This window comes from Diadema antillarum, unplaced genomic scaffold (assembly GCF_040938485.1).
Source record: "Diadema antillarum isolate AM-2024a unplaced genomic scaffold, OU_Dant_1.0 seq00001951_RagTag, whole genome shotgun sequence".
Lineage (NCBI taxonomy): Eukaryota > Metazoa > Echinodermata > Echinoidea > Diadematoida > Diadematidae > Diadema > Diadema antillarum.
In genome coordinates this window covers 262,806-334,894 of record NW_027272611.1, presented here as the reverse complement: position 1 = coordinate 334,894, position 72,089 = coordinate 262,806, and the positions used below count along the sequence as shown (strand labels likewise).

At 37.4% G+C, this 72,089-nt stretch overlaps 1 protein-coding gene across 1 annotated transcript; it reads left to right on the top strand.

Annotated features, from left to right (window-relative positions):
- Positions 1-31,313: 31,313 nt before the first annotated feature.
- Positions 31,314-69,848, top strand: LOC139713352 (Na(+)/citrate cotransporter-like). The gene is made up of 12 exons (XM_071625094.1): positions 31,314-31,427; positions 42,699-42,964; positions 44,211-44,402; positions 52,342-52,593; positions 55,432-55,551; positions 59,229-59,324; positions 60,724-60,828; positions 64,338-64,435; positions 64,987-65,108; positions 67,237-67,398; positions 68,345-68,482; positions 69,717-69,848. The coding sequence occupies exons 1-12, from the start codon at positions 31,314-31,316 to the stop codon at positions 69,846-69,848; spliced, it is 1,797 nt and encodes a 598-aa protein (XP_071481195.1).
- Positions 69,849-72,089: the final 2,241 nt, after the last annotated feature.

Genomic DNA, 72,089 nt, shown 5'->3' with positions numbered 1-72,089 from the left:
TCAACCTCGTTCATTGTCCGTTATACCCGACCCACGGGGTACAACGGACCTTCTCTCTATAAATAAAACTCGAAAAAACAAAACAAACAACACCATATTCCATGAAGATAAACAAAGATTCTTACCGGGAAATTAAAAAGGGACATACCCCCTGTAAAAAATCTAAGGGACGGCACCCTAAAGGCCGGGATGTATAGTTATTTTTGTGTTTTCCGTTTGTTGTTGCTTTTTATATAACAGAGGTATTGGGGTTACACCCCTTGGGGGCTACATCGAAATATGTTACGATTGTCTTCAACAAACTGACCAATAGAAAGAAGACAACACGGCTATATAGGCCTATAGGCTGCGGCAGTAGTTTTATTTAGAGTTCATTTTCTTGCCCGAGTTCGAAGGTGGTACAATCTTTGTCCATGGTTTAAACCATGGACAAAGCCCGTATAGTTTTGCATGATGGGGCGCCAAGTGTCGCATGGCATATTTTGTTACGAAATCAGTCATTGCGTCGTATAGTTATAGAAAAATGACTGATTTTCAACGAAATAGGCCATGCGACATTTGGCGCCCTATGTAAACTACGGTCTTTGTCCATGGTTTAAACCATGTTAAGATTGTCACATCTTCGTGAATTCGGGCCTATAAACTGTGTCTATCACTTTCCGGAGTCCTTCAGGTGCCATGCTGCATGCATGGTTTAGGAATGCTGCAACAGATGCAATGGATGCGACTTTCGCCAGATCCATATCGTGTTTATCTATTTCCAGAGAGGGTTCAATTAGGAACTTCAATTGGACCACCGATTTCTATATAGAAATCAATGACTTTGATATACAAGTTTATTGATACGACTAACGAGGGAGGGGCTGGATTGGCAAAATATAGCCACCCCCCTCCCCCCATAAAAAGGAAGAATGCCTTAACCCTTGTAACCGGAGGGCCAAACCCCAAAAAGTCGCTTACTTAACGAGTGAGTTGCACTCTCTCTACAAACTAAGTAGACCATGCTTATTTTCAAGTTTTTATTGTAACAAACAACATTCCACTGGTCTACCTCAAAAAATTTGTTGCGAAAGCCTCCAAATCCAAGATGGCGTCCAAGATGGCCGCCATATTTACTGAATTTGTTATTTAAATGATAGAATTCGATAGAAACATAAGATTTCAACAAATGTGATGTCATATGAAAGAAAATAAAATTTTCTACAAGTTGATACCATTTTTGTGGGTTATTGTGATAATTGGATTGATATTTTAAGGAAAAAACACTCATTTTTTGATATTTTTCTGAAAAAAAGAAAATCGTGAAAATGCTTGATTCAGCATAAATCAAAGAAAGACTGAAGGATTATCTTGAAACGTTTCAAGAATTTTGTTTGACATATAATTAATATTTGGAGAAAATTAGGGGTCAGTACCTTTTTCGGTTCAGGAGTTATAATGTCTCAAACTTGAAAACTCACTATGTAAAAATGGCCACTTTAGTTGTGACAAGACCTTGTTGGTCGTAAAAAAAAGCCTGCGCGCGCCAAGACTACTACACGCACCACTGCCACTGGCGCTTGTAGCAGTGCCAGTGGTGCGTGTAGTAGTCTTGACAAATGCAGACTTTTTCTTTGACAAACAAGGGTTTGTGCCTGCAAACTAACTTTTCATACCAAGTGGTAGCTCAGGTGACGCTGATTGCTATTATTTCAAAGTAGATTGTTCTGAAGCAGATGAGATGAAGCAAAAAATATCTTTCAAATAGAGGTAGAAGCTTGAAACAACCTTGCTATAGAAAGTTTAAAACAAAATTTGGATCAATCACTCAAAAAATTCAAGATTGCAGGCCATCAAAGCTGACATAGTGTATTGCGCCAAAGTAAATGTATCATTTCGATTTTGATACAATTTTGTCTGTTTTGCTGTCTATTCATATGGTTTTTATATATTCTGAACATTTTAATGCCATTTCAAACCATCTTAGGTTTTTATGGAGACATTTTTCAGAATGCACCATGAATATTTCTCTAAAAAGTTTTAAAAAAATAAAATTAAAAACGTTTATGAAAACCATGCGGAAATTAACATCTTTCCCATATAATCAATATTTGGAGAAAATTAGAGGTCAGTATTGTATTTGGTTCAGGAGTTATAATGTCTCAAACTTGAAATCCCATTTTACATAATATGTTATTTACACGCATCTGTTCCCAAAGACGTCACAGAGGGTCAAATCCAAGCTCGTGCTTACTTTTCGAGTTCCACTCTCTCTATAAACAAGACCATACATAATATTAAGCATACTAAGCAATGTTCCGTAAGTACACCTCAGTAGATTTGTTGCAAAGTACAGATGCGGTCCAACAGGGCCGCCATTTTATTGAAATTAACATTTCAAACATAAAATTTGATAGAGACATTGGATTGCAACAAATTTGATGTCATATGAAGGAGAGTAAAACTTTCTAAAAGTTGATACCACTTTAGCTGTGTATTGTGATAAATTGGGGGGGGGGGATTGTTTGCTTCTCTTTTTTTGGGGGGGGGATCCATATTTTTATATTGTTTTAAAAAAAAGGAAGAAATGTAAAAATGCATGATTTAGTACTTATCAAAGAAGAACTGAAGAATTATTTTGAAACCTGCGATTGAGATTGAGATTTACTGAGATTGAGACATAATTCATATTTCTGGAATTACAGGCAATATCATATACTGTTGACAAGTTAACATCTAAAACTTGAAAAAATTATATCTATGCATTATAAATTTTGCTTACAATGTGTTTACATGGTCACATGTAATACTGTAATGGTCTAGTGACTTGAAAGTACCTGCAAACTAACTTTTCATGCCAAGTGGTAGGTGACGCTGGTCGCTATTACTGTAGCATTTCATCATAGTAGATTGTTCTGAGGCAGATAAGATTGAACAGAAAGTATTTTCCAAAAAGAGATAGGAGCTTAAAATTTGGCACAAATTTTGCCAATGTGTAATATTTAGCGATAAAAATAGTATTCACACAAAATTCAAGATGGCGGTAATTAATCGAGGTTGTCGTTCAAGGCATTATTTACCATTAGTGCACGTAAAACAAAAACCCAGCTTTACTTAATTCCTCAAACTAGTTCTAAACTGTGAGTTAGGGATTAATGTACAAACCTAAATCAGTATAATTAATGCTAAATATTGTTAGATATACTAAATAGATCTGATAAGAATGTTTTTTATGTCAATAGTTATCATGGTTATGGTTTGTTGAAAAGAAATGGTGATATCTCCGTATGTTTTAGGCTGTATTATAATTTTTTTTTTACATGGTAGAATGTTTAGTAATACAAGTAACCTGCACATATAAATCGAATGTGATATCTCTCCCAATGGTAAACAATAGTGTGTTGCGTCAAAGTTATCTCAACTTATAACTTATAATTTGATAGTATGTTTTTTTTAATCTTCTTATATTGCTGTCTATTACATGTTTCTATACATCCGAACGATATTGTACTAGTGTAAACCATATTGATGGTCTTTTTTTTTGGGGGGGGGGGGGTGGAGCTCATTCCAGTGTTTGGGTAAGGCCTAATCTTTGATAAAAAAGAAATGCTTCTATATCAAAGATATGCTTTTTTACTTGTATGTTACTCTGCTGTTGTAGAAACGTGAATGATGATGGTATATGTGTAATAATGTCTGATCCGAAGATGTGCTTCAAAGCCCTTCTGATCCGAACCGCCCCCCCCAAAAAAAAAAAATCCAACATGGCGGCAATTTCTCAACTTTGCTATCGTGCGAAATTACTTTTCAGTATATTGTTCGAAGAAAATTGTCCAAATTGATTATTCATGCTGTATATTCACATTTACAAATAAGCATGCTGAAACTGTATTTTCCGTTATCAGATTTTTCTTACATTGTTTTTTAGGCTGATTTCATGTGGGTTATAGTGTCACAATTGATCTGAACTTATGCCATTGGTATAGATGCTTTCCTATATTAGATATCAGGATCACTCGAGAGTGAAAATGTTCATTTTCATTCATTTTAGAGTGACCTCGGGGATCACTCGAAGAGTGACTAGTGATCCCTAAGGCAGGGCTCGACCTTAACGGTGGTCCGGTGGCCCGGGGCCACAAAAAACGCACGTCGGGCCACCAAAATGTCAGAAATGAAGAATTTGGTGGCCTGATCGGGCCACCAAAAAAGGTCGGATATTTGCCTTTGGGCCACCAAAAATAAAAGTTAGTGTGGAGCTCTGCCTAAGGTCACTCGAAAATGAGTGAAAATGAACATTTTTACTCAAAAGTCACTCCAATTTCACTCTGAATTCACCGTTTTCTGTTATTCACTCCTCACATCAAAAGTAAAAACTTCCACTCGATTTGTTTTTTTCTTTTTCAGAGAGTAGAATATCACTGGTTTAAAAAATGTGTCCATAAAAACTTAAGACGGTTTAAGATAGCACAACAGACACATTTGTATCAAAAACGAAATAATACATTTAATTTGGCGCAATACACTATGTCAACTTTGATGGCTGTCATCTTGATTTTTTTTTTTGAGCGGTTGATCTAAATTCTGTCTTAAACTATCTATAACAAGATTGGTGCCAAGTTTCAAGCTACTACCTCTATTTGAATTTTTTTTTTTTGCTTCATCTCATCTGCTTCAGAACAATCTACTTTGAAACAATAACGATCAGTATCACCTGAGCTACCATTTGGTATGAAAAGTTAGTTTGCAGGCACAAACCTTTGTTTGTCAAAGAAAAAGTCTGCATTTGTCAAGACTACTACACGCACCACTGGCACATGCTACAAGCGCCAGTGCCAGTGGTGCGTGTAGTAGTCTTGGCGCGCGCAGACTTTTTTACGACCAACAAGGTCTTGATCACAACTAAAGTGGCCATTTTTACGTAGTGAGTTTTCAAGTTTGAGACATTATAACTCCTGAACCGAAAACGATACTGACCCCTAATTTTCTCCAAATATTAATTATATGTCAAACAAAATTCTTGAAACGTTTCAAGATAATCATTCAGTCTTTCTCTGATTTATGCTGAATCAAGCATTTTCATGATTTTCCTTTTTTCAGAAAAATATCAAAAAATGAGTGTTTTTTCCTTAAACTCTCAATCCAATTATCACAATAACCCACAAAAATGGTATCAACTTGTAGAAAATTTTATTTTCTTTCATATGACATCACATTTGTTGAAATCTGATGTTTCTATCGAATTCTATCATTTAAATAACCAATTCAGTAAATATGGCGGCCATCTTGGACGCCATCTTGGATTTGGAGGCTTTCGCAACAAATTTTTTGAGGTAGACCAGTGGAATGTTGTTTGTTACAATAAAAACTTGAAAATAAGCATGGTCTACTTAGTTTGTAGAGAGAGTGCAACTCGACCTCTGTTTTTAGCTTTTGCCCCCCCCCCCCCCCCCCCGGTTATTGTTGCGTATGCGCAGATAAGAGCATAATCAAATAAACCTCAATCAAGATGTATTACCAGTTCATAAAATATAACGTGATTGTGGAATTCAACTGAACTACGAGTAGGCACAGAACTTATGATCGATTACGCCACTAGATGGCAGCAGAGAACCAAGCTACACCAATCTCCACGAGTCGGATTTGGGAGCAATCTATATATAGGGCTCACACGGGTAAATAATTCCCCATAGAGACGTGTGTTAAAATTCAAATTTCAAAAAATTCTGTAAAATAGCTTGGAAAAATAAGGTGTTTCATCTTCACTAACCTGGATAAATGAGCTATACCCTGTCCATCAAATTTCCAAGGTAGGTTCTTCGGCTCAAACTCTGGCCAAGGGTCCGCAATGCCAGACTAAAATATATACGAGTTCTTTTCACTCAAAATATCACCTATCTTCAAACCAAAATGCAGTTTGTACAGGAATCCATACTCAATATCTGCAGCTATTCAGTTTTATGCCAAACTGCATTAATGATTATTAATTAATTTGTTTCTTCATTTATTTTGGTATCGTTGGTACGAATTTATGAAGGGGTCTGGGACATTCCATTTTATTTACAGGTGTGAGCCCTATAATGTTGTCGCAGGAGCAAAGGTCACGGTCTCCTCATCACCGATGTGGATAATTCCGTTATAGGCCCATTGGACGAGTGTCACTCAGAATAAAGAAAACATTATCCCAAACGACAACAAAAGAAAAAACAAAAACAACACGTATATGAAAACTTAAAGGGGAGTTTAAGTTTCCCGATAACGAAATAGCAATAATTGAGTTACCTCTTTCATAAAGCAAGATGAATGATAATCTTTTTTACTCTCAATATTCAGTAAGAAGTCAAGAGAAGGCGTAATTTTCGTAGAAATTGAATCTGTGGAAGTCAGTCTTCACATTTCATTTATATCCATGTCATGCAGTGATGTCACAAACTGTTGTAGTCTCATCATCCAGAGCCATGGCAGCACCAAAACTTCACAAAAAAAAAAACCCATAAATTTTGAATGAATGATTTTTGTTAAATTTCCCTCAAACTTCAGCGAGGTGCTTTGCTGATTACTATTCCTGCATTCAGTCACAGTCAACGTGGTTACGCATTGTCTATGTGGGGGAAAATCCCTGTAAGTGGCGTCAAGTTTGGCATCAAAGTATAATAAAGGGAGCTAAAATTTAATGTATCATGGCAATCTCAATCTCAAAGTCATAATTGTATATTTCATTATGATTTAATACGTCCATAGTTCGTCTAGGTAAAGAACAGATTATCGATTACAAAACATTGCGATGAACACAATTTCTCCACCCCAACGATTCCACTTCGTCGTAACGACAATCTCACGCATCTTCATGCTCACCAACATGCAATATTAGGAGTCGAAAGACTGAGGCCTGCTGTTTACCATCGGTCGGACCAGGGGAGTGAGTCTACTCACCTCCCTGTTCGAACAAAGGAGAAGTGTTTTCATGCCTACCGCCCTCAACGTATACGATCTTACAGGAAAGGTGAATCTGAATCAACTAGAAATGTCGCTATGGCGACTGGTATGCCTCCGCCATAATGCATGATTCTCCTAATAGGTCTAAATAGTACATGTGGACAATGTGAGATTACATTTTCACAAAATTGGCAAAATGTTAAAATGACAGGTTTGTCACAAATGTGTTGAATGCTCACCTTCCATGACCTAGGTTTAATTGGATGAATAGGAGAGCATGTATTTAGGATTTACGGACTTTACTTGACTTTGACCCATTCATATGTTTATGCATTGAGTAATTTTCAAGGTATGGAGAAAAAGTGCACTTTCTGTATTGAATAGTAAATTGTTACCATTTTCATCTGGCCTTTGACCCTAAAATTCATAAGATAATCACTGTCAGGCAGAAGATGCATAAATATGTAATACGTTTCAAGATAACTTGAGCCACTTCAGAGATATGGAGGAAAAACTTAGTTCAGCACTTTCACTTGATCTTTGACCTTTTGACCTTTGAGGCAAAAACAAAAGAAAAAAAAAACTTTCCAGAGAATCTCTATTAGGTTAAACATGCATACACCTAGTGTAAAAAAAAAAAAAAAAAAAAAAAAAAAATCCTGCTGGCATTGCACAAACATGAGGGAAATATTTAGCAAAATTTTTGAAGTGTTGCCCTTGACCTTTGACCCCTGACCTTTGACCCCATGAACCCTAAATTCTCTAGATAATCACTGCCAATCAGTATATGTATATAGACTATGTTCCATGAAGAGACCTTGAACAATTTCCAAGGTACAGAGAAAAAAGGTGAAGTCTTAATATTTTTACTTGACCTTTTGACCTTTGACCTTTGACCTCATGACCCAAACTTTCACCAGAGAATCTTAATTGGGTAATACATGTATACACTAAGTTTCAAGAAAATATCTTCAGGCATTGCATAGTTATGATGGAAATAGTGAGATTTTATGTATTTGACCTTGACCTTTTGACCTTTGACCTTGAGCATGTGCACCCAAAAGTTGATAGGCACAACTTCACCCCCTAATACACATACATGCCAAGTTTCATTAGGATACCTCAAAAGGTTTTGATAGTTACCTTGTCCACAAAATTCATTACGGACGGAAGGACGGACGGAAGGACGGACGGAAGGACGGACGGACGGACGGACGGACGGACGGACGACGGACAGACGGACAACCCGAAAAGATAATGCCTCCGGCACCACTTCGTGGCGGAGGCATAATGAAAATTCAGTGCGTGCATGGGCTACATTTCCGACTTCCTCGATCGTGCCATTCACACGAAGGGCAAAAGGAAGCACATGAAGTAGAACTGTGTGACACAGATTGAGAGACAATAGTCACAAGAAAAAAAAAAGAGGAAAAAAGGAAATTAGTTGGAGCACCTATCTAATCTATATTGTATTATGTAGAATAATATATTATGTTCCATTCTACACAATAATGATTGAACAGCAAGGTACTTCCTTGACAATAGTATTCTATAATCACATTTACTCTACTACTTCTAATGATAATAATAATGATGATAATAATAATAATGAAATAATAAGGATGGTGTTATTATTTTAGAAAATATCCATCCAAATGATGAGAAATGATTGCAAAATAAAAACATATTTTTGCACAAACGGGTGAAAAGGCATATCAAGATAATGCAATGTGAATTTCGAAAATGTACATAAAAATAAAATATCCTGCATATTTTTGATATAAACTTAGACACAGATGAAGAGTTTGACAGCAAAACTGGTTGAGCGACATTTTCTAAATATTTCAAAGTAAGTCTATCATCAGGTTTATACTAAAGAGCAAAATAAAACCTTTCCAGTGATACGTTACTTGTAAAAAAAAAGAATAAATAAAAAGGAATATTCTGGAAGTTATGTTTAGAATACATCTCATTAATTTTGTTAATATTTTCTTTGTTTTTAACAGTTTTAATTTCCAAAATCTAACTTCACAAGGATGAAGTTAACTCGTTTTAGGGTCAAACTTTTCATTATTCATGATATACAAATATTTGGATATTCCTGTAATCAATTAGGCACAATCAAAGTAGTACTAATAAGGAAGTCATGATTATGATTCAATCCAGTTCAATTTAATCTATTCCATTTTCTTCTTCCAAAGAATGCAGTGGACTCCTAATAAAACTAAGTCTTCGGGACCGACAGTTTTCTTTTGTTATATCGAAATGTCGTTGAAACCAAACAAATAAACAATAAAAACAAAATAGAGCAGGTAATGCTGTGGCCTAAACTTTTACTTTGTTGTAGCCGGAATCTCGTTATAAAAGCGTTCATTACACAGGGAGCGCACTGTAACATAATTACACGAAAATAACAAATAATTTTGGGTACACAAGAGTTGACTGTAAGAGGAAAATTGGTCGTAAATGGTGGACAACACATCGTCATGAAACAGCATTCTACTGTACTATACTACTACTACTACTACTACTACTACTGCTACTACTGCTACTACTACTACTACTACTATACTACTACTACTACTACTACTACTACTACTGCTACTACTGCTACTACTACTACTACTACTATACTACTACTACTACTACTACTACTACTGCTACTACTACTACTACTACTACTACTACTACTACTACTACTACTACCCTACTGCTACTACTACTACTGTACTGCTACTACTACTGCTACTACTACTCGTGACTACGACTGCTACTACTACTACTACTACTGCTACTACTACTACTACTACTACTATACTACTATCACTTCTATATAAAATGATGATAATGATAATCAGGAGAAGAAGAAAATGAGATCGTATTTACTAAAAAGCTGAGGCAATATTATTTTGTAATCCGTATAGTATAGGCCTATAGGGGCTGGTGTAAAACTCATCCAAACAACAAAAACAAATAGTGGAGCCCAGTTTTGCGTGCAGAGGACATGGAACACCGGTTCCAGCACTTGCTACCGGAACTATGCCGTATTTTTGGTCAACCTGCGATCACCGACTGAGTTCATGTTTATAGTCATCGCAGGACAATCGTCACACATGCATGTGTTGAGATAGCGCAAACACGAACACCGGCTGGGGGTGGATCCAGGAATTCTGTAAAGGGGGGGGGGGGGGGGCGCAAAGCAGTTTATATTTCTGGTGCCTTTTCATGATCGACTGACAAACCAAAGGAAAAAAAAAAAGGCTTAAGTGCAGATTTTCTTGTTTTCTCGCCAAGGGAGGTGTATTTATAACGCGCTATATAAATGTTGTGAATTACTATTATTATTATTATTATTATTATTATTATTCTTTTTTATTATTATTATATTTTATATTATGTTTGGGTCATCGTTAGATTTCAAATTAAATGGGGGGGGGGGGGGGCGGTGTTTCCCCCTGGATCCTCCACTAACCGGAAGTGACTGCTGGATGCACTCAATCTCTGCAGTTGCGACACTAGAATTGTAAAAGGACGCATCTACGAGCACGATGATCAACTCTGCTCACTGCCAGCACGACTTGGTTAACGCTTTCAGTACCATATGAGCCAAATATAGACTCATTTCACATTCCACGCATACCTCTGGACAGGAAATAAAGATGGCACGGCAAGGGTTAAAAGTTACCCTTTGACACTAACCCATCGTATGCATCACCTGGTTCTAATCTCAAAGAATTCTCTAAATTGTATTTTAGATTTGTTAATATATCCCATTATATTAACAGAGACAATATTTTCATAATGCTGGGTGACTTTGATATTGATCTAAATGGAGAATGTTACTGATACGTCATACGAACTTCTTGAAACAATGTTTAGCAAACTTCTTGCCCCTGATTTCTAAACCCTCATGTGTTGGAAATCGCTCTGTCACTTTCCTTGATAACATTTTTATAACGCCGTGCCCCCTGCAGATCCTTGGTTATCATCTTATTTCATACAACCAACCGTTCGGCAATAATGTCTTAATATTTTAACCTTAGACATATTGTTAATAAGCCATTATTCTTTTTCGTTAAAAGGCAGAACCACAGCAAAAAAAAAAAATTAGCTTGTTTTCTGACTGGTCAAGCGTTTTTGACATGGATCGATATCAATTTCAATTCAATTCAATTGAATTCAATTTCATTTCATACTTCCTCGAATATATCAATATTACATAAAAAAAGATAGCACAAGTTCTTGTACCTTGTCAATAATGTACAAAACAAACAAGAACAATATATACAATGTACATACATGGTATATTCAGTAGTTATAATGATAATTGGTCAAAGTCTCGGTTTGGGTTGTACAAAGAGAAATATGACGGGACCTACATGAAAGCAAAATAGGGGAAAAAAGTTGTTCTGTATAACATCATTTTTTTCAAGGACTTTTGATAACCATGAAAGCAAAAACGGGTCTGTATATAGTTACTAATATCAAAGTGCGGATTTTTTTTTGAGGAGGGGAAAAGTTACATGAAAGATATGTTATTAGATATGTTATTAGATAAAAGATAAAACAATGAAACAACTTAATGACTTCCTTAGATTTCGAAACGCATCCTTTATTCAGTTAATAGAAATAAGAAATAGGTTGCATTATAGATATAAGATGAAAAAGAAATAACTGAAAAATCCAAAAAGTAAATAAGTGCGGTATATATTTCAATTAGGTTATGATTTACTTCTATTTCTGTTTCCTCTCTCTCCCTTTTTTCCCCTTCTTTTCTCATTTCCCGCACACGTGTAGTTAAGTTATTCACCTATCTTTTTTTTTTTCCTGTGAGGTGCCCACATAGTAGATAAGCACAGTCTTTTGAGTGGGTACCTCTACTTTTTTTTCGCAGAATGTATAAATGTTTGTATGAAAAATGCCTCACTTTGTAATGACTACTGACGAATGTTATTCTTTGCTATCTATGTATCATTCCTTCAAACGCATGTAGAATTTATACTTTTTGTACATTCTGATGAAAGAAGTGAAAATAAAACCTTCGAATTTGAATTTGAATTTGATTAGGACAAAAATATCATTATTTAATTAGAACAAAATAAACAATGGTCATGATATCAAACGTAACTATAAAATTTTCAAAAGTAGCAAAATATTACAAAATAATATAACATCTAATTATAAGATAACAGAAAAATTTCACAGATATAGCTAATATCTTCCACTCGTATTTTCAAAACTTGGAGAAATTTTTGTTAAATGTATCCAGCAGTCTAATAATCACTTTTCCGAATTTTCAGGCCAACCAAATACTAATTTTAGGAATTTTTTTCCGCCCACCACCAAATATGAAATAACAGATATTGTTACTGCTATAAAAGCGCATATTTTGATGACAAAAATAATTATGTTTTAAGGCATAATTTCTGCTATTGCTGAACCTCTCTCACACAATATTCAATAGGTCTTTATCAAGTGGTGCATTTCTCGATTAGCTGAAAAACTGCCAAGCTTTTCCCCTCCTCAAAACAACAAAAACAACTTAATTGATATTAGTGACTATACAGACCCTCTTTTTTTCGCTTTCATGGTATCAAAAACCCTTTAAAAATGATGTTATAAAGAACAACTTTTTCTCTCTTATTCCCAACTGGGTTTCGACAGAAACGCAGCTCTAATCACACTCTTTTGAAATTCGTCAGTAAAGTTGTACACGTGCACTACATAAGATATACTCATTATATCTTCCTCGGCTTCTCCAAGGCATTTGACACTATCAATGATGATATGGTTACTTCACTAGCTAGCTCGTTGTGGCCGTATTCCAAATACACCTTCAAACAGAAATCAATACGTTTCTTTAAAAGTCGTCTTTTAAGCACGTCACGAGACCGACACCCACCACGAATCATACAGCCAACGAGGTATACAGCCTACAAGTCATACAACTCACAAGTCGACAACCCACAAGTTATACAGCCCACTATTTATACAGCCTACGAGTTTGACACTAAGTGAACAAAGCCCACGAGTTCGACATCAATTAGTAAACTAGGCCCACGAGTTATGCAGTTCGTGAGTTCGACACTACACAAAAAGGCTCACGAGACCAACATTACGCAAAGAAGGCTCACGAGACCGACACTATACACGCACACAAAGCCCACGAGACCGACACTCCGAGATAAAAAGGCTCATGAGACCGACACTAGGCATAGAAGACCTACGAGATGGACAGGAGGAACATCGCCATCTATAAACCAATGAAGAGTAAGCAGTCTGTTGTATAGGGTGTCCCGATAGTGGCGTAAGGAAAAAAAAATGAGTGACGGGAAAGGGGAGGTGTTAAAGGGTCAGTTGCCCTCCCTCACCCCCCCCCCCCTGGAATTTTCAAGGCCTTTATTCATGTGTACGTATGTGAGTGTTTGAAATGGAGAAAGCCTATCAAAATTAGCTCGATGTCATTATGAAAGACCTAAACTTGAAACCATATATCGTTCTTGTTATCTGCCCCTTTCCCCTTTTAAGACATTAATGCAACACCCTGTACAGATACACTCTTCCAGTTGACATTATTATAGATGGCGCTGTTCATCCTGTCGGTCGCAAGGGCTTCTTTGTCTATATAGGCCTAGTATCAGTCTCGTGACCCTTCTTTTTGCCTAGTGTGGGTCTCGTGAGCCTCTTTTGCGTTGTGTCGGCTTGATGACTTTGTTTGCGTAGTGTCGGTCTCATGAGCCTTTCTTTGCCTAGTGTCGAACTCATGGGCTTTATATGCCCAGTGTCGAACTCATGGGCTGTATGACTCGTGAGTTGTATAATTCGTGGGCCGTGTGACTCATGGACCTGTTTTCAATGTCGGTCTCGTGGGTCGTATGACTCGTGGGTATGGGTGCACGTCACGAGACCGACACTCACGAGTCATACAGCCCACAAGTCATACAGCTCACAAGTCATACAGCCCACGAGTCATACAGCTCACAAGTCATACAGCCCATGAGTTCGACAGTAAGCCAACAAGGCCCACGAGACCGACTCATCACGCGCCGTGTTGTATCTGTTGAACTCGTGGGCTGTTTTTACCTAGTGTCGAACTCATGGGCTTAATTTGCCTATACAGTGTCGAACTCATGGGCTGTATGACTCGTGAACTGTATGACTCATGGACCTGTTTTCAATGTCGAACTCGTGGGTTGTATGACTCGTGGGTGTCGGTCTAGTGGGATGACCCCGTGGGTATCGGCCTTGTAGGATGATCCCGTTACAGTCTATTCATGGTCCCTGTTCTCATCATTGATAAACTTATTTTGAATAGTCGACAGCATGTCGGGAGAGTCTCACGTAGCACTGTGGAATCTGGGCTCTACAAGTGCATACAAGTCTTTAAATCAAATACAGGTCCAAGATATCAAACATAAGTTAAAAAATGGCATGATAATGATTTAAAAAAAACACGAACAAAGGTAGATCAAAAAATTCAAAGGTAACTTACGTTTGCTCTGATCACATGCAATAAGAATTATCTGTACGATTATGTTGGATCGTAAAATATGTATTATTTGTTTGATTTCGATTTACTTTCGGCATGCAAGTCGAGTTTAATGCAAATACTATCAAAGGGCCCTGTTTGGACGGCTTTATCGATGGCAAAGACAGTTTTAATGGTATCAACATTACGATGTCATCAAATATAGGAAGCAAACTATTCCCTTGTTGATATTTTTTTTTCAAATCACGTCAATTATAAAGACTCTTTTAACGTGGTTAGGGTACAATTCCTCACCATGTCGTCTTTAATTGTACAAAGTGCAATCACATGGACAAAATCAAAGAAGTCTAATAAAAATGGGCACGATATAAGTAGTTTTTAGAATGGCAAAGTTTCACATGTTTTCTCCAAATTTATATCTAAATTGGAACGGCATGCAACTAAACAGAGTTGGAGATGCCATCAACTGGAACTGTCTCAGGTTTGTAGACAATTACAATTATAATTGTAATTGAAATTAAAATTAAAAGTACAATTACAATTACAAATACAATTACAATTACAATTACAATTACAATTACAATGACAATTACAATTACAATTACAATTACAATTTCAATTTCAATTTCAATGACAATTACGATTACGATCGAATTTGCGTTAGCATTTTAATAACCAACTGAAACCCTTTCTTCCCTTGTTTTCCATATACAGTGTTAGAAAATTGCAATATTACAAAGCTTTGATAAAACAATAGGCCTAGATATTTCAACTTCTGATACGATAAGTAATTTCTCTTTGATTTTATGTCCCAAATAAGGAAATCTATTGGACGATTCGTGTGCAGGTCCATGGCATGTACACTTTCCAGCTGATAACACTATCACCTGATCTCACCTGCATGTTATTGATAAAATTATAGCATAACCATTTTATTGAAAACATTAGGAAACGATAAAATCCATATATTTCTTTTCACTGTCAATGTTCTCGCATATGCTATTAGTCCTTATGCTGTTACATAGTATACCCATGTTTTTTGTTTGTTGGTTGCTTGCTTTTGCAAACGTTACCCCTGTTTTTGCAATAGTCTTGGACATAACGTTGCGTATCGTTTCGATATACTGCTGTGTTTGGTTGCACAGTACTTAATCATGACATATGCCAACTAATTCACCGGTCACTTTCAATGAAAATTACATGATTATTTTGTTTCCTTTGTCCATTTATTATATACAGCAGTTAACAGCAGTTGTTTTTGGTGAGAAGGACACGGATCTGCAAGCGTCAAACTCACTCTGCATAACCTAAGGACCACAGGATTCAAATTTTCATATGTGTTGGAACAAAATTATACTGAAATCACAAAGCAAATGCAGTAAGGTGTTACTTTTCCGTTTGTATGCTTTATTCCATCTATCTACTGTAAGTCACCTCGATCATGGGGTAGGACGTGTGTCATAAGATTTAATTGGCATCAACCGGAAATGGAATCTTTAGATGAATGTCAATGGTAAAGGGAACAATACACACGCAAACTTTCGCCACTGTCATCGACCACCACCCTTCACAACAGGAAAGTTGACTTCATTGTGGTTGAGAGTTGAAAGTTTGAAAGTTTGAAAGTTGAAAGTTTATTTACTCACAACCCAAACTCTGGGTATCGGAGTCCAATGAAAAACATATAGCACATTATAATATCAATAAATAATAATTGCAAATAACTCTGAAAAGTGTACAAAACAACTATAACAAACAAAATAAGAATGAAATGCGATTGATGAAAAGAAAAAAAAATGTACAGAAATATACAATATATACACGATATATAGTGAAAAAAAGAAAGGGAAATATGACGAGAGAGAGAGAGAGAGAGAGAGAGGAGAGAGAAAGAAGGGATATATGGAGGTGAAGAGGGAGAGTGAGAAGGACACAAGACTGGTGAATTAACAAAGGATATACGAGTGACTTTTGGTTCAGGAAAAAAAGAAAAAAAAAGAAACAGAAAAAAAAGAAAACACACAAAGACATATGGAAATGAATTCATACGCTAAGTGAACAAGAAGGAAGGAAATATGGACGAGAAGAAGAAGAAGTAGAGAGGGGAAGAAAAAAGGAGGAGAGAATGAAAAGACAAATAAGTTACAAATCAATTGTAAAGAAGGCACAGCCTGTAAAAAAGGCATGTAGTATTTGCAAAAAGGATAAAAAATACTAATAATCTAAACATGTGTCATTATATAATTACAAAACTTGGATAAATTGGAAAGGACTGTTTTCTTTTGACAATTAAATAATTGATCCATCTTCATAGTGTTGGGGTATTTCCAGTAATATTTTTTTAAGTATTTCTTTCGTTGTTCATTAAAGAGTCTACACTGAAAAAGGTAGTGAAATTCATCACCAATTTTCTCTTCATTACAATGGGTACAAAATCTTTCGTTTCTTGGAATCTGATTGTATCTTCCAGAAACAATTGGCAGTTTATGATTAGCGCAACGGAATTTACATAAAATTTTTGCCTGTGACTCATTAAGGTGTCGAAAATACTTCTCAAAATGAAGATCCTGCTTAAAAATTCGATAATTTAAACATTGAGAATTTTTGTCTACATTACTATGCCACTCTTGTTTATAAATATCATTTAATCTGGTACTAACTAAACTTTTGAAGCCAGCTAAAGTGAGATGTGCTGCTTGGCTGTTCCAAATTGCAGTTAGACCTAAGTTGTTAAATATTTCTTTTATCCTAATTACCCATGTCATCGAATTTTCTTGCCTCGCCGATAAAACATATTGAAAATTATACAAAATATGCGCTATCTTTGACATATTACTGTTAACAAGTTTAAACCAAAACATTAACATCCGAAGGGTCACTGTTTTTTGTAATCTATCTTTACCTATTTCTCCGTAAACCATACAATTCGGAGTTCGCTTATGTAATCCAAGAAGTTCCTTACAATATCTACAAAAGAAAGTTTCAATTTGGGCGAGGTCTTCAAAACCCCAAATTTCACTGCCGTAAAGCAAAATAGGCATGATCAAACGTTCAAATAGCTCTAGTTTTACGTCGATTGGAAGGAGGAGAGGTAAAATTTTACTTTTCATAGAATACAACGCTCTTTTGGCTTGGGTTACTTGTTTGTTTATAGCTTTCTTAAAATTATTATTATAATTGAACGTCGTTCCTAAGTAAACATAATCATCGCAGACACAAATTTTGTCATCTCCGAAAAGAAAGGTAGGAGCTGTTCTAACTTTTCCACGGGAAAAAATAACTATCTTAGTCTTAGCAGTATTAACGGTTAGATGCCACAATTGGCAATAATCAAATAAAGCATCAAGAGCTAACTGGAGTTCCTCAGCATTTTCAGCCAACACAATCGTATCATCTGCATATAGTAATGTGAATAAATCAACAAACATATTCACTTCTTCGGTAGAACACGTTTCATTGATACCTGACGAAAGAAAATCCAGGCCAGGGTATCTCTGAGACAGAAATGACGAAAAATCGTTTAAATACAACGAAAATAATATTGGTGATAAATTCTCACCTTGTTTTACACCTATGTTACTCTTAAAAAAATCTGATTTAGAATTGTTATAAAAAACGCAGGATTTTGACTTTCTATAGATATCCTTAACGACCCGGAGTAATTTACCATTAATTCCATGGTCAAACAATTTCAACCACAGTGAAGATCTATCAACCAAATCGAATGCTTTTTTGTAATCAACAAAAGCTGTATACACCCTTTTCCTTCTCTGTAAATAAAAATCAAGAATAGCATGTAATGAAAATACATGGTCCATAGTTGAATATCCGCATCTAAAACCAGCTTGTTCCTCTCCTAACAGGCATTGTGATTCTACAAACAAAGTTACTCTGTCATTTAATACTGCCGTGAATAGCTTCCCAACACAGCTCAATAATGTAATACCTCTGTAGTTGTCAACACAATCTCGTGAGCCCTTCCCTTTATACAATGGTTTTATCAAACCGTTTACCCAATCTGTTGGGACAATGCCACTGTCAAATATAAGATTAAACAATTTGGTTATCAACTTGACCAGATTTTTTGAACTATTCTTCAGAAGTTCATTCAAAATCAAATCAAGGCCTGGTGCCTTGTTATTCTTAAGTCGTTTCATTTGATTGACAACTTCCGATATTTCAATCTCTCTGTCTAATTCTTCATTTGACATATCATGAAGCAGTGCTTCAATACCAGCATCATAAGATCGTACGTTACCACTACCCAAACTTTTAAAATGATCATAAAAATCATGCGATGATAGTTCTTGAGATGTTTCACAGTATCTATTCTTCCTATTAATCAGTTTCCAATAATCTTTCGGATTTGAACTTTTTAAATTCCTTAACGCTGAATTTAATTGCCAGGTATGATTTTGCTTCTTTAAACGGATAACATTTTTGTACAGCTTACTTTTACGTTTCATTTCACTCTCACTGTGATCAGTTTTAGTTCGACGGAAGACATTTCTTGCTCGTATAAAATCTTTTCTTGCATCAGAACATTCCTTATCAAACCAAGAATTTGCGTGAAATTTGTTTCGGCGTGCCTTGAAATTCTTTGTTTTAGACTCAATAACCATATTACACGCATCTGCAGCATTTAAATAGATATTACGTAGATTACCAGTGATCTTATCAATTTCACTTTGAGAGATGTTTCCTTTAGCAAGTGTCTCTATGTAATCTATTGATGCAAGTATTTCTGCATCATCAAAATTTTGAACGAATATATTTCTTTTCTTATCCTCCCATTTGATCTTGATTGACTTTTCATCATTACAATTACCTACGTCTGTTCTAAAAACATTATAATTTTCAGTAGATCTTTCTACAGCATGAGCAAATTTATTGACAATTTCGAGTGAAATCGGACAGTGTTTGTCTGATAGAAATTTATCAAAAGTACCGATGGAGAAATTTTCAATTTTTGTGAACACTTCGGGAGATGCCAAAGCATAATCAACAGTACTGGCTAATCAACAGTACAGTACAGTAAATGGAAATATGCGGTCTGTTATTGTTGCGTCAATGCGTTGAGGCGCGTTGTGTCCATGCCAATGGCGCAGTGTGCGTGTGGTTGGCATGGGCACAACGCAACTTTTATTTTTCATGTGAATATAATGACGCAGATTTGATTGATTCTGGATTCTTCACTTTCACTTGAGAGAGAATGGACATACAAATGTATTCTCTACGAGCTCTGCTATGTTGAATAGTTAATAGGCCTGTATCTGTTATTCACTCTGCATGCGACATGTAGCTGAGGATAGTGCGGAGTTTAGACTGTCTGTTTGATTTGCTCAATAAATCATTGCAATTTCAACTCATGGAGACTGGCATCGTCAGCGTCATCATTAAAACGGTTTACAACAAATGGTGTCAGGAGTGGGATGATGACAGCCTGACGGAGTGATCCACTTCATCCAGTTGAAGAACCGTGATCGACGAATAACAGCCTCGAGTATGACGGAATAATGGTCCACGTTTCGCTCCGAGGAGACCTGCTGTTTTGACGACACTTTGGTGGCGGACAGGAGTATGCAGGAGTGATCTTGATTAATGATGGTGTACGTTGATCAGCCCTGGTAGAGCAACGCTATACTCTGTGAGGCAACTTCAAGATGATCAGGCTCGTCGGTAGCAGATTGAAGACTGGAGCAAATGGTGCATCGAGAGTTTGCCGTAGATGTCTATCAGCGCGAGTGTACCACAGGAGCAGCAGGACATCGATCAGGATGTGACAGTTGGAGCTGATGGCATCTCACGCACTGAACAAGACGGTATTTGATAACTTTCGTTTAAACCGATTGGACTTCAGGCAGATTTTGACCTATGATGCCATTTGGGCTTTACGTGTCATGTTTGAAAATGGCATGTCGTAATTGGTCAGTTTAACTGCGTAATTAGTCATGTGTGAACAGTTTGTTTATAAGTATGTGCAAAGTGATGATTGCTCTTCGTCATCATATCGACAGGCAATAGGGTTGTGTGTAAATCTCGCTCTAGGCCATGCTCAGATTGAAAAGTTTAGTGGATATTGTGAAGATGGCACTGAAACACCTTTTTCTAACTGGATGGAAGGATTCAATTTTATTATTGAACCTTTCCATTTCAGTGATGAGGAGAAGGCTTGGGTTTTGGTGAGCAACCTCACGGGGCCAGCAAGAGAGGAGATTCTTTATTGTCTGTCTGACGAGAAGCGGAGGAGTTTCACAGAGACTGTAAAAGCTCTCCGTCTGTGTTTTAGTCGAGAGAATTCTCACTATTTACGATGCTTGCTCTATAATCGTGTTCAACATGATAATGAAGACTTGGCAGACTTCAGTAGGGATCTCATTCGTCTTTATGCCAAATTGGTCGATGCTGCAGACGATGAGAAGGAAGCTGCGGCTCTGAGGCAGCTTAGGGATGAAGCTCTGTCAAATCAGTTTGTCAGTGGAACACGGGATGAGAGAGAACGAATTTTGTTAAGGCGTTTGCACATGAAAAATAGGGGAGGCCGATTTGAAGTGCTTAGGAGAGAAGCACTGTTAGTTCTCCGTGAAGACTGTATGCTAGAGGGGGATGGGTTGAAAACTGGGAGTGCTGATGCTGGAACACAAGGAGTGTTCACTGACCCGGTTGCTCAGCAGCTAGATCTTTCCTCAGACATGTCAGATACAGCTGGACAGGAGAAGGAGGATGCCATATCTACTCTTTTGGATGGGGGATCGCATATTCTGGGTTGCGTTGATGTAGATGAGGGTGGTGCAGAAATTGATGCTGGGGGACATGGACATGAGTCATGTGATGAACAGGTTGATGCAAAGGATTTAGATGCTGGGGTGCTTCTAATTGCAAAACCTGTGGGAGAGGGTACCGAGAGGGGTCCCGAATTATCACATGAAGGTCAGGATGTTCAAAAGCATGCAAAAGTGCAGCCACTGAGCACTCACTTAGCGCCAAAGGAGCGGTCAATTCCAAAAGGGGAGAATATTTCTCATGGTGACATTGTTGTCAATAATGTAACAACAAGGGAGGCATGCATACCCAACTGTAACATGTGGAAGCATGGATGTCATGTTCAGGGAACGGTATGGGGGCCCTGGGAGTCAAATTGGAGACCGGATTTGGGGTTGGTCGCTGCAGGTTAGAAATCCCCTGTCCGTTCATGGAATTTGTTGTGAGTTGATTCGCTTACAGTGTATACGTTCATGACTGCAGCTGAAACTTGTGTACCATCTCAAGTAGCAATGGATTTAGGAACTATGCGCATTTAGAGATGCAATATCAATGCGAGAAATGATTATCAAGATATGGTTGTTTTAATTGATCTGTGATTGATAAGAAGTTTTTAATGAGATATTGGAATAGTGATATGAAAGTATTTTAAATCACTATTACGTGGAAAAACGAAGGAACTATAAATAATAGCCATTGTTTTAATTGTTTTTATGGCAGCTGAACAACATGGCATTCTGACAATATTAGTGGTTGTTTAGTGAGTCAGGGACGTTTGATAATGAGAAATAGTTGGTCGAGAATTCATGCTTTGAATGATCCCTTAATTTGTGTGAAGTTTTGTAAATGAGCAAATCGCTGACTGTGACGATATGACACATAAAGCGGGGAAGTTACCGTATATCATAGCGGAGAAGCTTATTTTTGTTAGTTGTGAATTCTAACATTCTGTGACTTCACTTTGTTTCAACTGTGAATTTCGTGATATGTGTTATATTGATTCATTGAGAAGTACATTACTTTTAGAAAATCGATTATTATCATACGGGTCGTATGATATAATCGCGGGGAAGTTGTTGTATGCATTTGGCATGTGTATTAAGAGACTTGTCTATATATTGCGTCTTGTTTTCCCGGATACTCTGTACATAACTGACAATGTGGGACGGCTGAGTTCTACATCGAAACGGAACTGAAGAAAATTTTAACATATTGATGTGTTATTCTCTTGGCGCGGAACATTTATGCCATGTATTAAATATGAGTTAGTATGATTTACTGTAAATTTGGAAGATTCAAGAGTTTCGGCTCTTGGCAGATTTCATAATAAAGTTCAATCTTTTAGTATTTCGACGTTTGTATATTTGACTGGAAAAGCGGGGAACACACGCTTTCCTGAAGTATATTTTTGTATATGTGCTGCTAATCCGCTCTTATATGGAATTGCTGTAAAGTGTAATGATTTGACATGAAGAGCGGGGAATTTTTTGTTATGTACTATTATGTATAATGTTATGAAAATGATATGATGTAATTGGGATTATATAACCCATGGTTGTGTTATATAATCGCGGGGAAGTTTGTGGTAAATGGAAATATGCGGTCTGTTATTGTTGCGTCAATGCGTTGAGGCGCGTTGTGTCCATGCCAATGGCGCAGTGTGCGTGTGGTTGGCATGGGCACAACGCAACTTTTATTTTTCATGTGAATATAATGACGCAGATTTGTTTGATTCTGGATTCTTCACTTTCACTTGAGAGAGAATGGACATACAAATGTATTCTCTACGAGCTCTGCTATGTTGAATAGTTAATAGGCATGTATCTGTTATTCACTATGCATGCGACATGTAGCTGAGGATAGTGCGGAGTTTAGACTGTCTGTTTGATTTGCTCAATAAATCATTGCAATTTCAACTCATGGAGACTGGCATCGTCAGCGTCATCATTAACCCGGTTTACAACATCATCCTTGTTGAACTGTTACTTATCTACCACTGACATCCATCTAATGATTCTATTTCCTGTTGATGTCCATTAAAACTGACAGACACACATATCCTGTCCCATATTTGAGTTGACTTATAGATAGATGGAATAAAACCACACAAACTGAAAAGAAAAACATTATCGTATTTGATTGTGTATAATGTCATCATATTATTTGTTAAACATAAAATACGAAATTTTGAATTCTGTTGTCTTCTCGTTATTGTCTGATTGAAGTGAATCGTTATAACGGCTTTTTTATTTGACTTAACCCTAGTTTGAGAATAGAATCGAGCTTCCCTCGATCTTGGATGATTTCTCTATACTCTCTAAAAAATCGAGTGAAAATATTCACTCTTGAAGGAGTGAATACAAAAAAGAGTGAAATTGGAGTGAATTTTGAGTGAAAATTGTTATTTTTACTCGTTTTAAATTTGGACAAATTATTTATGAAATATATATGCGGTACGTGGTGCCTATTTTTGATGGCACAACTCGTAAACGTACCGTACCAGTTAAGCGTCATGCGATGAGATCTGGAAAGTGTAGTCCACCACTGACATTGACCCGTGTAATATGTATGTACACTGAGCATTGACACAAAGTGAAAGGCCGAAAATGCATCTTGTTATACTTCCGGTGTTGATAATAAATGACCCGCAAATACAAAACCATATCAAAATATGCTATACAAAAGACTTCTTTGGTGACAGGTCAAGTGCATTTATACTGCAAGTAATTCAGAGAATACTCACTAAAACCACAAGCATGATGATATCAGATCTGTCTGTTTGTGTTGAAAGGGGTGGGGTGGGGTGGCCTTTTATCATAGCGCTATCCACTGTTTAACCACACAGTTGCTTGAGTTTAGGATCATTAATGTCAAATGAAGTTAGCTGACTATGAACTCTTTCAGACAAAAGGAAAGTGTCTTGTAATCATTTTCATGAATCGTGATTGGTGGAATCGTGTCTTGAGTTACGAACCTTTCAGACGTTCGGATGTAAAAAAAAAAAAAAAAAATGAACTCTTTGGATCAAACGATAGAAAAATTTCTCTTGTAATCACGTTTATGAATTGTGATTGTAATGTAGTTTGAGTTTTGCAAGTACACGCCTCGTGACCTGTCAATCAAACTCCCCATGCACACGCTATAGATGGCCTGCGCAGCACAGGCAGATTGCATTACATTTCGTTAATTGGCAGAAGTAAAGGGTATTGAGGTGGGTGCACGTCACGAGACCGACACCCACGATTCATACAGCCCACGAGTCATATACAGCCCATGAGTTATACAGCTCAAGAGTCATACAGCCCATTAGTTCGACACTGTTAGTAACAAGGCCTAAGAAACCGGCACATTAAGCCCAGTGTTGTATCTGTCGAACTCGTGGGCTGTTTTTACCTAGTGTCGAACTTACAAGCTTTAGGCCTATTTGCCTAGTGTCGCACTCATGGGCTGTATGACTCGTGGGTGTCGGTCTATGGGATGACCAGATTAAGGCGAGCTGTTATATATATGCTCTGCCTCCTCAATCACAATTTGTAGATCAAGCCTTTCACACAGGAAGAGCACACCACAAATTGAGCAACTCAAGATTTGAAAATACCCTCCGTTGACCTTGGTTTGCTAATCAATATTCTAGAATCATTATAACATTAAAATATGCTTTTAGACACTAGAAATGTCTCAATGACTATATTATGATTCATGAGATTCGAAATTACCAGTATAATCATGACAACAACGTTTATTCTGAATATTGTGACTTGACGAATATATTTAAAGGACTCTTCCTTCTTCGATCTCTTTCGTCGTAATATTCGTATAGCCTTAAAAAAAATCGATCAATTCTACTCGTGTATTGTGAATGCAATTATTAGTTTTCAGTGCTTGGAATGATAGAAACCAGGTTGAATAATGAAGAGAAGCTTTTACCCATGGACATGATTTAGGTGGCTATAAAGAAAGAGGAACCGTCTTGGTGGTATATTAGAGTGGGTCTTCTCGTATTAGAGATACTCTGAAGTACAAAATACACAATGACCTGCATATATTTTGTAGATGAAGTGGAACTATTTTGTACTGAACTATATTCTCAGATTATGAAAATATCATATGAAGATAACCAAAATCTCTCTCTATCAACCTTAGTTTCAGCCAGGAAAATTGTTGTTAGACCTTTTCTTTGTGATATCGACAATAAAGCTTGAATAGACAGTTTTATAATGTATTCAAATTGAGACACATATAAGATATGGATGTTTCATTCCCAGGAACATAATAGGTCTAGAGACGAGCTATATTCCATTAACTTGCTCTTCTGAAATGACATTCAATTGCTGGAATCTAGTTTGCATATATTACTTGTTGCTATGTCGGACAGAGCAACCTTTGTTCAAAAGGCAGGCTATAGATGCATACAATATGTTACGAAAACCGCCTTTTCGGTTACGTTTACACGTAGACACGCTTTTACTGTCGAAATTATATCATTTCACGTTTCACAAATTATAACTGCATTTTAAAATTGCAGTCCTATTACTGACAAAGACTGAAGTACGCAAAGAAAATAAGGAAAAGTATAAGATGACGAAGAAAAACTTCATGCATCTTGACGATTAAATATGTCTGTATGTATGTTTGAAAAGTCAACAAGGTCTATACGAGTTGAATGATACGAGTGGTAGAGGAATGAGAGCAGAAACGACGAATAAAGGAATATGTGTCGCTTACCCATGGTCCTAACTTGATAAGATACGTAAAGCACCCCTTGATATGATAAAACACAACAACCGACAAAGGAGATAACTGTCGCTTTTATGGTGGTAGCAGACTTTGTTCAGAGATTTTATACCAGCGGGCCCTCTCGCTGATGTTGTGACAAAAGAATGGAGACCTCTATTGACAGTAATGCGAGTAAACTTTGCTCTCGTGTGAGTGTGTGACATGTGTATTTGTCACGATGGGGCCTGACAGTGCATACATGATGGAGCATTTTTGTTTCATTTTACTTATTGTAGTACGATCGCTACTTTGATACTATTGTGTATAGTTCTGGATTTTTTTTTTACATATTTCTCTGTCAAATCCATCCTTTAGCCTTAAAACTTCCTAGCCTTGTTTGCTCTTTTTTTTTCAATCCCTGGAAGATGTGTCAAAGTTCATTCCAAGCTCTTTTCAGGGTCAAACAGAGAGAAAAAAAGAGAATATTTCCTTTTATAGTTTCCCTTGCTTCCTTAAATCCTTTAGGCCCTTCATTTTCAGAGTCTCATACAGGTACCCTTTTATTGATAGAGTGTGTTTGAACAAGTAGGCGCGCATGTTGACTATGAAAACTATGAGACGTTGTATCTAAGGAGATTAAAAGAGATATTAAAAAAAAAACAGTGGAAAGAATGAGAAGCATATGCGCAAGCAGGAAATGGGAGAGAGAGAGAAGAAAAGACAGAGAGGGTGGTTCAAGTTTGCTATCACAGCAACTCGATGGGTATAATGTGCGATATAGTGCTAACCTGAACAATTGTCATTTTGAGATAATCGCTGTTGAATGTTTGGAAAGTCCAAATTACATTGTACATTAATAAAACATGAATGCGTGCATTTTGACCATCTTATTGGTTGAATTCATATATGATATTTTCACGGAGGTTAGAGTGAAGGATAAGGATTATGGAAATGCATGTAACTCAATTTTGACAAAAGTGTGGGTTAGCACAATATTGCACCTACCCCCTCATATCTCTAGACTTGAAAACATGTCGCTCTTGTGGATTCTTATCATGTCTGTCCGAGTTTGACTTCAATCGCATGTAGGTTATATTACAAGATACAAGACCTGTAAGTCGTATTATCCCTTCTACGAACAAAAGAACGTCACGCAATTTTATACGGTTGAAGAACAATGATTACCAAGATTGTGAATGAAATCTTACCGGAATACGATTTTGAATAAATGAATGAACAATAATGAACAACTAACCCCGTGTCACTCAACTACTACGCTCCCTTCTTGCATCAAGAATAACGGGTGGATTTTTTTTTTCGGAGTTCGAATAAAAATAATTCACTAGAAATCTATAGCATTGTTTCCACCTTCCGGAAGTTTCCGTTTTATCATTCCGAGGAAAGGTCTAAATGACCTATGACCCCCACAATATACCAGCTTATGAAAGGAATCTAATCTTCTCAGTTGTGAAAGAGACACAAGGAGTTTTACTGAAGGGAAACGAATCTATACACTTTCAAGACTATTATGATATAACGTATACATAGAATTCAATAATTATGCATTCACCAAATAATGCGGTAATTCATTTATGTCAGTTCAAGCATTTTGTTATGATTTTATGAGAACTTTCTCTTGCTTTTTCTAGGGGCAGCTTCGGTCTATGCATCTCTTCAAAATGACTCGCATAGCCAGTTCTTTAACAATAAAATTACAGTACATTCCCCTCTGAGTGTAGGCACAGGTGCGCTCAAGCAATCTTGCTCATTAAAATCAGAAAATTAACAACAAAAAGAAGTTTAATTCTGTATTACAACGTAGCCTTTAATCAAGCTTACTGAAATTTGATATATCTGAAAAAACCCCCGATAAGGTGCAATGGAGAGCACATGAGGAAGTGCAATGATTCAGCCATTCATCGTCATGGAAACTGGTTTTAGACAACCTTTTGTTTCCCGAATGTCTGTGAATACAATTGCCTAACCATGTGCGATGATATCTTGTTTGGAGCCAGCACGGTTATAAGCGATAACAAGAAGAACGTGGCCTTTAAGTGACCTTAAAGGACGCCTTTAAGTGACCTTAAAGGAAACCAGAACCCGAAGAGAAATGTGGATTGAGTGAAAACAGCAACATTAGTAGAAGACATCTGTGAAAGTTTGAGGAAAATCAGACAATTGATGCAAAAGTTATGAATTTTTAAAGTTTTGGTGTTGGAACCGCTGGATGAGGAGACTACTAGAGGTTATGATGTCATTGTGTGGACATAAGGAAAATATAAAGGGAATTCCACAAAAAAAAAAATCACTTTTCTAGCATAATGAAAGAGCACTTGACTAACCGCTTTCAGAAAGCAGGGGGAATAATTGTACCCTTGATATATGTCAGTATCAAGTTGATGGAACGTGTGATTTTCATGAAAATTCAATTTTTGTGGAATTCCCTTTATATTTTCTTTATATTGTCCGCACATGACGCCATAACCCCTAGCAGTCTCCTCATCCAGCGGTTCCAACACTAAAACTTGAATTCATAACTGTCTTTTGCATCGATTGTCCGATTTTCCTCAAACTTTCACTGATGTGTTCTCCTAATATTGCTGCTTTCACTCAATCCACATTTCTCTTTGGGTTTTGGTTTCCTTTAAGCGCCCCTCTATGTTGTTAGAATATCTGTCGCACTTGATCGTGGTGAAACCGCGTGTGTCTTTCTTTGTCGGAATTGGAACAAGTCTACTCCGGTTTATTAAATATCTGGACTCTGGGACCATCGGTCTGTTTCGGACCCTTGGTCTAGAGGGACTCCCCCACACGACCACCAGGAGCTTCCTGTGGACAGATAACTGACCTTTGAGGTTCACTACAAAAGATTACTGAAGTGCACACAGGGAGGGGAGGGGGAGGGGGAGGGAGGGAGGGATTTGACAGAATAGATCGACATAACCAGCACAGCTGGGATGAATACTTCCCATTGACTTGTGTGCATTGCATATATTCTCTATAGGGCTCACACGGGTAAATAATTCCCCATAGAGACGTGTGTTAAAATTCAAAATTCAAAAATTCTGTAAAATAGCTGGGAGAAATGAGGTGTTTCATCTTCACTAACATGGATAAGTGAGCTATACCCTGTCATTCATCAAATTTCCATGGCGGGTTCTTCAGCTCAAACTCTGTCCAAGGGTCCGCAAAGCCAGACTACGAGTTCTTTTCTCTCAAAAAAAAAAATCACCTATTTTCTGTACATGCACCCATAGTCCCTTCAAATTCCATGAGAAAAGCTTTCATCTTCAAACCAAAATGCAGTTTGTAGAGGAATTCATACTCAACATCTGCAGCTATTCAGTTTTATGCCAAACTGCATTATTGATTTTTAATTATTTTTCTTTATTTATTTTTGTATCTTTGGTATGAATTTGTGAAGGGGTCTGGGACATTCCATTTTATTTACAGGTGTGAGCCCTATAGTATACGCAACCACTGGAATCATCTCCGAGAAAACGCAAACGAGGGCGCCTTCCATTTTTAGAACAGGAGCGCAGTCAGTGGTACAATGTAATGTCAACTGGTATCATGGTCCTGTAGTAACGCGAGAACTAAGAAGACACGACAGATTTTAGTCCTTTGTGCCGAGTAATTCCAATGATCTCTAAGACTTCTAAGGGTCCCTTTACAATGCACTTTGTAAAAAATAAAAAAAAATCCGCTGTTTGTTGGAAAGTATAAAGCCTGTTAATAAAATGACCTATACGTATAACGTGAGGTCAATGTGTCGAACAAAATTGAAATCATTACATGTTTCTGCTCCAATAGCGCCATCTACCTACAATTTTTCTATTAAATCATGTTGATATCTTCCAGCCAAAGTTAACCTTTTGTAATGTTAAACCTGACAGAATATGCAATTTAAGGGCGCCTGGAAGACGGCTTAACCATGTAAAACAATGAATGTTACAAGTATAACATTTAAATTGTATCATTTCACTTCTGAAACATCGTATCTGGTGGAAATTGATAATCGTATATAGCAGGTGAGTTCCGGCGCCTGTGGGATTGGTTCGGACGGAAGTGACAAACAATATTTTGAGAACAAGTTCACCTTCACAACATACATGGAGATTAAAAGAATGTAGTGATAATAGAAGAACACATCAGTGAAAGTTTGAGAAAATCAGACAATCCGTTGAAAAGTTTTGCATTTTTTTTTCCATGCCACTATTGTTGAATGAGAAGACTGCTACAGTTTTTGATGTCACATGTGTATAAAGATATAAATAAAATACATAGAAAATTAGACTCTTTTCACTTTTCTCGTATTAAAAAAAAAAACAAAAAAAGAAGAAGAGAGGGATAGGCAGGTAAAGGTCTTTGTTACCCCCCCCCCCCTCCGTTACATGGAAAGAATCTAAGGGGGATTCTTTGAAAATTGAAATTCGTGGGACTCATGACTTCTTTTTCCGATTTTTTGTTCTTCAATTTTTTATCTTTTCGTTTTCTGACGAGCCGAAATTGATGTGTGTGTTTGTGTGTGTGTGTGCATATATGTGTATGTGTATGGGGGGCTGCTTGATGTGGCAGCTTTCCTCTTCTTGTGTTAGGGTCTATTTCATTTTTCCTCCCGACACGTGTGTACCCTTTCACAGCTCTTTCGGAACTTACCGAGGTTGACCAAAAAATTTTATATTTTACCTTGTTCGATGGACTGTCTCGTAAGTGTGTATATGCATGTATACATATGATTATGGGCGTATCATTACGTGTGTGTGTGTGTGTGTGTGTGTGTGTGTGTGTGTGTGCGTTTGGCTGGTTTGTTTGTTTGTTTGTTTGTTTGTTTGTTTGTTTGTTTGTTTTTAATGGGTTTTTTTTTTCAGAGGGGAGCATGTTGATACGAACGCTGAGCACCATATAGCCCAGATTCAGTGCCATGGGTCAGCTCCAGATAGGGACTTCCGGTTTTCAGTCTTTCTGGTCCACACCGCCGTGTGCTTCCGGTCGGGAGGGAGAGGGCATCGTATGTATGTCTGACCACCACTGCTCCATTTTTCCTGCAAACCTTTGTCCTAATTAATCCAGGAAAAAGAAAAGACACAAGGCAAGCGAAGTATAAACAGCTATCACACGCGTGTTAATTAAATAAAAATCCCTGAACTATCCAGAAACTCGTACAGCTTCCAGATCGATAGGTAGCGTGGTACAATCTAGTGAGTGCATGTCATACCCCAGGTGTCAACGGTCGAGCGGAGCACGGCAATGATATAGGCATAGGACATCATTACACTCCGTTGACAACGTCTGACCCATCCCGGGTGCAGTCAGCAGTTGAGTATCGCTGTTGGAACACGTTAGTTTTAATTGTGCTCTCAGACTTGGTTTATCTGTCTATTGACAGTTCGATTAGAGCTTTTGAACGATTTGAGCGGATTTGATCACAAATATGTCGATGAAATCAAACAGAGTGTTGCAGGAAATTGGCAAAAATTGGCCCTACTTGGTCATTATCCTCGTACCCATAGTATTCTCCCCCGTCGCCATAGTCTTCAACAATGCGGTAAGTTCAGAAAGCGGTGTTTATCGAGGTAACCAGTTACCTTTAAAGTTTTTTGTCTGTTTTGTTTGTCTGTTTGTTTGTTTGGTCCTTGTTCCCTTTCAGGTTCTAACGTGCGTTTCTTTAACTGTTGCTTCTGCAATAAGGTTGGTAATTGCTATCTAGTGCTTGCGCGTTTGGTTTGTATAATGTTTGGGTTCTTTAGTGTCATCTTTATTATATTTTCCTTGTTATCATGTATTTTTCAATTCATTCTTCTGCATGTTTCTATTGAATTATTCGCTTAAACTATAATCTTTATTGTAAAGGAACCTAGGATAGCATGTCTGTCGACCATTAAAATAGACAAGATGACGAAGTAGGGTAGTAATGCATTTCAGTCCAACAGTCTCGACCCTGAGGAAGACGTAAGTACTATGTATACGTCGGAAATTTGATCTGAATAAATAGCAATGTTGGACTGAAATGCATTACTATACCCTACTTCGTCATCTTTTCTGTACTGTTACCAATACGCGGACTACAAACATCATTATATATATATATATATATATATATATATATATATATATATATATGTTAATATATATTATATATATGTATGTATATGTATATATATATATATATATATATATATGTATATATATATATATATATATATACAGTAATGTATCCGACTACATATTGGCATTAAATCCTCTGCCTACACTGTCACTGACTTTGTCATGTACTAACTGGTGCACGTCACGAGTTTGACACCCACGAATCAAACAGCCCACGAGTCATAAAGCCCATGAGTTTGACATTAGGCAAACGAGGCCCACGAGTAAACTGACACATTAAGCCCCGTATTGTAATGTCAAACTCGTGGGCTGTTTTTATGTAGTGTCAAACGTATGGGACGTATTTGGCTATAGTGTCGAACTCATGGGCTGTGTGTCTCATGGACCTTTTTTTTTCAATGCTGTTGTTTGACTCGTGGGTGTCTGCCTTGTGGGATAACCCCGTTCTAACTCTGTGGGAAATTGTCATATTTCATTGTTAAATTATTTCTATTTCTATGCTTTAAAGAAACGAGATTGATATCCCGTTCAGCCACAGTGCTCCTCCATGATGTTATAGTATACTGTTTTATTTCTAGATTTCAGCGCCACAAACCTTGTTATCTCTTTCGTGATGACTTCAGATGTCGCCAAAAGTCATTAGCATTGCATGAAGTCTAGTTGAGGGTATAGAATACTGATGTTGCTGCTGCTTCTACAACTTTTACTGTACCACAACTGCCATGACTATACAGTGGGGTCTAGAGACCTACATGTAGTTTAGGCTGTTGAGGTACCGGAAGTTGTAATACTGCAATTACTTCTGCTGCTATAGAAGTAGGATCCTACTGCGCCCTAAAATAGGCACCTAACCATGCTAAATGGGATGACATGATGCCCTTTACTTTGCCTCCCAATAATTATTTGTCACACAAGCATCTATTTTTTTTTTTGTACGAGAGGAAAAGAATGTGAAAACGTGCTCCATATATTTTCATGAAAAAAATATTGCTTCAGAAAGAGAGAGAGAGAAAGTGAGAGAGAGAGCGAGAGAGAGAGAGAGAATAGAATTGGACTCATAATTATGGCAACATTACTGCTTATTATCAATAATGAGTAGTCGAAAGAGAAAAGTGAGGATTACGTTTCGTGAGAAGAGAGTATTCTGCACTCTGCAGCATTCTGAGTATACCTTACGTCACATCTGAAGTGGTGATTTTACCTCGCTATGTTCTGAATCACCTAACCATGATCATCTTTTCAGGCGTTTTACATTATTAAGGAAGAGCATATATAAGATTTTTCTTTTCTCTAACTTTCCATCTAACGCCAGATTCTTCCCCGAGTTCAAGTATTGTCTGTATATTAATCTTTATAGCGTGATTCGAGAGTCACTCCTGAAAACTGAGTGAGTTCGAAGATTCGGAGAGATCATAGATCATCTATTTCCATAATTATCCTAGTATATCCCTACTGGAAAGAACACAGTGTCCCACAGTGTGGTCACAGTGTGGTCACATAGTCGACTATGTGAAAACGCTCGAATTTAACAGTGTAGAGATTATTCCACACTGTGGTTTGGTTTTCACGGAGTGTTTACATGGTAATGTTCTGTGTCACTGTGAATTGATGATTCACAATATGTTCACACTGTTAAAATGCTCGAACTTAACAGTGTGAAGAGATTTCACACTGTGTTCACATTGTGTTCACACCGTGTTTCTCACACTGTAGTATGGGACACTGAGTTCTTTCCAGTAGGGATATGTTTACCAATTGTGCAGTGTTTGAATGAACGAAAAAAAGTAATGGCGATGTTTGTGCACATTCATACATGAAGTATAAATTTATGTTATGTTTATCGACCCAGCTGATCAGAATGGGGGCAATGTATACCTAATCTACAGCAAGTTTCCGTACAATTAAGTATAGTATCAACCTGACACATTAAACCCTCTATTGTGTACTTTGAAATTTGGAGACACATAAAATGTCTATACAAAGAATGAGAGGGGAAAAACAGAGACGAGAAAATGTTCATGGTTTATGGTTGCTTTACAGTAGTTTTAGTGATCAAAGTGTCATCTGCCTTATGGGCAGTGCAGCTTCTGTCATAGTCACATATTGAGATACACAATATAACAATCTTTTCATTCTTTGCAAACATTATGAAGCAATTCTATACAAACATAGAGTATTCACTTTATTGTCATATATATACACTTCAATTTTCATACGTGAAATCTTTAGGACTTGATTTATATCACAGATTTATATGAGTGAGCAATGTAACTTCCATCTTAAAAAAAAATTATTTTGCAATATCATTGTCTACCGCCTTCCTCTTTTTAGCGATTGTTTTGGTATTACATCTCTCTCTCTCTCTCTCTCTCTCTCTCCCTCTCACGCCCGCGTATATCAATAAAGAGTAATCCGCACTGCTTCTGCTATATAATGGTATTAGTAGTACTAGTCATAAGAGTCGTAGTGGGTGCTGTTCTGTTCGTTATTCCGAAGGTTCGTTATTCCGAAGGTTCATTAACCCGAAACACATAAATTCCCTATACCTAGAGGTTCGTTAATAAGAAAATGAAGAAGGGTTCGTCAATCCAAACATTTGTGGCGTTATTCCGAAGGTTCGTTATTCCGAAGGTTCGTTGATCCGAAAATGAAATGGAGTTCGTAACGAACCTTCGGAATAACGAGCCTTATATCTTTTTCGGATTAACCAACCTTCGGAATAACAAACATCATTTCATTTTCAGAGTAACGAACCTTCGGAATAACGAATCTTCGGAATAACGAACCTTCGGAACAACGAACCTTCGAAATAACGAACCTTCGGAATAAAGAACCTTCGGAATTCCGAACTGTAACCGTAGTATTAGTAGTACTATAGTAGAAGTTATAATTTACAGTATTCCTTTCTTTCCGTCCCTTTCATATTCGTTTATGCATTTCGAGACACGTGCCTTTTCAATGGCACACATTCATTTATGATCTTCATACTTTACGTCACAGAGTTGTCATCTCAATTATGTTCGGAATCACCAAACCCTGATTATATTTCCAGACGTTTTACACTTGAGGAAGAGCTTATACATTTTTTTTTCTCTCCCTAGTTTTCCATCCAGAACGCCAGAACTCTCTATGAGTTCAAGTAGTATTATATAGATCGTTGTAACTTGATTTGAGAGTCACTCCTGAAAACAGAATGAATTCAAAGACTCAGAAATATCATAGATGATTTATTTCACATCCGGGTATGCTTACCACTTGTCAGCAATAGTCAGCAAACGGTATAATCAACCATGAAGGTACACTATGTCTGTATACTTGAATGAACTTGGTTGGATGCACGAAAAGAGTACTGTCGATGCTTGTGCACATAAATATGCTTGATGTTCAATCATGTAATACCGACCTAGTTGATCAGATATTGGGGGCAATGTAATCTAGAACAAGTTTCCCAGTAGCATCAACATGACATATAAAAATGTGAACCTCAATTTTGTGTACTTTGAAATTTGAGACACATAAAATGTGTAGATAAAGAATAAGATCGAGGAATAAGACAAGGGCAAAAATGTTCCTGGTTGCTTTACGGTTGTTTTCGTAATCAAATTGTCATCGCAACCCTGCAGCAGAATTTTACAGCTCCTTTCATAGACACAATGTATACACATTATAAAATTGTTTGAATTCTTTGCAAACAGTCTGAAGTGGTTTTTATACAAACATAGAGTTATACTAACTTACGTCATAATACACTGCAATTTTCATTTGTGCAATCTTAGGACTTGCCATACCAGACATTTATGAGTGAGCAACGTAATATATTGGCATCGTAGAATAGATAACTTTACAAATGCATGCCATCTCGTCATTTTTAGCTATTGTTTTCCTTTAATGATAAGACTGTGGTATATTACATCTCTCTTTCTCTCTCTCCCTCCCTCTCTTTCTGTCTCTCTTCTTTTCATTTCATTTCATTTATTTCATTTCCAACAATGCAAAACATTTTCATACACAAAATAACACAATATCAATACAATGTAGTAACAAATAAAAATACGTGAAATTAAGAGTACTACTCATCACAAAAACAGATGAAATTGAATTGAAATTAAAGTTGCAGGAAATGGAGGAGACATTTTGAAAAGCTAAGCTTGTATCTTGCAGTCTCCCCGTGGACAAAATAACTAAATAACATCAAGGAAGCAAGTTGATAGATATATAATAAAAAAGTGCCCAACACATATAGACCTATACAAACAAACAAACACAAGCGAAGATCTCTTGTTAAAGAGAAAGAGACGTGTGTGCTACAGCATGGAGCTAGCCGCAGAGTTCCGTTTTAGCTCCATGGTAGTCTCAGGAGTAATAGAAGTATTACAAGTTGTGGTAGTATATTAGTATGGTAGTAGCATTAGTAGTAGTAGTAGTAATAGTAGTATGTAGTAGTAGTAGTAGTAGTAGTAGTAGTAGTAGTAGTAGTAGTAGTAGTAGTACTAGCAGTGGTAGAATAAGAAGTATCAGTATTCGTAGTAGTCGTAGTATTAGTATTAGTAGTAGTAGTAGTAGAAGTAGTAGCAGTAGTAGCAGTAGTAGTAGCAGTCGTTGTAGTAGTTGTAGTAGCAACAGAAGCAGTATAGCAGTAATGGTAGTTAGTAACAAAAGTTATTTTACAATATCCCTTCCTTGCCGTCATGTTCATTGAGTTATGTGCATTTCGAGACAAATGGCCTTTTTTGAAATCACACACATTTATGATTTTGTGCTATCGGATTATCTCTTTCTTTTTTTCTCTCTCTCTTGCTTTTTTAGTGGAACACTGTTTTCCATCTTTATGATTATTTACTATTTTTGTTGTCATGGCAAAGTGCATTGTTTCTTTTTCATGACACCATTCGTGCATATACTTTATTCGAAAAAAAAAAATGTCTTTATTAGACGAATGTAAGACAAACTGAAAAAATTGTACCACTTGGGATCATGTACCCTTTTTTTTTCTTTTTTGGATGATGGAAATAAATAAACTATTGAATTGAATTGAATTTCTGTATTAACAGGCTCCCAATATAATAGCTCATCTATAGCAGCACACATATAGTCTTGCTTAGAATTTATTCCCATCCAGTTTACACTACCATTACAATGTCTGTCCATCAGTTGAACATAATCATTATGCAAGCAAGTTTCATACTCAGAGAGTACATTGTATGTTTGATAAAATGAACCCAGAGATTATTACTGTGACACTGTAGAACGCAGAATTGAATATTTCGCCGCAATGACCTACTATACGGTTGTTAGCGCTTAATCATTTTCTGCATTTCACTGTCAATCCATTAACATTTCATTCCAGTTCGTACATTCTAAACACTCATGAAACTTTCTCTGGTCCAGTTCCAAATCTTATATTGTCTTTATTTGTCTTTAATCCGCTGTCTCCGATGTCTGCTTTGTGGGGTACCATGCACACTGTCTCACCAGTCCCCTCATACAACTTTTAATCTCTCCCTCTCTCTTACATCATTCATATGCTGAGTACTATACATACTGATTGTGCATTTAAGGTCCTTCATTGCAATCATGACTGCCGATTGTGTGTTTGTGCATAAAACAAAGATTCTGCAAAAGAGTTGGGAATGATTAAAAAAGAAAGAAAGAAAGATGCAGGTGCTGTGTGTCTTTAAGATTAAGATACCTTCACTGGAACTTTGATGTCTGAGCCTAAAGTCCACTCTCCCTGCCAGTTTTGTCTGCCCAGCAAGCAGACTCAACACGGCCCGCCATGTTTGCCACTTGAAACCATAATAAACAGATTAAGAATTTGAATAAAGGAGCTTGCTTTAACAGAAAAAGAGAGAGAGTGTGTGTGTGTGTGCAAGTGTGCAGTTGTAGATGTAAGAGTTCTCTTTGGGAGAGAAAGTACTAGTAAACAACAATGCGATTACTTTCACTTCGTTGATCATCGATTGCAGGGGGGTGTTTCATAAAGCTGTTCGTAAAGTTGCGAACGACTTACGAGCGACTGGTAATCAGTTCTTGCGCTGCATTATGGAAATTCTGATAAGTATAGCACAAAGGAATTTATGTCGTTACTCGTGATCACATGTATTTTGTTAATTTACGTTTTTGAAATTATTACAAATATGTTCTACTATTGCATTGTATATCATTTCTATGTTTATTCAATGGAAATGAAAAATGAAGTTGATTGAGGTGATTATGCTAATTCCATGCACCCTCTCCAAATATCAATCTCTCAACATCCTCTCCCAACATCAACCGCATCCAATATTAATGATTCTAAATGACTTCCCAATAATCCACTGAAAGACCTCTGTCTTGTCTAACCACTGTTCCACGAAACAAGTTCTTCAAAATGACCGCCCATTTCCTATTCGATCGTTTCAGACTTTATTCATTTACGTTTAGACTGGATGATATGTTAATACCTATCATAGTACACTAGTCTTTACACACCAGGGAGTGAGTTATTTGAACAAGCTAGTTTTTAAACACTCTCGTAGGCAAGAGGCAAAGCTGACTATATCAGGCCTGTTCCTATATTCCTTAGTGAATGACTCCAATGGTGTATAAGTATTATGGCCCAGTAATATTTTTCGTATTTTAAACAAAGCCCAACACTGCTGTAAACAGACCTTTGTGTTATATATTAATGTAGATTCAATTCAATTCAATTCAAAGTTTATTTCATTTTTCGACAAAACATATAAGTTACACTTCTTTTGACAACAGAGAATAAGGTAAACAGAACCTTATGTATCGAAAAGAATGTAAAACAATTGAGGAGGACCTTATAGTAATTATACATTGTAGTAAAAAAAAAACAGAAGTGATCGAAATAAAGTACATGTATAACTTTGCTTAAAGTGCGAAAAATGGAGAGACCCACTAAAAAGACAGAGCTTGTAGAATGTGGGCCCCTCTGGAATAATAACATCAATGGAAAGATTAATTGAAGCATCATAAATAAAAAAGGAGAGAAAAAAAAAAGAGGAAGAAGTCTGGAAGCCCACTGAGAATTAGATTCACAGATAAATACACTTACTATCATAGACGTGAACAACATAGGACAAGACTAGACAACAAAACAACTGCTGGAGAAAAGGCTGTACGGGACAAAACGGGATGGACAAGACAAGACAATCAGGTGAAGTTTCACCTAATTTGTATATTGCAATTTGGTATTGTAGTGTATGACAAATATGAAAATGAATTGAAATTGGAATTGAAATATATAGGCCTACATTATATATGTGTATGTGTATCTATACCGTGTGTATGTATATAACATATATATATATATATATATATATATATATATATATATATATATATATATATATATATATATATATTTACACTAAAGTTTGATAGGAGGGAGAGGGGCTGCCCCTTGACCCTGTATACCAGGGGCAGCTAGACGCTTGCTTTTTTGTTTTTTGTATACATTCCAATATGTGCACGTTCATGACACCAAGTTTCTACATTATACTTGTGTCTTGTATTCAGAAGTGACGACCAGTCATTCTAGCGTCTATTAGCTAGTCTTTATTCGTTTGAACATATTTTGGTATTGGATGATTATGAATCATTATAAATTATACTGATAGGTGAATTCTGTAACTTGTATCGTTTTACGTTTAACGATGCTTCATGCCAAGACGACTCAAGTATTTCGGTCCATGATTTCAGCCAAAAACATAGTTGTCAGAAAGGCTACATCGCAAGAATCTACCAAGAAACTTGTCTGGCTGACGCGATTTATCAGGACAATGAGTTTGTTCTTTGTTTGTTTGTTTGTTTTTTAGTAATATATTTGAAGGGTTTGCTTCCAAAAGGCACTAAATCCATTGAAAATGATGGATTTAGCGCCTTTTGGAGGCAAGCTCTTCATTTTACACATCAAAAGTGAGAAGTAATTTCGATCGTAAAACAAGACTTATTCCTGAAGAGTCTTCCGCGTTCAGCATTATCGGTAGGGAGGACGTTATACGTGACCATTGCTCGTAACCTGGCAATCGTATTTTCCAACAAGCTGCATGCGAGACACTACACTGCGATGGAGATCGGTGCATATTCTGTGGCCCTTTTGGCTGATATTTCGCACTTTCGTCATTATCCAGCTTGAAATCGTGTTATACCTATTCTTACAACGGTTTTTTTTTTGTTGCACATTTCTTATGCAAATGTGTACATTTTAAAGCATAGATAGACAGTTTTGCTGTTATAATGAGAAATATGTTTTCGCTTTAACTGAGCGCTTCTCGAATTACAATTTGTGTATGTCTTTTTATTTCTCTTCCTAAACGAAATTTGCCGTGACAACTACTCTTTTCATGCTTGGGAATAAAGTGGGTCGCAATCAGCTAGTTCAAACGACATATCGAACGCAATCTGAGGTGGGCCAGGAACATCGTAATAGGAAAAGCCTCCATGGGCCTTTTTAATGAATAATGCTTACATGCCATGTTTCTGAACGGATGTCCGGTGCCTGGTGCTGCAAGTTCAATAAGTTACAAGTCATGAAACAGCTTGACAGTACAACACTACCGACCATGTTGCTCGTTCGGATGATTACTCTGTTCTATTGTTGCATTTTACCCCCCCCCCCCCACACACACACACACATCCATTTCGCCAGGAGCTTGCAGTGAAATTCAGATCCATGTCTTAATTGAGTTTATAGTCAAAAGACTTACGTAAAACAAATTACTATATACTATCAATAATGATAAAACGAAATATAGAACGAAGATCCGTGTGTAAGCCAGAGTGATGCCTATTAGACATCAGTCATGTTATCCCCATTTTCGCATGATGTGAGGAATTTTTCAGGAATTTTAACCATATCTGTAACTCTATAGTATTCTATCTTTTCTTTTTTTAATTCTGCTTGAACATATAGTAAAACTTTGTGCATATAGAGATTGCAAAACTGAGAGAGACAAAAATGAAGTGTTTAGAAAGAGTATGATAATAATATAGTCTTCTTTATCAAGACAATAGTGCTGTCTTCAGTGTTACAACTGCCCTACCAGGGCCCTGCCAATAGGCCATTATTATACCATGGCGTTGCCACTATACTCATTATCTGTTTATACCACTGGGTCAAGAGGGACATGGTGGGTAAAAACATCTTGTCCAAGGACGTGTATAGGCAATTAATGGGATTCGAACATGGGACCTCCTATTGAAAGTCAGGAGTTTTTTCCAATATGTATAATAATATGCCACAGCACTCCCACAGACGTTTAACTCTATCATAGGCTCTGACAATTAGTTGCTTGTGCGCCATATGGGTATCATGTTGAGATGTATATGAGATGTATACAGAGGCCCGAGGGAATTAACAACACCTCGGGATTTTTTTTTTTTTTTGACTTTTGCATATAGAACATCTATGATATGCTTATACCTGTACTGGGCACAAAGTTCCGGAGTTTGTAGTGATTGAGATGAGGAGTAAGATTTTTTTTCTTCAAAAATTCATACCAAAAAAAAATCACAATGTTAAAGGATGATGTCATAACAGATTCACATAAGCATACATGATTGCAGACTCAAGGAAGCAGAACCAAAGAAAAAAGCTTGCAGGAATTGGAACCACATTGGTGAACTTGTTGCGCAATTCATATCATAATGGAATTCCATTGCTACATTTCTGGAATATGTGAGTCTCCTATGATATGTCATCATCCTCGTTCAGTGTATCATATTTTGGGTTTTGCAGAGTACTGGTTTATCTGCTGAAGGACCGCAACAAATTCCACAAATCTATACATGGCACTACCGATTTATGCAATAATCTACATGATGTGAATTTGGATTCTATAGGGCAATTTCCCCCGGACAATAATTACCCCGACCCTTCCCCTGACCCTAACCCTAACCCTAATCCTAATCCTGAACCTAATCCTAACCCGAACTCACAAACCTTAACCATAAACCTAACCTTATCCCTAACCCAGACTCCTAACCCTATCTTAACCCTAACCCTATCCCTACCCAAACTCCTAACCCTAACCCTAATCTTCACCTTCCCTCTAACCCTATCACTTATCAGTATTTAAGGAGTCTATAGGGCTTTTTACACTTGTAAATTTTTGCTTAGTCCCGTACCAACGGTGGGGCTGGGGGGGGGGGGGGGGGCTTAGCCCCACCGTTGGTACGGGACTATCCTTAGCCCACTTTCTGTTTACACTCGTTTTTGCCAAAGTGGGCTAGCCCCACCGATAATCCCGTACTATCTGGCCCTGCAAAATAGCAGGGTTAGCACCGCAATTGCGGTGCCAAGCAAGTGAGTGTAAACAGAACGAAAAAATAATCCTGGGCTAAGCGACGGAGACGAAGTCCGACCCTCACTGACCAATCAGAAACGAGGTAATCAAGTGCTGCCGGTGCGTGCGTGTACGTGTACAGTACACAGCGTATAAAATCATGAATATTCATGTGGTTTGGAAAGTCCTGGGCTAAGAAAAACGAGTGTAAAGGTCAGTTTTCTCCTTAGCCCCGGACAAGAGATAGTACGGGACTAATTGGCGAGTGTAAAAAGCTGAAAAAATTGGTACGGGACTAACGATAGTCCTGGGTCAGAGAAAGTCCGGGGTTAAGAAACACAAGGTAGTGTAAAAAGGGCTATTGTCCTCGAGGGTAATTGCCCTGAAACGGTGGATTTAATGTCTTTTCATTCTTGCAGATTGGTTACACAGCCTACTCAATCCTCATCATGGCGGCCTACTGGATGACGGAGTGCATCCCGCTGGCCGCCACCTCCCTCCTCCCCATCTTCCTTTTTCCCGTCTTCGGCGTCATGCAGTCGAAGGACGTGTGCAGCAAGTACCTGACCGACACCAACACTGTCTTCATCGGCGGGCTCATGGTGGCCGCGGCGGTCGAGCACTGGAACCTACACAAACGCATCGCCCTTCGAGTGCTCATGCTGGTTGGAGCGAAGCCGAGATGGTACACACATATCATGTTCTTTGCCATCTCACAGAAATGTTTGTTACTTTAGAATTACGGCAATCCGCAAGTCAGTGTCCATTCATTTCATGAGGGACACACCAATAATTGTTTTCCTAATCATATTACTCAGTGCGAGATACTTACTGAGATCATATTCAGTAAAATACATTTGAAATCATTTCCAAAATATTAATCACCGAAAAAGTAGAAGCAATTTCAATTTCGTTTTACCCCACATCTCGAACATTTCATATTGATAATCCATCATGTCTCCTCTCCTTTATAAATGGCATCAAATGTTTTGTATATACACGTTGACCTGCATCGTTCTGTTACATAGTGTCCTTCCATAATTGGTTACACTTTGTTATTCCGGAGGTCCGTTGTTTCGAAGGTTCGTTAATCCCTCCCCCCCCAAAAAAAAAAAAAAAAAAAATAATAATAATAATAAAAATCGCTATTCCCAAGGTTTATAAATCCGAAAACGAAATAAGGTCCGTGACTCCGAAGGTTCGTTTTATATGCACTTTCTTTTCATTTTCTCTTTAACGAACCTACGAAATAACGTACCTTATTTCGTTTTCGGACAAACGAACTTTCGGAATGAAGAACCTACCGTTAACGATGTAACGTCATAAATGTTCGGATTAATGAACCCTATTTGATTTCTAAGTGAACGAACACGTATAAGGTATGGGGGATTGTTTCGGAACAATGAACCTTCGGAACAACTAATCTTATTTCATATTCTGATTGCCGATCCTTCGGAAAGGCGAATAACGATGTAGGCCTACATGCGTCTGCGACACATAATAATTTCTTGAAGCGTGAAATTCAAAATTTATTACACATTTTCTGTTTCAATGTTATTTTCAATGTTGTTACTGGAAATTAAATGGTGGTGATTGTCATCTTATTTTTTTTTCTAATTATCATTCTCATGACAACCGTCTTTGTCCTATAAAGGTGTTTATTTTCTGTAAAAATTCATGTGTGCATGTTTCTGTTGGAGATAAAAAACGGAATGAATTAAAAAAAAAAGATCGAGTAGAGAGTATCATCCTTATCCTCACTTGCAACATTCAGTTCATTTTATTTCACGTTGTTTCATTTCCGACAAAAGTCTAGAGTATAAATATTTTTTTTTTGTCGTCATCTTGCAAGATCGGTATTACCATTGTAAAAAAAAAATGCTTTGTCTCCTGGTGTCATCGTCATCATTATTGTCATTCTTTATCTCTAGGCTGATGTTCGGCTTTATGATCACCACTGCCTTCCTGTCAATGTGGATGTCGAACACGGCGACGACGGCGATGATGATCCCCATCGCTCAGGCCGTTCTCGACGAACTTCAGGACGAGCCCGGCGTCGCTGGTGATCATAAAGATGACGACGCGATGCGAGATGGAGTGGAAAAAAGGGAATTCTTAGCTCAGCTCTATATATGATATGTTCTGCTTGAAATATCCACTAAAAAGAGTCAATTTGAGTACCCTTTGCACCATGATGCATTGAAATTAATGTATAAATACTGAAAGTTCAGTAATATCTTACACGAATTAATTTTGTTGTTGCTGTTATTGCCATGAAATGATAGTTTTACATCATACAAAAAAGGGGGGAAATGCAGCATGGCGAACATAATTATGGGGGGGGGGGGTGTATAGTCGAGGCAAAAAATTAGCAACACTTCCCCTCCCTGCACTTATGTGCATGTAGGTTTTATGTTAAGTTTTCTTGTGACGACCACTCACTCCTCTCATCATTCTCATGTGAGGATATCTAATGTTCTCCGAGAAATTTATATTTTCCCTCGCAGAGTGCTAATTGCGCAAAGAAATAATGATATTACCTGTTTGAATTCCATGGCATAGGATTCTATGAAATAAAAATAAGCGTGCAAGAAGTGTGCCATGTACATGTTTCAACTTCCTTCCAAGCAAACAAAATTAGGTGAAATGCAGTTCCTTCTCACAATCCGCTGCTCCTAACAATTGCCTAATGTCAATCTTTTCACTTTGTGCTTAACCTTTGGTCTGTTGATTCGCGTAAATGAAAGGTATTCGTATTCTATCAGGACAAAAGTGTTACTTATTTCCAAATGCTCTTTCGTGTCTTTCAAACTGGAAGTCATTCCAAGTGGCATAACGATTTGGGGTTTCGTCACACTATTCTGACGACAGATTGTTTTATTTCTCCGACAATTTAATAGTAATTGTCATTATTGTTGTATAGAGTGCATTGCACCAATGCACACTCGGAGTGACCGCGCTGTCACTTGTCAATAGTTCTGATTGAATTTACAATTATTAAAAGACGATATGCATCTAGTTCACAGTCGCATTGTGTTAATCACGCCGATTTGACCCTAATTTTGACCATGTGACTTGTTATCCTGTATTTATTGAAATTCATTCATATTTCAAGGTATGCGAATGTATCAAAATGATTCATGATAGTATTTTTTGCTGTGACAGGAACCCAGAAAAACGGAAGATAGCGAAATCAAATTGATGGACATCTACACCGGTGACATTGATGATAGGTAAGAAAAATACAAGAACTGCTGTTGGGCTTTACGACTTGACCGTGGAGACTTACAGTAATTTCACCTTAGTCACTAGTAGTCATCTTCGAAACAGTATAGCCTTACCTTACATTTCAGGAAAGTTTTGCTTAAAATTCATTGATGTTTAATTTTATAGTGACATCCGAGCTTCTCTTCATTGTCTCCAAAATCTTTAAAGGGGAAGTCCAGTCCGAATATAAGTTAGACTAAAAAGAAAGAATAAAATATTCATATCCATGCACTGTACACGAACTGTTTTGCAGAAATTAGCAAAACTTAAAAATGTCATTACCTCTTAACTTTTATTCGATTTCAGTCAAAGATTTACCGTTGAACTCGAAAAATTTTGCTCCTTTTTATCAGACTAACTTATATTTGGACTAACTTTCCTCTTTAATGAAGATTTTATTGCAATAGTTAAACTCTGAGTCTTTATCATACTTGGATGAGCGCAACACCTCAGATCATAAACAATGACCTGCAATTTAAATATCAGTGATGTCCTATCAAATCCATAAACGCTGATGGAAGAGGGAAAACTCATTATCGGTATACACACAATTTTTTATTTAGATGTGGGTTTGACGATACGATCTATCTCAGAGGTTGTAAAGAGCGTTCTAAGCTTTGAACATGGTATGAAATCACGACTTGTATAACATCGTCGAATAAGCGGAACATTATTGTCACTGATAGTCTGGGTGCCAAAGCCATTTTTTGGGCCCAACCTTGTTTTACCGTCCACCCAATGTTTTTTGATGGTTTTACCCTATTTCGAGGGTGCTGAATCCGAATCTGGATGATGCAAGTCTTGCATCCTTGAGGGTTTTGAGATATTCAAGATGGCCGCCAAAATGGCCGCCAAAACCGGAAATTCCCATGTATTTCCTTCTAAATGGTGAGAAATTGAGAACAATTGATGGTTTTACCCTATTTCGAGGGTGCTGAATCCGAATCTGGATGATGCAAGTCTTGCATCCTTGAGGGTTTTGAGATATTCAAGATGGTCGCCAAAATGGCCGCCCAAACCGGAAATTCCCATGTATTTCCTTTTAAATGGTGAGAAATTGAAAACAATTGATGGTTTTACTCTATTTCGAGGGTGCTGAATCCGAATCTGGATGATGTAAGTCTTGCATCCTTGAGGATTTTGAGATATTCAAGATGGCCGCCAAAACCGGAAATTCCCATGTATTTCCTTTTAAATGGTGAGAAATTGAAAACAATTGATGGTTTTACCCTATTTCGATGGTGCTGAATCCGAATCTGGATGATACAACTCTTGCATCCTTGAGGGTTTTGAGATATTCAAGATGGCCGCCAAAGTGGCCGCCAAAATGTCCGCCAATTAAAACCAGAAATTCCAATGTATTTCCTTCTAAATGGTGAGAAATTGAAAACAATTGATGATTTTACTCTATTTCGAGGGTGCTGAATCCAAATCTGGATGATGGAACTTTTGCATCCTTGAGGATTTTGAGATATTCAAGATCGCCGCCAAAATGGCTGCCCAAACCAGAAATTCCTATGTATTCCTTTCCAAATAGTTAGAAATTGAGAACAATTGATGGTTTTACCCTATTTTGGGGGTGCTGAATCCAAATCTGGGTGATGCAAGTCTTGCATCCTTGAGGATTTTGAGATATTCAAGATGGCCGCCAATATGGCCGCCGAAATGACCGCCAATTAAAACCAGAAATTCCTATGTATTTCCTTCTAAATGGTAAGAAATTGAAAACAATTGATGGTTTTACCCTGTTTGGAGGGTGCTGAATCCGAATCTGCATCTCCTACATCCTTGAGGATTTTGAGATATTCAAGATGGCCGCCAAAATGGCCGCCAAAACGAAAATTCCTACGTATTTCATTCTCAATGGTTCAAAATTGAGAACAATTGATGGTTCTATCCTATTCCGATTTCAAAATGGCCGTCAAAACCGGAAATTTCCACGTATGTCAATTTTAATGTTTCGCAATTGAGAACAACTTTATTGATGACTCTACCCTATCTCGATCACTGTGCTGAATGCGAATCTGGACGATACCACCCTTACATCATTGAGAGTTTAGAGATATTCAAGATAGCCGCCAAAATACTCGCCAGAATGGTGAGAAATTGATAACAATTGATGGTTTTACCCTATTTCAGGTTTTCGTCAATGGCAAAATCTAAACCAAACTATACTCTGCTGATAAACGAACGCATATTGTACATCCCAGTTTGAACTTGCTGTACAGTGAAACCAGCTTTACCGGATATCTTGGAGTTTGTAAGATACAGCTGTGCCAGGAATGAATCCTGCAAGACTACAGATGCTGTTGAATATTTGAAAGATTACACTGTTTCATCTACATATCATGGATATGTTTTGAACAATAAAAATCAGTGGACACGACATACCCATCTCGATCATATTGTGGTAGTGATGTAGAGAAGTTTACTGAGATTCCCAACATTACCTGTTTTAATCCATGAACAGTTTTAATCGTTTCATCCATGAACACTCACATTGGTTAATTGGTTTATATTGGTGGTTCTTGATGACATTGTTGAAGACAAGAGTTGGACATTTTTATTGTTCTGCTTCAAATTTTTCTTCAATATGATGTAATATCATATATATATATATATATATATATATATATATATATATATGGGGCGACAAAACTCGTATCTACAAAATGTCACATGTTCAGGAGAGAAAAACAAAAACAAAAACAAAAAGCAAACAAACATGGCAGCCAAAGCACTATAACAAATGAGAGGACCCTTCCTTTGACATGCCATGGTAGCTTCATTTTTGGGGTAAGACAGCTATTAAAGGTTTGGACAGGACATCATTAACTGATTATCTGACTGTTTATTCACAAAAGTCATTTTCACTAAAAGTTCAGATACAGGGTCGTGTCGCCCAAGCAACGATATCATAATATATATATATATGCACGAGGGGATGGAAAATCACAGGTAACGCGCAGTAAAAAAACAAAACAAACAAACGACAAAATGTAAGGTAATAGTTGACAGTCCAGTACTTACGAATATCATAATCACGCAGAGTGCTTTTGAAATTACCCTTATATTGATATCTACTATAGTGGTCATGGATGTAACCATTTCTAGTGACGTAATCAGAATGTGCCACAAGTTTCATAAGAGTACGCGGTGAGACTCATAGGAATACAAGACAAATTTCAACACCAAATACCAGCAGGCCATAACTTAATATTACTCTTATAGCCAATAAGGATTACTAGTAACTTCACATCAGTCTGCGGAGCCCTTATTGGCTACCACAGATATTACTTTATAACAATTGTGCATGAAAACAAATTCAGTCTTATCTTTGTGTTTGACGTTTCAGTATGATGTCAATATCATTACTCTTTCCATTACGTGTTAAAGTTCCGTTTGAGACATAAATCGGAATATCTCAGTATATTACAATACCATTGTGACAGTCATTTTGGATGCCATTAATTGTTGGCTGATTTGACAAATTTGCTCAACCGAGTTGAATTCAAGAATACGGATTATTGCTTTTAATCCCTCGCTTCACGTTATAGCACAATATTTCACAATCTATAAGAAAATATCAAGGAATTTCCGTTTATACAGGACATTTGTAAATATCTCAAAACCTTCAGCACCCTCGAAATGGGGTGAGACCATCAATTTATTTTCAGATTTTCACCATTTAGAAAAAAAAAAAGAATATTAAGATTGAAATTTCAATTTCTGCCAATTACTTTGGCGGTCATCTTGGACATTCTGAAAACCCTAGCGAATGTAAAAATGGCAACAACAAAATGTCGAGGGTGCTGAATAGGGTCTCAAAAATTTCAATATTGACAGTTATTTTGGCGGTCATCTTGGAATTCTCAAAACCCCCAAAACACAAGAGTTGCATCAACCAGGTTCGGATTCAGCACCCTCAAAATAGGGTAAAACCATCAATTGTTTTCAATGTTATACCATTTAGAACGAATAAGGGGGCCTACATGGGAATTTCCGTTTTTGAAGGCCATTTGGGGGCCATTTTGGCGGCCATCTTTATCATCTCAAAACCATCAAGGATGCAAGAGCTGTATCCTGCAGCTTCAAATTCTTCAAACTCAAAATAGGGTAAGACCATCAATTTGTTTTCAATTTTACACCATTTAGAAGGAAAAAGGGGGTCTACATGTGAGTTTACATTTTTGGCGGTCATTTTGGTGGCCATCTTTATTATCTCAAAACCCTTAAGGATACAAGAGTTTTATCAAGATTCTGATCCAGCACTCTCGAACTAGGGTAAAGGGGCCATCAACAGCTTTTCAATTTCTCACCATTTAGAAGGAAATACAGGGGAATTTCCGGTTTTGAAGGCCATTTTGGCGGCCATCTTGAATATCTCAGAACCCTTAATGATGCAAGAGTTGCATCATCCTGATTCGGATTCACCACCGTCGAAATAGCTTCGAACTATCAATTGTTTTCAATTACTCCCCATTAAGAAGGAAATATATAGGAATTTCCGGTTTTGGCGGCCATTTTGGCGGCCATCTTGAATATCTCAAAATCCTCAAGGATGCAAGAGTCGCATCAGCCAGATTCGGATTCAGCACCCTCGAAATAGCTTAGAACCATCAATTGTTTTGAACTTCTCATCATTTAGAAGGAAATACATGGGAATTTCCGGGTTTTGGCGGCCATTTTGGCGGCCATCTTGAATATCTCAAAATCCTCCAGGATGCAAGAGTCGCATCAGCCAGATTCGGATTCAGCACCCTCGAAATATCTTAGAACCATCAATTGTTTTCAATTTTTCACCATTTAGAAGGAAATACATAGGAATTTCCGGTTTTGGCGGCCATTTTGGCGGCCATCTTGAATATCTCAAAATCCTCAAGGATGCAAGAGTTGCATCATCCAGATTTGGATTCAGCACCCCCGAAACAGGGTAAAACCATCAATGTTTTCAATTTCTCACCATTTAGAAAGAAATACATGGGAATTTCTGGTTTGGGCGGCCATTTTGACGGCCATCTTGAATATCTCAAAACCCTCAAGGATGCAAGAATTGCATCATCCAGATTCGGATTCAGCACCCCCGAAATAGGGTAAAACCATCAAAAAACATTGGGTGGACGGTAAAACAAGGTTCAGCCTTTGGCACCCAGACTATGAGTTTTATACGTCTAGATAACGCTGCAAAGATTTCTTTGGTGTCAAACCCCGTGCTCTGTCCTTATTTTTTTTTTCAATTCAAATGAAATTTCATTTCAAATATCACATATTACAAGTTAAAGAATGTAATGACTCAATAAAGCTCTTTTGTTTATGATCTACATTAACGATCTTCCCAATTGTTTGCAGCATTCATCTGTTGCGTTGTACGCGGATGACACATGTATTTATTTTTCTGGAGAGAGAATCAGTCAAATTGAAGCCAAACTTAATACCGATTTGGAACATACATCTAAATGGCTGACATGTAATCACTTAGTTCTAAATTCCAACAAATGTGAAGCTATGATAATTGGTTCTCATAGGCGAGTTAAAAAGCAACATATCAATATAGTAATTAACAACACAACCATTGAACAGGTTTCTTGTTGCAAATATCTTGGCGTTTATATTGACCAATCACTTGACTGGAATGAACATATTGATTATTTGTGTTAAAGTACAGTGAAAAATTTGTACTTGTTGAAACGAATTCGGTTTTTTATTTCTGATGATATTGCCCTTTTGTTTTATAAATCAATCATTCAAAGCAAATTAGATTATTGTGATGTTGTGTGGAGGAATAAATCTCATATTCAAAGACTCCAAATTCTTCAAAATAGATCACTGCGTGCAGTACTAAACGTACAAGCTAGGTTCCCACCTGAATTATTATACACAGCACTACCCATTGATTAACTGGATAAGAGACGAAATAAACATACTTTACAAATTATGTATAAAATTGCACACAAGCTTTGTCCGAAATATTTGCTTGATATGTTTCAATTTAAAGTTTTCAGCTATAACGTAAGGAATTCATCGTTAAATTTTGTGTTGCCTTTGATTAAGACTCGTTTTAAACATAAACGTTTGACATATTCTGGATCAATACATTGGAATAAGTTACCATTGGAAATGAAACAAAAATCAACGTTTGTAAGCTTTAAAAATGCACTTGACCGAAACTGTTAATTGACAACTTTTTCAGTTTTCCCCCTTTGCATGGGCTTCTCTCTCTTTATCTCCTCTCTCTCTCTCTCTCCTTCTCTCTCTCTCCTGAACTCTCCTTTGTTTTCGTCTCTTTCATTTTAAACTACGGCGATGTACTTGTATAATAATTGTACATGGTTATCTCTGATTGATCATGTTTGTTTCTGTCGAAATGTGTGCCGCAGTTTTCATCACCATGTTTTTGTGTTTTCTATATGTTTTTGTTGTTTTTTATGTATGAGTTTTGTTTTTTGTTTGTTTGGTTTTTTTTTTCATTTATGTATATCTATATGTTGTATTTTATCCGCACAGACCTGCGGAAGAACAGTCTTCGGACTGAAGTATGTACCGTGCATAAATAAATGAATGAAATGAAATGAAAAAGAGTGCTCACTTAGATTCTGTCGATAGAAGTGAAAGCCAGGCACATCATGTATACTTCTGTGACGCATGAGTTTTCTCAAATATAGTTAAAGAGATTATTATTCATCAGGAAACTTAGATGTCTTAAACAAAGAGCTGACATCCCGGTACCCAACGTATCGTGGGAAAATTTTATCGATTTTCTTGAGAAGAAAATTGTCTCTCTTATATTTTCCACAGCAATTCGCCGGTTCATCTAACGCGTTTCAACCCCCGTGGAGCCGGCGTGGTGGATGATGACTTGTCCATGGTGATAGCACCACCACAGCCCGATCCTGAGGCCGACGATTCGGATCGGAGCAAGTCCAAGAACGGCTATCGTCTGCTCTGCAAGGCCATCACACTGTGCATTCCTTATGCCGCCAATATCGGTGGCACGGCCACCCTTACCGGGACTGGACCCAACCTGGTTATCAGCACTCAAGTTGATCGGTATCTAGGTCTTGACAAACTTCACTCCTATCAAGGGGTATCACACATCCTTGCTCATTTTACAATGTATCCAAGTTTGTGTGTACCTTCATTTGCCTTGGCTGAAAGCGCGTGAATGTCGATCCGACGGAAACATGCTCAACCTACCAAGCATTGCTGTTGATGGGCCGGTAATACTATAGTGACAATCGTTTTGGGCCTATAACGACAGCGCAGTATCTATAATAGACAGAAATACATCATTCAGACCGATGATTTTTGCAATGAGTTGTTCTTATTGCTGCTGAAGGACAGATTACCCAATCGTGGACATAAATGAGCACCGATTATTTTGTGTTAAGAGTAGTAGCCATGATGAAAATCATGGGCATACATGTCGAGTGGGGTTCGAACCCCACAACCTTCCGATTGCTAAACAAGGTCCCATTTTCATAAATTTGTTATCAGTGACAACTGCCACATTTCAGTGACAAGTTTACTCTTAGCCAGTCAGATGCAAGGATTTCAGTAGCTTATAACAACTATGACAACTTGTCACTGATAACAAGTCTTATGAAACGGGGACCAGGTGTCGTATCCACTACTATTCTATTTATCTGTGTCTTCTTTAAAAGCAGGGTAGTCCCATTCAGAGCCACAAAGGCCTGTTTTGCAAGGGAGCCCTGCGTCAGATACAAAAGTTACAAAATAAAATACGAACTTACAAACAACAGTATCAGCTAACATCATATCATAATTATACAAATGGAATATAAATCAACAACAGAAAACATATACAACGTTCATGTGGTGGTCATACGAAGTAATGATGAAATCAAAACGGTAGACTGGTGAGGAGTTTCTTAAGGAGTTGTAGCGAAGGAGATGATTGAAGGGAAATTGGTAGATTAAGTGAATTGAACATTTTACTGGTGGAGTATGAGAAAGAACTTTTTTATTGTCTCTTTTTGGCTTGGGTAAGCATACTGGTAAGTATAACTGACTCGTCAAGACATGTCTTGTGGGATATATATTATGATGTCACGTGGAGATACGAGTCTACAAAGGTAAGGTGGGGCTATATCATTTACTACTTTATAGGCCAATATACTGATCTAATCTCTTCTATTTCTTCTAATCTCTTTTTAATGGTTTGTAATCAAAGTGTATTCAATAAACTATTAGTTGATGCCGTATAGTCTGTATTTAAAAACGACAGTACTTATTTTGACACATTTGAAGTCTATGAAGATTGTTCTTCGTTAAAGATCACCATATTTTACAACGCGTTATAGTCAATGGGAGGGAGAATCGGAGAAAAATATAATGGAAATAGCATATCCTTTGTTGAATAATGTTTAATTCTACGTACACACATAATTAGAATAAGTACATACAATACTATTTTTATAACTTAATTTACCTGAGGAGACCAGTCGAGGTTTTGGTCAACAGTCACACCGAGGTATTTAAACTTTGTAACACTCTCAAGTCTTTTCCGGTTTATGATAATTTCTAACTCAAACAGATTCTTTTTCTTACGGGATTTGAATAATATTACTTTTTTTATCTGTATTAACCATCATTCTATTTCCATAAACCATTGACTTAACACATGCATATCTGTTTGAAGTTGTTTTTGCACTGACATCAAGCCAAAATATGAGGAAAAGACCGCCGTATCATCTGCATAAAGGGGCATGGGGGTTAAGAGGAAGGCGAACTTTATCATTCATGTACAAAATTATTATGTAATAGTAGGGGACCCATGGATCCAGGCGGGACCCCCGCATTAACTGGAAGAAAGTCACTGGTCACACCCCTAAATGTCACATATTGTTGTATACCCATATAGGTCCACCGCTTTGGTACCAAAACAAATCAGCTTCGTTAATAGAAGATTATGTGGAATAATGTCGAAAGCCTTTTTAAAGTCTAAATAGACTGCACCTGCATGTCAATCGGCCTTTATCTAGGTTATCGTAAATAAGGTCGCAGAACTCGGTTAGGCGTGTACAAATTGAATGCTTGGTCTAAAACACGACTGACGATCAGACATCAGCTTTGCTTAATCCATAACTGTGAATATTGCATATGAATCGCATTTTCAAACACTTTCAAAACCAAGGATGAAATAAATGATGAATGGATATTGGATACTAGACTACCGAGTTTCCGTCATGTCCGTCCGACAGCCCAGTGCTGGTGGTTCTGACCCTTTTTATTCTGTTACAATATATTCAGAAACAAAGTGAACCTTCCCTTTAAGAGTCTGTAAGAGCATACATGCAAGATTGAACAGAGAAACCAGAGTGGTGTTCCGATTGTGCCGGATATGACTTATTGTAACACCGGTCGCAGAATGTTGACTTTGATGATCAAGAACAGAGTGAAACAATGAGTAGTAATACGTAAAGACACGTGCAATTCTGGACTTCGCAGATTTTGAAGGTACTGTGATATTCAATTTTGATGAAGTTTTTTTTGCAGGTTTCTCCATTTGTACTTAATTTTTATCGTTGACTTTCAAGATCATGGTATGGAGTCACACAACAGACACACACTCGGGGTATTCACATACTACACAGAGCGACAGCACACACACACACACACACACACACACACAATACTCAGTCACAACCTACTTTCATGCAATCCGCAATCGAAAGCTATCATTTTGTTTGTTTGGTTTCTCTGTTTCTCCCTTTCTCCACGGCATGCGTTCAATACATATTTTTTTTTTAAATATAATATTAATTATGTTGCTTTTGTTGTTGTTCTTGTTTGTGTCGTGTTTCTGTTTTTCAGCTGGTTTTCCCCTTGCTTAATACGTTCTAAACTCTCTCCCGTTACATGCAGTCTTTACGGTCCGGAGGCAGGGCTGAACTTCGGCACGTGGATGATGTACGCTTTTCCCGGGATGGTTGTCTGCTTGCTGCTATGTTGGGTCTGGCTTCAGATCATGTACCTCGATTGCTGGTAAGAAAACAACTCTGCCAGTTTGTAGCACTCGTTGAATCTAGAAAAAAAAAACACCAAAGCAAAACAATCAAACAACGTTCAACATACATACTAAGGAAACTAGGTTCAACTTTGCGCCCTTAAAAGGTGCAGACCAATGTCACAGTGGGAGCACCTTAACGGGTGCAACTTTGCACCTTTCAGACCAGGGTCACAACGGGAGCACCTTTACGGGTGCAACTTTGCACCTTTCAGACCAATGTCACAATGGGAGCACCTCATCGGGTACAACTTTGCACCTTTCAGACCAGAATGGTACATTGTAGGCACGGTCACCAAGGGGAAAAGATCGAGAAGTTTCGCGGGAAGTTCCCGGTCACAATGACAAAACTGCGAGATCTGAAAGATCGCGATCTTAAACTTCTCGATCTTTTGCCAGTCTGAAAGCGCCTATCGACACTGGTCTGAAAGGTACAACGTTGCACCCGTACACGTGCTCTCGGTGTAACATTGGTATTAGAGGTGCAAAGTTGAACATATTTTCTTAGAGTGAACAGAAATTTTCACAAGTGTCAGAGACCATCAGTCAAAACTCCTTCATCTTTGTTATGTTTTTTTTGTGGAGGGTAAATTTCAAAATTCAAATCGAACTTTACTTAGCTAGCTGTATACATTGTGCTGCACGGTTAAGAATGTAGAATAATGCTGTACCACACAGAACTTGAATTCATTGAAAACACACAGACATCAAATAAACATTATATCCCCATACTATATAGAAAACTAAAATGATGCATTCGAACATTTCTCCTCTGGAAACAACGACAAAAATTAGTTTTGATATTTATTGATAATCACTCAAGGATTATTATCGTTTTGGAAGCCTTTGAAGATCATTTTCAACGGCACATATTGTTTTCTTTAACCTACTACTATAGATAATTATACTGGTAACATGAAGTACCAGACAGTTCGCACTATATTATATAAACATCGTAAAGCAAAGTGGGTATATTTACAGCGCGACGTGCATATTATGGTGTTATTAATGTAGCTCGTGTCACCGCTCTATAGTTCCAGGTTGGCCAAAGTCTTTCTATAGCACTTTAAATAGTGAAGAGATTTTTATAGTTTTATTGACAGGGAAAGAGGATCAGTGGCTATAGGTGCACATTGTAATCTTGACGAACTCATATATACCCAAGGTAGGCCTATATGGTGTTTTTTTTTTTCTGTGAAATGGATGAAACAACAACATAAATAATCCAAATATTGAACATTTAAGAAAAACACAAAAATCCTGCTGATGGATATCCTGTAACAATGACGGACACAACTTCAGCTATATGATTCTCATACGTCATGTTCATCATAATGGCATATAATATTATATGCATATTAGAATCTCACAATCATACATATAATTAAAATTATTATCGCGGATATTATAGGAAACAAGAAATGCTTATAATGATATCATTCAGCGATTGTCGATTCCACACAGAAATAATGTCGTATATGTGGATCTCGAGGGTTATAGAAGTACATGTATTTCACTTTGATATTCTTCAACGTGCATGTAGGAAGAACAGGTATGTATATTAACATTTGGATTTCATCTATTTTTATTGCTGTCGTATGATTACCACATATCCCCTGTTATCTGTGTAAACTTAAACTTTCACCCTCCATGGCTTACTGGGGATGATTAAATCGTGTCGGTATGTATCTTTACATACTATATGCATAATGTTATTGTGTATGTTATGTGTCGTATGTAGATATTATATTTATATGTACATAATGTATTTACATTTGAGTATATATGTTTGTATAAACATTATGCGGGCTGCTTAAGGCTATACAGCTATAGCCCCTAATACCGCCCACCCCCCCCCCACCCCCCCCCCACCCCCGTTCTCCAGCCCATTGGTAATGATCTGCATGTGTGTATACGAGGGAGCGTTTTGTATCACGCCATGTCATGTTTTGTTACTATTTGTGACTAGAAAAAACAGTGAGGCCACTGCCCTCATGTGACTGCTGCAGGGTTGTCAAGTTTTGTATTGTGTTTTTTTTTTTTTGCTTGTTCCTTTCTGTGACCCCGTGAAATTGTGAAATCGTGGCGTGATTGACTCTATTTTCTTTTCTCTTCCGTGCCCTCCCTTTAAAAACAGAATGATATGAATAGTCGATAATATTCATGTACGAGACGACGCCCCCCCCCAAAAAAAAATAAGTTTAAGAAGAGAATTGGCATCCTTATTGAGCATGTTATACCAGTTTATTCTGTAATTAGTAATTGGCTGATTTATTGAAGAGCCTGGTTGGTATATTATGGAATTACAATTGAACGTTTGTTAATGAGAGCCGAGAGCTGTTTCATTATTCGACATGTTTGATGATCGTGTAAATTGGAATCATTTCCAAACTCAAAAGCGTTAACTGCTTTTAAAGTTTCACACACACACACACACACACACATGTATATAGTATACATATATATATATATATGTATGATCAACTCATATTCATTCATATTTCACAAAAGATTCAAGTACATTGTAAAATAATATATTACATTCCATTCTGGAAGAAAAAATGAATATGCATAATATATACATATTGTAATATATATACCAAAAATCGGAATTAAGGGGTATATTGGGAAGCTTACCATAAATGGTTTTAACTCGATGCAAGCATAATAATTGAATCACGCAAATCAGCAAATCCATGAAGAGATGGAGACAAACGCTGTGACATTTTGTTGAGAAAACATATCAAACATAAAGCTGTTCTGACTACTAGTATTTAAAGGGGATGACTAGTAACTGATCAGTGGGAATCAGTGGGAATGCTGGGGGATGATTGTTCCAATTCTTGTGGGATTCTATTGTTGTGTGAAAGTAATTTGCTTCAAAACGGTCTTATATTCAAGTAATGTGCAGTTTAATGCCCAGTCACTGTATAGGCATGCTAACCTGGAAACATGAAACTGCACATAACTTGAATATGAGACCATTCTGAAGCAAACAATTTTCACACAATAAATGTACTCTTAAATGAATTCCAAAAGGATTGGAACAATCATCCCCTAGCATTCCCAATGATTCCCACTGATCAGTTACTAGCCATCCCCTTTAAGTCAGCATCCATTACTGCAGTCCATAGATAAATAAAAACAAAATGGTTGAGAATAAATCGATGTCTGTTTCTGCATTTGTTTTTTAGCCTGTGACGTAGCTGCCTCTTTTAGTTTTTTTTTTTTTTTACAAAATTGCAGTTATAATGTCCTATGAAAATAACTTTGCTTCGAAAACACTGTTCTGAACTGTGTATGCATTATAATGTGTTTACAGCATTGAAGTCTTCACCAAACAACATCATTACTGTTTTTGCTCAGTTCCGTTTTGAATTTGATACATTTCCTAACAGTTTTATCAGGTTTATCAACTATTGAAAACAGAGTTCTGTCACGCTGGTTTATCTCACTAATTTGAGAAACCCTTTGCTGTTGAAATAAGCACCACCGTTTCGACGTCAAGGAAGTTTGTACACAATCTTGACACAATAAATTCATGGAGAAGTTTAGAAACAATGAGCATTTGGCGGTATTTTTCAACATGGCACTAGTATTCGCAAAATTGTACCTTTTTCCCAAGTTCACGGTTTCCTTTCTCTACACCATGCAGTTGCTTACAGAGGACCAATAAAAATATCGGAAAGGCTCAGGAGGAGCGCGCCAAGGCGGTGATACGGAAAAGTTACGCGGAGCTGGGCCCAATGTCGTGAGTAGGATTGCTCTTCTTCTTGTGTTGCTCCCATCAATTTTTTCCCGGAGTCTTGTTACAAGGGGTGGACGCCACGAATCTGATAGGTGCACGTCACGAGACCGACACCCACGAGTCATACAGCCCACGAGTCACACAGCTCACAAGTCATACAGCTCATGAGTTATATAGCTCACGAGTCATACAACCCATTAGTTCGACACTAAGCTAACAAGGCCCACGAGACCAACACATTAAGCCCCGTGTTGTATCTGTCGAACTCGTGGGCTATTCTTACCTAGTGTCGATCTCATGGGCTGTATGACTCGTGAGCTGTCTGACTCATGGGCCTGTCTTCAATGTCGAACTCGTGGGCTGTATGACTCGTGAGTGTCGGTCTACTGGGACGACCCCAGTGTGATACCCACGAGTCATACCGTCCACGAGCCACACACTAGTCAAATAAAGGCTCATGAGTCAGGCACTTAACAAACAAGACCCACGAGTCCGACACTCGTTACATCACGGAGTTACTGTACGATGTGTTCGTCTCGTGGACTTTTTTTTACCTAGTGTCAGACTCATGGACTCATGTGCCAAAGGTCGCACTCATGGGCCTTGTTTGTCAATTGTCGATCTCATGGGCTGTATGACTCGTTTGCTATATATGACTCATTATTTTTTTTTTTTCAATGTCGAGCTCGTTCGCGTTATGACTCGTGGATGTTGGGCTCGTGGGATGACCCCTTTGCAAGTTCAGACGAGTTGATAAACCTGGACTTACCAAGTTCTAGCTACTCGTGCTGCATGTCTATGCATTTTAAGCTACAGCGCATTGATGCATATATTGTCACATTTTGTCTGGCTTCAGAAAAGAACAAATGTCGTATGTTTTAGCGCAGATCACCGAGTATTCGGAGCATCGCCTATTTTAGCAGCGTTCAAGTTCTCTAACATGAAAGTACATTATAAAATATAATGTCGTTATGCACTCACCGGATGAAGATTAGTGCAGAGGAAGTGCGGTTTTGCCTTGATGATCTTGATCTATAAAAGTATGCTCTTGTTCGTTAATGCGATGCCAGACACGTGTTTTAATGTCATGGCCTTAAACTCATTAGTTAGAATTAATGGGAACTTACGGGTGCGCCTATCTATTGGGTCTGAAAATGTTGGGATATTAACAGTGTTCTTTAGTTCTCATTTGAAGATATTTTAGTAACATATCCCTGTTTTAGCTGGTTTTTTTTGATGAATTTTATATTTACATCGATGAAGACGGCACTATTATTTTGTATGTTCACTTCGCGTCTTCATTTTGAATGAACATACGACGATTTTTTTTTCTCTCTCATACACACACACACACACACACACACACTTCCTCTCCCTTTCTTTCTCCCTGCGTTCCTCTTAGATTCGCCGAATGGGCGATCCTGTTTCACTTCGTCGTTCTGGTGTTGCTTTGGCTAACACGGGATCCCAAGTTCGTCAGCGGTTGGTCCATCGCCTTCGAGGATGGGTGAGTTTTATGATACACTGTATACACAGTGCGTACAAATGACAAGCACAAGTTCATTTTACTCCATGTGGATCGAAGTTTTACCTAAGAGTCCTTGCAATTAAGTATTCCCTTTTAACTGGCGATTACTACCCACAATACAAAACATTTTACAGATTACAAAAAGTATAGAAATATACTCAGTAATTTGATTCGTATTTCTCGTAAAATGTATTATTCTGATAAGTTTGATAATCAAAAGGATAACGTAAATGGTTTATGGGAAACTATATATGAAATAACAGGTAAAAATAATAAGGAAACATCGTCCGTTTTTTATAATGACAACAAAGAACTCATAAACCCTGATGAAATATCTGATGCTTTTAACTCATACTTCGTAAATATTGGCCCCCAATTAGCTTCAAAAATAAAAAACAAACATGTTCATTCAAACTTTACTGAATTTCTTCCACCAAACTGCGACAAATCCCTTTTCTTTACCCCAACAGATGAGGAAGAAATACTGGAGATTGTTAACAGATTAAAGCCAAGTAGATCTAGTGGCCATGATGAAATAAGTGTTTATATACTGAAGAAAATCATCAAACAAATAACCACACCTTTATCTTACATTTTCAATCTTTCACTGTCTTCTGGAATATGCCCAAACTCATTAAAAATTGCGAAAGTAGTTCCAATTTTCAAAAGAAAAGACGACCCTTCTCTTTTAACAAATTATAGACCAATATCGTTATTACCTAGTATTTCTAAAATTCTGGAAAAAATTATTCATAAACGCCTGTACATTTTTCTTCATGTAAATGACCTACTTATACCTAATCAGTTTGGATTTAGAAAGGGCCATTCCACCGATTTAGCTATAATTCAATTGTTAGATAAGATTACTGAATCTTTTGCAAATAAAAAACATTTTATAGGAATTTTCATGGATTTATCAAAGGCTTTTGATACCATAGATCATGATATATTAATTTACAAATTAAAAAGATATGGTATTCGTGGTTTAGCACTTTCTTGGATTATTGATTATTTATCCAACAGAAAGCAATATGTACTATTTAAGTCATCTAAGTCTCCGAATTCTAATATTGTATGTGGTGTTCCCCAGGGATCAATTCTTGGCCCCCTACTGTTCCTTGTATATATTAATGATATAATATATACATCAAAAACTCTTAAATTTATACTTTTTGCGGATGATACTAATATTTTTTACTCCCATGAGAACCTTGAAACACTGTTTAATACTCTGAACACGGAAATAGACAAAGTCTCCCGATGGTTTATATGTAATAAATTATCCCTTAATGTCTCTAAAACAAATTTTATACGTTTCAAACCTACTGCTTCACAGAACATTAACAGCAGTTATAATATCAATATTGATGGATTATCTTTAACTGAAGTAAGATTTACTAAATTCTTAGGAATCACAATTGACTCGAGTTTAACTTGGAACGATCACATTCATAATATCCACACGTCTGTCTCAAGAACTGTAGGAATTTTATATCGACTGAAAAACTTCATTTCTCAAAATTCCCTGACTATTCTATACAATGCATTGATCTTACCACATATCACATACTGCAATATCGCTTGGGGAAACTGTGGCTCAACTAAAATTAATCCAATTTTTACTCTCCAAAAACGTGCTGTACGTTTGATTACCAATTCCCGTTACTTATCCCCATCCAATCCCCTATTTCGTCAACTAAAAACATTGAAAATTGAGGATCTTCACACCTTTCAAACTGCTGTTTTTATGTATAAATATACATTTAATTGTCTTCCAAAAATTTTTGATGGCTTCTTCACTCCAAATTTCACCGTTCATTCATATCCAACACGTCAGTCGTCCGATTACCATCTCGAAAACCCCAGAATCATTTTAGCTCAAAAATCATTAAAGCACAATGGACCAGATATTTGGAATTCTTTACCCCCTAATTTAAAACAACGTACGTCGTTGAACATTTTCAAACGAGAACTAAAAAACACCCTCATAATCCAGTATACTTCTGACACATAAATATTCATACCACCTGGTCAACAAACACCCTAAACAATGAGTTCACGGCCATAACTGAAGTAACATTCATCTCATCACACTGATACACAAAATAACACTCAACGTACAAACCAAGATTCATCCCAACACAATGCACACCGCACTGCACCGCACGCCCTTCGCACAATTACTTCCCACTCAGTGAGTGGCAAGATTTTCTTTATGTATCTCTTCGTTGAGCCCATTGCACAATTACCCCCCACTCAGTGAGTGGCAAGATTTTCTTTATGTATCTCTTTACCTGGGGCCATCATCCTCGTCAAGCTTAGCTTATGATAATGGTCCCCTGCATTTCATTTTTATCATTTCCTATTGCTTCCTTTCATATATGATATTCGTTCTTGAAAAAAAAAAAGAAAATGTATGTAAGATCCAAACGTTACGAATATTAGCTGTGTAAATGACTATGTAAGTATTTTGTTGATTTGTTGATTTGTATTGATTTTGAAATGCAGAAATAAAAAAAAACTGAACTGAAAAAAAAAAAAAATTATTTGCTGCCACTCATTCCAGCCGCAATTTGTACCAGCTATGGGTATTTCAGATATCTCTTGCGCTTTATCGGCATGGTAAATGAATTCACCTTGAAAGAAGACAAAACAGTAACACATATCCCAGGCAGAGCACTGCACAAAAAATATACCCCAGCAAAATACATATTTTGATTGTATAGACCATCATTTTCTCTTCATTAAAATTGCTCGCTTATCGAGTGCAATGTATAAGATAGGATCCGTTCTGGGGGACTAAAACAATCTTTAGTCTTTCATTAATGAGGAGGCAAATGACGACGTTTATCTTAAGATTTAATGAGGAACAGAATCAACACCCTCTATATATGGCCCCCTGTTTGATTTTTGTGTTTTTGTATCAGACCAATATCTTTTATTGTTCACATGCAGACTTCATGTAGTGTATGAATTACTATGTCGATCTACCACACATTTAAATCTAATGTAAAGCTTCTTTGAAGACAGAAACCCCATGCTATCACTGTCTTGGAACACTGCATCCCGAAATTTCAATTGTGGTGTTTAAAATTGACAATTGTTATCTACCTATTGTATGTTTGTTTAAAAAAAAAAAACGCGCATTGAATAAGTTTCTTGATGGTTAACGTCCCGCGTATAGGTATGTTGTAATGCTCTTACAATGCTTACAGTATAAGGAATATTTCAACAGATGTATAATAAGGGTGATAAAATTACAAAAGAAATGCTTAGTAGGCCTATACTGTAGTTCCTACTATAAAACACACACACATTTGGTCCTAAAGATCCCAGAAAGAATTTAACAAAGTCTTTCATGAGGAGCTTGACCTCTCAGATAGATATCAAGTTTGAAACATAATTGAGCTGAAACGATCATTATTTGTCCTAAGTGGGATAATAATCTCTTGTTTGTCAAAATGTCCATCCGTCTCTTAATTTCGCAGCTATGTGACCGATGCTACGTCCGTGATTTTCGTCTCGCTGCTCCTCTTTATGTTCCCTTCTCGGCTGCCTTACTTCTGCTCCAGACAGGGACGAAACGGTAACAATATTGTAATATCAACCCTGTTTTCTGCCCTAGTTCTTTATACGGAAAACCATGTTATCGCTCGTGTTTGTAGAAGCAAAAGCATTGTGGATGACACTAATAAACCTCTTCGAGGGGAAATGTTCCTCGAGTAAATTTTGTAGTGACTGCAGAAAGATTTAACCAGACACTCCTTGAAAGCTTGACAAAAACCTGACAATCTGTTTACTGATAGTGATGCATTTTGGGAACGAATTTTCGTTTATTCTGTGCCCTTCCACCTCTTCAACTGTTAAGAGAGGAACAGAACAGAAGTATAAAGGAAGAGGTTTTGCTTGGAGTTCATAGATTACACTAAATTGTAGGAAATCTAGCAACACTTAAAACGTGTATGTCAATACTTTCCTGGAAAATGCACATGAGGTGTTTAAACTTGGTGATTCAAGAGAGAGATAACTGCAGAAGCACATAACATTCTTACTGTCTTGCAATGTCACATGGACTTATATTGTGTACCATGGACTGCAGTAGATTTATACATCCACCCTGTAACTTCTCTTGCCCAGATCCGTCTGTTAAACCTTCACGGATTACCCCTATTCTAACCTGGCCGGTTATTCATGAAAAGATGGCTTGGAACGTCGTCCTGCTCCTCGGGGGCGGAGCGGCCCTGGCCGAGGCCTGCAAGGTGAGGACACAAAGGGGGTGTTTCATCGATTTAGTCAGCGCTGACAAGTTGTCAGTCTCTGACAATTTCAGCAAAATCCTTGGTTTTGATTGGCTGAGAAGCTCTGGTCACTGACTGTTGCTATGGTTATTGTCAGAGACTGACAACTTGTCAGCGCTGACTAACTTGATGAAACACCCCCAGATTTAAGATTTTAATTATTATGCTGCTCCTTTTATAGTCTGACATGCAACGCAGCTATAAATCTTTACCACGATATTTACGAATACATCAATCTATATACTTATTCTCATTGCCAATTCTCCCTGCTGCAACTCCAACCCGATGATCACACACCTCGGGGATTCCCCTAACAGTATACTCGACTTCATGGAGGTCGATTTCCTGATGCAAAATCACGCCGTCGCCTGTTGATGTCTATTACTCAGTAGTCGCTTAATCTAATTTCATATCCGGTATTAGTTTGACATTTTCTCATGCAGCCAATCAGTCCTAATCTTAAGCCCTTTTTACACTTGTGTTTCTCAACCCCGTACTTTCTCTGACCCAGGACTATTGTTAGTCCCGTACCAATTTTTTCAGCTTTTTACACTCGCCAATAAATCCCGTACTAAGCTTTTTTCCTGGGCTAAGGAGAAAACTGACCTTTTTACACTCATATTTCTTAGCCCCGTACTATCCAAACTAATGAATATTCATGATTACGCTGTGCACTGTACAAGTACACGCACGCACCGGCAGCACTACCTCGTCAGTGGGGGGTCGGACTTCGTCTCCGTCGCTTAGCCCCGGATTATTTTTTCGTTCTGTTTACACTTGCTTGCTTGGCACCGCAATTGCGGTGCTAACCCTGCTATTTTGCAGGGCCAGATAGCACGGGATTATCGGTGGGGCTAGCCCACTTTCGCAAAAACAAGTGTAAACAGAAAATGGGCTAAGGAAAGTCCGGTACCAACGGTGGGGCTAAGCTCCCCCCCCCCCCCCCCTTAGCCCCACCGTTGGTACGGGACTAAGCAAAAATTTACAAGTGTAAAAAAGCCCTTTACTCAGACGGGAAGTGTCCGCTCTGTCACGATCACTGCCATTGTTTGATGATATGTCAGCCCTGTGTAAACGTGGAATCAGTTGTTCAAACTTCTGACTATAACTTTCTCCTTTTTCCTATCGTCATTTAAAAAAAAAAAAAATCCAAGCTGTTACTCCCTCATCGATTGTAAAACTCTAAAGGTTTGCATCTTCTTTCCTGTCTTGGTCAGTGATAATTCCGTTCAGTATACATGTAATAATTATGAAGGCATTACGTCGAACCCTGAAGAAAAGCTGGAATAAAATACTCCCGACACACGCACACAATTTACTTGATATACTTTAGCAGTCAAAGCTAAAATGTCACAGTGGCCAAACAACGCAAGCACTGTCCTGCTTGACATACTCAGTTGCAACATACCTCCGGGCAGCTAGCCTGGCTGACAAAATCAAATGTGGCTATTCTATGCCAGATGGAGCTAGGCCAATTAGTGAATATGAAGTCACAGATAACCCATAATGCAGTTGACTGCAGAGACCTTTCAAAAATGCATGAGCAAAATAAGGCAAAATCATGACGACATGTCCGTAATGTGGTCCGTATCATTTTTTTTTTTTAATATGCCCACAAGTTGAGGATATCGTCGTTTGACGCTTTTCTCGTGCTCAAATTCATTATTGATTGCTCAATATTAAATTCATCTGTATTTAGGGGCACATACTTTTTTCTTACTGATTACGAATTCGTATAGCTCAATTACAACTTACTCAACCTCACAGTTGTACAAAGCTATGCATTTGTCGTGATTTCTCATCCTTTGCTAGATGATGCAATTTGGTAATGAGGTGAACACCGAATTTTCAGAGCAGAAGTCTAGCACTAAACAAAATAATTGAATAAATAAAAGACTTCTATAAAATTCGACACCGATAAAGCACGCTCGACAAATCTATAAATTATACCGCATCCTGGATAGCTGTGCAGCAGATTACCCATATTCTTTTGACGAAATAAAACCATATAATGCATGAGTGAATACTTATCAAGTTGCAAATTGGGCGGACCTATGATTTTTCGCTCTTTCTTGATTCCACGTTCTAGGTGTCCGGCCTGTCGGCGTGGCTTGGTAGCCAGTTCACGGTGTTTGGAGGGCTCCCCCCTGTGGCCATGGCTCTCATCATCTCCACAATCGTGGCCATCTTTACCGAAATCACGAGTAACACCGCCACAGCTACCATCTTTCTCCCAATATTCGCCGAGCTTGTAAGCATTCAATAATTTGACATCCATTTTATTCGATATCGATATCTATATCATCGTTGTAAACCGATTATTGAAATGAAACTTTTCATATGGTCCCTGGAAACGCATTTTTTTTTTTTGATAGAAAAATAATGGCGTGATACTCATTTAAGCACGAAGTTGTAGTTTAAGCAAGTCTGGGTTTGCAAACAGGGTTAAAAAAATAAAAGTTTACATGTCAATTTTGTCGTGAATGGCTCTTTTCCATCGCTATATTTACTTTGGCTACCGTTGCAAAGTGTGCATTGTATTTCTCGTCATTATGATAATTCCTTTGTAATAGTTTTGCATCTTACTTTATGTTTTTTTCTTCATACAAATCCAAACAAATGAATCGAATTGAATTGAAAAGAAATAAGAAAATTTGAAAGGAAAGAAAGAGACGTGTTCACGTGGGGTGCCCTTATTAAAAAAAAAAAAAAATCGTCGATTGAAAAACATGCTTGCCTAATCGACATCGTGTTTGAAATTGGACGCCATGTTTTGATGAATTTTTCTCAATTTCTTGGATTTATTGAAACTTATGTTGAATTGGTTTTTAGGTTGAAACAATCGTATACTTTGCAAGATAGATAGTAGAGCCAATGTAATGTATAAATATCAGCCTACGTTTGCGTTGAACTAAAAATGTATAGGTCCGTCAAGAATGTGTAAGTGGCTGTCACATTTACAGCAGTGTAAGAGTCTCTATGAGCTCAAATTGATTTTACAACCATTCAAATTTACCGCGAATCAAGAAGAAAATTAAGGCTATTTGAATTCTTGAAGTCAACTTCCGTTCGTGCATGATAGTTATATCACTACAAATTGATTTGAGGAGAAAAAATTGATTGAACTATTGAACTACAATGTATGTAATTGTTTCGAAACTGAAAGACACTTCTCTATTGTGTATTGTTTGTTGTAGAGCACCAGTCTTGGAATGAACCCGTTGTACATGATGCTTCCAGCAGCCATCGCGTGCTCCTTCGCATTCATGCTTCCGGTAGCCACGCCTCCAAACGCCATCGCCTTCGCCCACGGGCAGCTCTCCGTCATGGATATGGTGAGTACTGGACTTCGGCAAAACAAACAAACAAACAAACAATTAGTGTACCAAATAACAAGGGAAAAGAAATAAAACCAGCTTGCAAATCACCACGAATGTCATCGAAAATATGATTTGCTTAGTTGATACACTGATATCCCGATGTACACATCTGCTTCTTTTCTCTGTTCCAGACACTTATGTATTTTGTTCACACCGAAATGAATACAAATCACTTTGATTGAAACTGATATGTTTTGGTAGTTTTTGTCCCTGATCTCAAAACTGATTGATGAATTTCTTCAAACCTATTTATTTTGAAGTCCTTTTGTCGAACAATACGCGTGTATTTACCTTAGGCAATACAAGAGAATGTCTTAATTTGTGACCAAAATTCGAAAGAACCTTTGTCACTCGTACAAACCAGGAGGGAGTTTCCCTCTTCAACGATTATCAATGACCTCTCTGCACCGACTCACTTTTGATTTTGCTGCCCAAAACGCAAGAGAGCGCTCTGCTCAGCCGATGTCTTCAATTTGTTAAAAACCTTTCATGACGTACTTATACTTAATCATTTTCTATAAAACCAAGTGAGTTTTGCTTTCCGGATCCTTCCTTCTACTAGCCATACAAATAATTGGGAGAAGGAGATGGGGGGGGGGGGGGGTACAGAAAGAACGACTATGATTTAATGGTGACATTCATATACACCAATAATGACATATTAAGACTTTTCTCCCTGGATTTTGTATGACTTGGTGACATATACTCCGTCATTGATTTAATCATGTTCCTAGTTCACTGCTTAGTTGTTTCAATACTAATAATCATCAACATTTCGACAATCACAAAAGCATCAGCAGCAGTATTGTTGTTGTGTTTGTGGTGGTCGTGGTTGTTCATTGTCATCCGCCTCTTATAAATTATGTGCACGTCATAACGTTATGATTGCTTCTTCTTTTCTGTTACAATGGAAAGTGTGCAACATTACTTTTTCTTTATAATACCACTTGAAGGCCCTATATAAATTATTTTATATTGTGTTCAACGATCTGTCCTTCCCAACTGGAGGAAAGTCGAATTGACACAAAATGTAAACAAAGGACTGAATTGGACTAAATTGAACTGAATTGAACTGAACTGAAAGTATAGCAGCAGCAGTATCATTTTGTTGTTGTGTTTTTGGTGGTCGTGGTTGTTCATTGTCATCATAATAATCATCATCATTGTTCTTTTCCTGATCTGATCCTAGGCGAAGGCCGGGCTGATGATGAACATTGCGTGTGTTCTCGTCTCCAACCTCAGTCTGAACACGCTAGGCGTCTGGGTCTTCAATGTCAACACGTTCCCGGACTGGGCCAACGGTACCACTCTTCAATCTTAAGTGATCTCTTCAATAGGGCCTTGAATGGTGTCTGTTGTTGGTTTTCACACTCCCATTGAATGTCTTTCATGCAATTTCTAAAAAGTGGCGAAACCATGATGAAGTGGGAGGGCAGGCCCGGCTCGGCTTGATGTCCATGGAAATTGGCATATATTAGAATAACGTGTGGAGAGTGAATTTCGCGAAGAAATTTTCATTTTTTATTTTTTTTATTTTTGATTGTTTGAGCAACCCACCCCGGCTCGAAAGCCCCGGCCCCTAAAAGCGTCCCCCCCCTCCCCTTAGATCTGCAGGATGATATTAAATGACATGATAATAGAAATGACACGTTTTTCTCTAGGCCTATATGTTGTTTATATAATATGTACATGCATAGAATAAATCACATCTTATATCCTATACCTATATACAAACACGCATTATACACCTACACTGTCTATAAGCAAAAAGTATAATTATATTCCTAATTTCATAGTAATGATAACCTGAGAAATAATGAGAAACAGGAATAATTCGACAAAGGACAATGGCACAATTTTAGAAGACAACATTAAAGGTCTCATGGTAAATGAGATAACTTAAACCGCGGCTCCACGTTACTGGTGGCCCGTTGACCCAATGGCAAGATGGTCCGGGACCACTGAAAATTGATGTTGGGCCATCACAATCTCAAAAAAAAGTTATCTTTTCGTTGTTCCGATTGGGCAACTAAGCGCGAGAAGATTCAGAGTGGATTGCTATGTTTCCTTGTTTCGGGCCAATTATCTTTTTTCGGGCAAACTAAAATGTCATATTCAAAGCGTTTACTGGTCAAAGTGTGATAACTAAAGAAAAAAAAAAGGTAGTGTCGAGCCCTGCCTAAACATAACTATTGCGTGCATTTGAATTAGACATTTACGCTGATATCGTCAAGAAGTTACTATGGAAAAAGCCATGAGTTACGCATATACCCAATTTTGTATGAGTGCATATGAATGCATCTTTCTTTTTCGAATGATTTCTCGTCCACCTCCTTGAAATATTAAAGGACAAGTTCACCTTCATATACATAAGGATTGAGAGAATGCAGCAATATTAGTAAAACACATCAGTGAAAGTTTGAAGAAAATTGGACAATCCGTTCAAAAGTTATGAATATTTTAAGTATCTGCGCAGTCACTGCTGGAAGAGAAGACTACTACAGTGTATGATGTCACATGCGTACAACTATATAAGGAAAATAAAAAGAGAATTTCACAAAACTTTACTTTTTGAATAAAGCGCACTTTTCTTCGACTTGCTACTGACGTATGTTAAGGGTATTCCCCCTGCCTTCTGAAAGAGAGAAGTCGAGTGTTCTTTTGCTATGCGAGAAAAATGGAAATATGTCGAATTTTCTTTATTCTTTCTGTATATCGTTGTACTCATGCGACATCACAAGCTATAGTAGTCTTTTCATCCAGCCGTGACTGAGCAGAAACTTCAAAAATTCATAACTTTTTAACGGATTGTCCGATTTTGCTCAAACTCTTATTGATGTGTTCTACTAATATTGCTGCATTCACTCAACCCACATGTCTATGAAGGTGAACTTGTCCTTTAATATCAACTGGGAAAGAAAAGGGTATATCTTGAATTTCGTATGCACTGTAGACTGTCTTCTTAGATCATTCCATTTTCAACTTTTCCATAAGGTGTTTGCATTCAATGCATTTATATCTAAAATGAAAAGAGAATATAGCCCCAACTGTTCATTTTGTGCGATGGAAGCTGAGATCAATGTTCATAATTTTATGTTCTGTTAAAGGTTTTGTTTAACATTGGGAACGGTGATTTCAAAAATGTACGAGTAATCACATTAGATACATAATATATGTGTAGGTCAGTTGTATCACAAAACATCTTTGCATATTATGAACGTTTTGCAATAAATCCTAAAATATAAGGAGATGTCACTATTTTTCTCACGACACCATAACTGTGGACGGTTTAGTCTGGACACAATTCTATTATAACTATTGTTCACATTTTTTTACATTTTACAATACTTAACATTGATTATACTGATTAACTTTTTACACTGGTTGTTTCCATCCCTCACTCACATTTCAGAATTATTTTGAAGCACTAAAGCTGGGTTTTTATTTCGTCTGCGAAAGGTAAATTATGCCATAAATGCACGATGGTAAATCTCTTTTATTTGATGTGTTCTTATTGATATTGAATCAGAGACCTCCTTCGAATATTACTATTTTTCTTTTT

What these genes read in the sequence shown, in the direction of transcription:
- LOC139713352 (XM_071625094.1), top strand. Translation starts at nt 31,314, where the DNA reads ATGTCGATGAAATCAAACAGAGTGTTGCAGGAAATTGGCAAAAATTGG. An exon ending in AAAAGGGAATTCTTAGCTCA is followed by an intron (nt 44,403 to 52,341) that starts GCTCTATATATG and finishes TATTTTCCACAG; the next exon opens with CAATTCGCCGGTTCATCTAA. An exon ending in ATCATGTACCTCGATTGCTG is followed by an intron (nt 55,552 to 59,228) that starts GTAAGAAAACAA and finishes TACACCATGCAG; the next exon opens with TTGCTTACAGAGGACCAATA.